The sequence below is a fragment of the Papaver somniferum genome, chromosome 10 (assembly GCF_003573695.1).
Source record: "Papaver somniferum cultivar HN1 chromosome 10, ASM357369v1, whole genome shotgun sequence".
Classification (NCBI taxonomy): domain Eukaryota; kingdom Viridiplantae; phylum Streptophyta; class Magnoliopsida; order Ranunculales; family Papaveraceae; genus Papaver; species Papaver somniferum.
In genome coordinates, this window is record NC_039367.1 from 27823265 (window position 1) to 27895353 (window position 72089).

General features: G+C 35.8%; 4 protein-coding genes and 1 long non-coding RNA gene across 5 annotated transcripts; 3 read left to right on the forward strand and 2 right to left on the reverse strand.

Moving 5' to 3' along the window:
* The first annotated feature begins 1844 nt into the window (after nt 1–1844).
* LOC113315443 (trichohyalin-like) lies at nt 1845–2924 on the forward strand. Its single transcript, XM_026563718.1, has one exon. The coding sequence runs from the start codon at nt 1845–1847 to the stop codon at nt 2922–2924; it is 1080 nt and encodes a 359-aa protein (XP_026419503.1).
* A 3727-nt stretch (nt 2925–6651) lies between these two features.
* LOC113315444 (cAMP-inducible prespore protein D7-like) lies at nt 6652–8290 on the reverse strand. Its single transcript, XM_026563719.1, has 4 exons — nt 8092–8290; nt 7712–8002; nt 7084–7635; nt 6652–7004 (listed from the first exon to the last, which is right to left on the reverse strand). The coding sequence occupies exons 1-4, from the start codon at nt 8288–8290 to the stop codon at nt 6652–6654; spliced, it is 1395 nt and encodes a 464-aa protein (XP_026419504.1).
* Nucleotides 8291–23091: 14801 nt separating this feature from the next.
* On the forward strand, nt 23092–26403 carry LOC113319233. The gene is made up of 2 exons (XM_026567505.1): nt 23092–25318; nt 25966–26403. The coding sequence occupies exon 1, from the start codon at nt 24080–24082 to the stop codon at nt 24833–24835; it is 756 nt and encodes a 251-aa protein (XP_026423290.1). The 5' UTR covers nt 23092–24079; the 3' UTR covers nt 24836–25318; nt 25966–26403.
* A 352-nt stretch (nt 26404–26755) lies between these two features.
* On the forward strand, nt 26756–28042 carry LOC113315445 (putative F-box protein At1g19160). The gene has a single exon (XM_026563720.1). It carries the CDS (start codon nt 26756–26758, stop codon nt 28040–28042), a length of 1287 nt encoding a protein of 428 aa, XP_026419505.1.
* Nucleotides 28043–46863: 18821 nt separating this feature from the next.
* LOC113317008 lies at nt 46864–50188 on the reverse strand. The gene is made up of 3 exons (XR_003343175.1): nt 50008–50188; nt 49708–49787; nt 46864–47532 (listed from the first exon to the last, which is right to left on the reverse strand). It is a non-coding gene; the product is annotated as an uncharacterized LOC113317008 (long non-coding RNA).
* Nucleotides 50189–72089: the final 21901 nt, after the last annotated feature.

A 72089-nucleotide genomic window follows, 5' to 3' on the forward strand; every position in this document is an offset into this window, starting at 1 on the left:
CTCCATTCCAAAAAGACCAACGCCGACGGCTCCATTTCACACCAAGTCTATGCCAGCGGCTCCCTTTCAAGCTGATGCCAAAAGTCTGCATCTCATCCAGCATCCACCTCTACCACTCCGCGGCCGAGCACCACGAGCCGAATTTGCGCAAATCCGCCAATGCAAGAGTCATTGATTTTCTTTATCTCCCAGAAAAAGGTTAGTCGGATCTTCCTGACCATCTTTTTCATGACTTTCCGTTTCGATTTTTCCCTTGTCTGTCACCATCTCATGCTTACCTCACAACAAGTCCCCTGTTCCGAGCTAAGAAGGGGAATCAATGTTGATGATGTTTTTTAGCTTAGGGTTAAAATCGTAAAATCTTAGTCAACAACGACATCACTCTAAAAAGAAACAAAACTTGAGTAATAATGTCTCCACTAGCTCATTTATTGAACCATTTAACATATATGCGTAAAATTACCGGGGTACCTTTTTTTTGTGCCATGCTCCATAACAGAGCCCTCGGTACTGACTGTCATCGTCTCTACACATGCAAACCACACATGCTAGATAATCGTGTCAATTGCATATCATGCCAGACACATCTCCGCGCCAAGGCATGCCAACCATGCCAGCCGCACCACCGATCCAATGGCATACCATGCAAGCCTCACCTCCGCGCCAAGACATGCCAACCATGCCAGCCGCACCCCTGAGCCAACGGCATACCATGCCAGCCTCACCTCCGCGCCAAGGCATGCCAACCATGCCAGCTGCACCACTAAGCAAATGGCATATCATGCCAGCCTCACCTCCGCGCCAAGGCATGCCAACCATGCCAGTCACACCACCGATCCAATGGCATACCACGCCAGCCTTACCTCCACGCCAAGGCATGCCAACCATGTCATCCGCACCACAGATCCAATGGCATACCATGCCAGCCTCACCTCCGCACCAAGGCATGCCAACCATGCCAGCCGCACCACCGAGCCAAAGGCATACCATGCCCGCCTCACCTCCGCGCCAAGGCATGCCAACCATGCCAGCCGCACCACCGAGCCAATGGCATACCATGCCCGCCTCACTTCCGCGCAAAGGCATGCCAACCATGCCGGACGCACCACTGAGCCAATGACATACCATGCCAGCCTCACCTCCGCGCCAAGGCATGCCAACTGTAGGATCAGAATATCGCAAGATAATTACATTTGTGACAGTTTCGTTAACAACATCTTGCGAGTGTCGCATAGAATGACGTAACAGATGACGGTGGTTGAAACATGAAGAAAGTGTGACGGTTCTACGGAGCTCAGAATGTTGGCGAGAAGTTACAGTATAACCTTCGCGAAAATACTCGCAAGCCAGATCCGAAAATGAAGCGTAGTCTAGCTGTCATCCACCATTTAATTAACCTATATAAAGAGATTGAATAAGTCCAAAGGAGGGATCGGTTCTTTGGAGTGGGAAGAAAGTTTTGAGGAGAGAGAAAGTCTAAAAAGAGAGTTTAAGTTTTTAATTTGTGTTCTCAATTTTTTGAGTATCTTGAAAAGCTTCAGTAATTCAATAAAAAGAAAAGTGTTGTTCTTCTTATAAAAGATCATAATCATTCAAATTTTTATATATGGTGTAGTGCGGGATTTCCTGTAACTACATAATGGCGCTAGAAACAGGGAGTGAAGATTAAGAATCGATATTGTGATCTTGAAGAAGCGGTAAAAGTTTTTACGTATAAATTTTAACTATTCATTAAGATTGAAAGAATAGAAAGAAGGAGAAATATCTCAGAACAACCAACAACCATTAGAAGAAGTGAGAGGCTTGCTAGTAGAGGAAGAGAAGAAATGGGAGAATCCTTTAGAATGGAAATAAGAAGAAATGGCAGATCAAGAAATAACGGGGAAAATCAAATTCAAACAACCGATCAACAAATTCCGATGCAAAATATATCAACTGAACATGATAGAGTAAGTGTACACACTTGGAAGAAAAACTCAACAGAAGAGCAGGACGAAGAAGAAGTTGGAGGCGTAATACGAGGAAATGAAGAAATTGAGGCACTAGAAGAATTGAGGCAAGTAATACATGAAGAAAGAAGGTTAGAAGCAGAAGAACGAGCAAATTTAACAAGGCAAAACCAGGAATTGAGAATGGAGAATATGAGACTGCAGCATAGAAGGTCCAGAAGTACTACTGGATCAAACTCATGGTCGGTTAGGAGAGAAATAAGACGAAAATCACCTGTAATGGAAATTGATGAAGATATTCGAGGGGAAATGCAAAATCTAAATCAAGAGCGTCGCGAAGGAGGAGAGATAATTGAAAATCGCTCTATTCCTCGAGGTGAAATTTTTTACAATGAGCAGGACAATAGAAATCAAGGGAATGAACAATTTCATGAACAAAATTACCAAAATGGCGAAGAAGATCCAGAAGAAGAAAGGAGAATGTTGCGAGGGAGAGAAGCTCGCAGAAATCAACAAACTGTTGAAGCTGAAATTGAGAGGCAATGCATTGAACAAACACGTTTAGCTCGTGAAAGACAGAGGTTAAGAGCGGAAGTAGAGGAACAAGAATATCAAGAAGCAATGTATCAAAATAATCAGGGTAACCGGGAAAGAAGCCGCGAACATCGCAACAATGTTAATATTCATGAAGAGCACGATAGAATACAAAGAAGAATAAATAGACAACAAAGAGAAAGAAGGAGGAATGAACAAAATCATAGAGAAGAAGATAAAAGACATAACCAAATTCGCAGAGAAAGACAAAAGGAGGGTGACGAAGATGAATTTCAAGATTTCGCAGCACAAAACATGCACGAGCAAAGAATGAGAAGAACTGAATTAAAAAATCCAATGGAACAAAATTTTGGTGTAAACGAACAAATCGTAAGAGAACTGGTAGAAGTAAGAGGATTGCTAAATAGTAGAAAAGAATGAGGGAGGAGACAATTAGACGAAGCAATAGAAGAAGCTGCGAAAACTCCATTCACTCAAGAAGTACAGTTGGGAGGAATACCCCCAAAATGCAATTTGCCTGCATTAACCAGCATTTTTGATGGGAGCACCTGCGCAGTACAACATATTAAAGCTTATCTGAGATGCATGTTACAGTGGAAAAATCATGATGCAGTATTATGTAAATATTTTGCGTCAAGTCTGACTAGAGAAGCGTTAAAATGGTTTGAGAGTTTTCCCAAAAATACTATATCATCTTTCTCCCATCTACAGACTACATTCTTGGGAGCTTACATAAGCAATAATTCTTCACGTCCTGGAATTGAAGATGTATTTAGATTAAAACAAAGAATTGGTGAAAGTTTGAAACATTTGATACAAAGGTGGAAGACAATGTGCAGTGAAATGGCGGGAAGAGTATATGAAAGATATCTCATTTTATCTTTTATCAATGCTATGTTCACAACCAACCTATTGTACGTCCAAATTTTCAGGATCAAAAACACAATTACAATAACTGAGCTGCGAGAACTACAAGAAGAATATGTTGCTCTGGAGGAGAAACAGAATGAAATGGAATCATACCCAGTCGCGAATACTAGTTCAATAACAGCGAATGCAAGTTTACTTCCTAAAATGATCAATATCATTGCGAACGCTTCGCAACCACAGCAAGAGAAAATGATAGATAATAATCAACAGAAGATAGTAGCTATGGGAAGCCGAGATCAAGAAAAATTTGAAAGAGAGAGGAATTTTTATAATCGTGCTGGGAGTAATAAAATTCAAAGACTTGATCAGCCACGAGAAAATTATGGTGGACAGAGACAAAGTTACTACAAAGAAGAAGGAAGCCATAAGATGGTATGGGAAGAAATCAGGATGGCACCTTTAAATGCTAGTATAGAAAAAATCTGGGAGTCTATAATTCTGATGGAGAACATACCAACACCATGGAATATGGGGAGAGAACCACACCCAAATAATCAAAGTCAAGAATTCTGCATTTACCATCATTTTCATGGTCACACAATAAATGAGTGTAGGAATGTAAAAATAATTATTTTAAGAATGATAGATCAGGGGAAATTAAATCATTTTCTGATAAGGCAACAACAACCTCAGATATTACCACCCCCGCCAGAAGCTCGTAGAGTAAATACAGCGAGAGGAGGAGAGACATTTGTGGTAGAAGTTGGAGCAAATTCCAAGAATCTGTTTTGTAATTCTATTGTACATTCATACAAGACAATCGAAGATTTCCATGACAATGTTCTAAGCAGAGTGTTCGCAAGGGATATGGATGGGAAAGAAGTAATGAATATTACGAAAGCTTCGCAATTAGAAGAATGGCGAAAACAGGTTATTTCTTTCACTGCACAAGAAGTACCTGAACCTGGCGAAATGCATGATAATCCACTAGTGGTGAGATTAGAGATAAACCCTAAACAAAAAGAGGAAGAAGATGAGGAAGAAGATACTGAAGATGAAGAAGATTCGTGGGCAATAAATATAATTTTGATTGATACTGGGAGTTCTGTGGATATCTTATTTTATCATACATATAAAACCATGGGAGGAAGGGATGAAGATCTAATACCGTCAACCTACAAGATTTATGGATTCAATGGTATAACCAATAAACCAAAAGGGGAGATTAACATGCGAATTCCACTAAGAGGAATATCTTCCAAAATATTATTTTGTGTTGTTGATATAGAATCACCATATAATGCTTTAATTGGCCGTCCTTGGTTTCATGGAATCTTGGGTGTAGCATCAACTTTCCATCAGTGCATAAAGTTCCCTCATCCCAGCGGCGTTGGAGTTATCAAGGGAGATTGGATTGACGGGAAAAAGTGCTATGAAATTGATGTAGAATTCTGCGAGGAAAGATCTGCGAAGGATAAAAATTGAAAATATAATATCAAACAAAAACAAAGGAGTGAGAGGCTAATGGTTGAAGAAATAGAGCAAAAAGAAGAAACAGGTGAATATTTCGCAGAAGGAGAGAATGAAGTTAAAGACTGCAAAACAAAAAAGTGAACGAAATAAATGGAGTGAGTTGAAGAAAGCTTGATCGGTTATTCTTTTTATTTTCTTTTTGTTATGAAAATCAAGAGATATTGAGAAGTCAAAAGGAGAAAATTTTATCGTCTCTCCAAAGAATTGACAGAAAATCAAAAGAATTGGCAGAAAGTTCAGATTTCACAAAGATTAAGCGAATAAAATTTCGCAGAGATTAAGCGAATAAAATTTCGCAGAAAGAAACGAATTAAATTTCGTAGAGACATAAGAATGGGACGAACCTTTATGGCGTACACCCTAGTTCGCGGATACAATTTCGCAAGAGGCAAATGTAAGATCTAAAGTACGTCATATAAGGGGGCATCTCTTTAAATGGCTCAGGGATAAGGTCATACCGCTGCTGGAACCTGAGTCATGAAGATTGGGGGTAAATAACACCCATCCGGGAGAGGTACCTTGGATTTTCAATCTAAACTATGATTTAGATTGGACGACTGAGGGTCTCTTTCAAGGAGTGCAAAGTATGATCAAGGATCCGAGGTACACGGTTGACCCAAGGGTTCCCGGGGCGTATGAAACTACCCTGGCCATTCTTGGCAAGTCCTGACTATAGGCAAAAGGGATAAGAGGCTGCGAAAACAATTGGTTGTTGTCAGGACTGGATGGGAGGAGCTAGCCTTGTATGGCAGAAGTACGCCTCCTTGAAGGGGCAACCAGGGGGATGATAAGGGCGGCACCCTCCATTAGGGAGCTGATAAGTGTCTTAAGACGCAAATGTCATGAGGCTTTATATTCGCAAGAATATTTAGGCTTGTCATATTTGTGCGTGACTTTTGAAGAGGCAAAAAGCCAAAAAAATAAGATAAGACGAGATCAATGGGTTTGTGCATGAAAGTGTACAAACGTCCTGCGATTTCGTCGTAAGAAACAAATGTCATGAGGCTTTATGTTCGCAAGAATATTTTGGCTTGTCATATTTGTGCGTGACTTTAAAAGAGGCAAAAATCCAAAACAAAAGATAAGACGAGGTCAAGGGGTTTTTACATGAAAGTGTACGAACGTCCTGTGATTTCGTCGCAAAGACGGCAATGTCATGGATCTATATTTTCGCAAGAAATTTAAATCTGTCATATTGTCGTAAAGATAAAATTATTGGCAGAATAAGACCTTTAACTAGGAAGGAAAAATAAGACCAACAAAATAATCTCACCAATTAATTGTCTTCTTTTAAGAATGCGGTGCAAAATTTGTGAATATATATACGTCAGTATATTACGTATTTCAAGAATGGTACTGAATTTTGACGGTTATTCAGAAGTTCAAAGAATTATTCAGAATGTTCGCAGAGAAAAATAAGACCATCATAATAATCTCACCCATTTATTATCTTCTCTTAAATGAAGGGAAAAACTGCAAGTATATACATGAGTATATAAAATATCTCAAGAATTATTCAGAGTTTCTTTAATTAGTCAGGATTTTGGATTTATCTGAAAATTCGCGGAGTATTGAGAAATTCGCAAGATTATTAAGGATTTCGCAGAAGATTGAATGACAAAGTAAGGGAAATGAAAAATAGGTATATTAATAAGTAATAGAAGCAAGAAAAATTCGAAGTAATATATTACAAAAGAACGAAGTAAAGATACAAATATTACAAGAAGACAAAGAAAAGAAACAACTATTTCTCGATGGATTCATCACTAGATTGCTCTAATTCTTCATCTTCATCATATTCTTCATCATCCTCAGAATCTTCGGATTCACTATCAGAGATGACTAAGTTAGGAGTATTCTTTGTAACTTCTTCTAAAAGGCAAGAATATGTAGAATGAGGAATTTTATGGTCATCAAAAACCATCTTAATGGTGTCATTGCGAAAACCAATAATGTCATTATTAAAGTTCGCAACAGTGATCTTCAGCTGAGTCTTCAGTCGGGAGCATTTCTCATTGCAAGAAGAAAGATTCTTTGCAAGTTCTTTTTTCTCGTTTTCCAGTTCTTCAATTCTCTGGCGAAGCTTTCCTTCAGACTCTGCGAGTAAAATAAAATTAGTCAGCAACGAAATATGAATTTAATTCAGGAAAACTAATAGAAATTTAAGAGTAATGACCTTCTCTTTCAAAAAGTATGTCTTTAATCAGGGTTGTTTGTTCGGTATGGAGGCTAACATCTACACTTAAATTATTCCTGGCATCATCAAGAACCTTCGCAGCCCAGGAAAATTCATCCTCATTACTAACAAGAAGATGGGAACGAACTTGGTTCTCCCTTTCAACAAGAACGTTATTTTCACGAACAAGTCGATCTCTCTCAATTTGAACATCAAGTAGAATCTTATGGAAATCCGCTAAAGATTGGGCACCTTGCTTGGTGATACGATATTTATCGTCTATAAGATTATTATTCCTGGCTTGCAAAAGTTTGATTTCTTTCTTAGAATTGTGATAAAATTGTTTAAATTTGTTGGCCATATGAAGACAAGACCTGTGGTCAATTTCTAAAAGCTGAAGTTTAGACCTGAGTTCGTCTATTGGAAGAGAATTTATCCTATCATTAGAGGTGTTATTCAAAGAATTATTGAGACGCTCAAGAAGAGTATCATCATCTATTGGATCAGGGAAAGAATGAAGAAGAGTAGCCTCATCAGAAAGACCATAAATTTCTGCGAAAATGATAAATCAAATAAGAAAGCATAATGAAAAATAGAAATATAATAGAAAGGAAGAAAATTTACATACCATAAAGTTGTTTATTAGCATTTTCAAGATTGGATATCTTTAGTTGCTGACTAGAAGAGTCAATTTCTAGTTGTGTATTCTTATTGCGAAGTACAGCAAATTCAGCTTCTAGATCTTCATACTTCTTGCGAAGAACATCAAATTCAGCTTCTACTTCTTCATTCTTCTTCCGAAGTTTAGCAGATTCAGAGACTAATTCTTCGTTCTTCTTGCGAAGAACATTATTCTTCTTTTCAAAGGCAGCACGCCTATTTCCAAATCTGAAGCAACAACAAAAGCGGCTCTTCCAGCCTGCGAAGAAGGGAAAAATTGTAAAATCAATCATAACAAGAGTTTAAAATATAAGGAAGAAGTAAAGAAATGAAAACCTACCAGAATACCAAGCGAATTCAGAAAGCTGGGGGTCACTGATCTAGAAACCCCTCGAAGAGACTCATTCTGTATAAGAATGGGAGCATCGCAGATGCCAGCGAGGGCTTGACATGTGTTGATGAGAGCGCCATCTCCCATAACTTGTGGAGTATCGGCGAAGATACTAGATAATTGATCCATAGAGGACTCAGATTGAGAAGCTTCCATAGAAGAAAAGGCATCATTGTAATTATCCAAGGAAGTATCATCAGAACTTTCTCAAGACGGAAGAATTGAAGAAGACGGGGCTTTTCGCTTCTTTGAAGGAGGACCAGTGGACTTCTCCTTGCGAATGATACCTTTTCCTTTAGCCTTGGAAACTCTTGCGAGCTCTTCTCTTTCAGCGATGACCTTCGAAAAATAAAACAGATAAGAAACAAAGGCAACAATGTATAATGACTAATCGCAAAGGAATATTACTTAGTTCTTCTGTGATTGAACGCAGAGCTGCCAAAGTACTAGCTTTGCCAAATTTATTATAGTTTGCTTTTAATCTTTCAATCTGGTGATATTGGAATGGTTAGCGAGAGAATCTACAAAAGTATGAGGAGAATAATAAACTAAAGATTGAAAATATACCTCAGCATTCCTCTCAGGCCAAGTGAATACCCATGGTTGGTATCCAGCGAGTCTCGCAGGTAGCACATGTGAACCAGAGATGTATGAAACCTCTAAGTTTAAGGGGAACATACACATTTATCATCGTTCGAGTGGCGGGGAGTCGTATTATTGCCAGGATTCCAATCAATATCTTGCATCAATACTTTATCTGAAGCAATGGTGTCCTTTTTCTTCAACCGAACACCCCAACAAGTGTTGTCCCTCTTCATTGGGATGACATCATAGTTTAAAAAGAAATTCTCCACGGTATAATTCGCGGGAATTATCGCAACATCTGCGAACTTTGGGTTCTTCACTTCAGAGGGATAAAGAGATCCCTTACCAGCACCGCGAGTGGCAAATTCAAGCATTAAACGAATGCAATCTCCACTCAGTTGATAGCCCGCGAAAAATTTCACATGGGAAAGAATTTGATAGAAAAGAGGAAGTTCAGGATCATATAATTGAATGGGAAGTCCAGCGAGCAATTGGCCCATCGAGACAATAGTCTTGGTTTCCGTGCAAGGATAATCAGAAAATAACTTAGCAGAAAGCTCTGATTTGGGAGTTTGGTTGGGAAGAGGAGATAAAATAAAAACCTTCTGCTGTAATCTTTTGCAAACTTCTTCGAAGGAAACTTCATTTTTACGACCAGCAGGAGGCATATTTAGAGATGGAGAAGAATAAGTTAGAAAGATAACAGTAGCAGAAGCGGAAGTTGCGGAAGAACACTGAAGAAAAATGCAGAGCGAAAAAATGAGAGAGAAGAAGGCAGAGAAAAGAAAGAGAGGAGAAGATAAGAATGAGGGGAGTATTTATAGGAATATATGTAAGTGGTTGAGAAGTAATGGACGAATGAAATGATAGCACATTTAATGCGAGGATTAAATATGAACGGTCAAAATGGGACGGTTGCGAATGACGTGTCGACAATCGCGTATTTAATGGAAAAAGTAGAGAATAATGAAAAGGCATAAGTCACATGACAAGATAGTTAGCTGCGATGTTTAAAAAAGAAAAGTTTTTTATCACATTGTATGTTTTCGCAGAAAAAATATGGTGCAGAGGTAAAATAAGAAAACCAATATAACATTCAACATTTTTTCAAGAATTCTACCTTCAAAATTAAAGAACAGAGGCAAATATGGAATACCATGGGAATGTTTTTGTTCTTTATTTCTTCAGCAAGAATTCTCACCAAAAACAGAGTAATAATTTCGCAAGGAGAAAAAGACAGAAATCTCATACTTCGCAGATCAATGACAATAACAAAGAAAGCAGAGACAAATATTTTTTCTTGAATATAGCTCTGCAAACAATATTCAAGAAAAAAGAGGCAAAATGTAGGATCAGAATATCGCAAGATAATTACATTTGTGACAGTTTCGTTAACAACATCTTGCGAGTGTCGCAGAGAATGACGTAACAGAAGACGGTGGTTGAAACATGAAGAAAGTGTGACATTTCAGCGAAGCTCAGAATGTTGGCGAGAAGTTACAATATAACCTTCACGAAAATACTCGCAAGCCAGATCCGAAAATGAAGCGTAGTCTAGCTGTCATCCACCATGTAATTAACCTATATTAAGAGATTGAATAAGTCCAAAGGAGGGATCGGTTCTTTGGAGTGGGAAGAAAGTTTTGAGGAGAGAGAAAGTCTTAAAAGAGAGTTTAAGTTTTTAATTTCTGTTCTCAATTTTTTGAGTATCTTGAAAAAGCTTCAGTAATTCAATAAAAAGAAAAGTGTTGTTCTTCTTATAAAAGATCATAATCATTCAAATTTTTATATATGGTGTAGTGCGGGATTTCATGTAACTACACCAACCATGCCATTCGCACCACTGAGCCAATGGCATACCATGCCAGCCTCACCTCTGCACCAAGGTATGCCAACCATGACATTCGCACCATCGTGCCAATGGCATACCATGCACACCCACATCTCCGCACCAAAGGCATGCCAAACCATACCTGTCGCACCATTGTGCCAATGGCATACCATTCCAGCCAAACCTCCGTGCCAAATCCATGCCGGTCATGCCGCTGGCTACCAACATCCCTCCTGAATTCTTGTTGAGTTTTACTTTCGGGATGTTTTCACCTCCTGAACGAGTTCAAAACCTAAATATTCTCGCATGAGATAGGAAATCCTTTTCCGTACAAAATGGAGGGGAGGACCATCAAAATCCGAGTCCGTACGAGAATTCTACAGCGATTTTAGTAAAGGGCGCTAATTAGGGTTTCAGCATACCAAACCCTAATTTAGACAAAGTCGCAAGCGCTTCCCTTCCAATCCGCACAATTCCAGTGGCTCCACTCCACGCCAAATCCATGCCTCCATGCCGCTGGCTGCCAAACGAAGGGTTGCAACAATCAATGACCACCCTTCCTTTTGAGATGCAAATCTCAGCCGTCCAAGTTCGTCATCAAACGCGTGGAAACTTTTGGCCCAATGCCAAGCCCTAATTTTGGCCGCGCCTAAAACTATGCAAAAATCCAGGCTTGGCCGCGCCTAAACCATGCCAAAGCAAGACAGGTCATGCCTCCATGCCTCTGTCTGAAAAACGAAGGGTTTCAACAATCAATGTCCACCCTTCCTTCTGAGATGCAAATCTCAGCCGTCCAAGTTCGCCACCAAACGCGTGGAAACTTCTGGACCAATGCCAAAACTACACGGTTTGTATCAAACCCTAATTTTTTTTGCCCCACCTAAAGCATGGACGAGCATGTCAGCCACGCCTCCATATCACTGGCTGCCAAACGGAAGGTTGCAACCGTCAACAACTACCTTTCCTCTCAAGAAGCAAAATCTCGACCGTCGAAGGTCACCACCGAGCCGGCAAGCCTCCCGAGCTTAACTTGCCAAACAAGAACAACATGCTTTACGTTTTCCAAAAAAACACTCGAGACATCAAAACATGTCACAAACAGGGGGATGCTCATCAGGGTATTGGTCTGGAGGTTTACAGCGAGCGGCGTACACTACGCCTGTTATAAGAAAGTGTCATAAGAGTGAGGCGATTAGTAAACACAAGAAGAAATGGTGAAAAATTTCCTTCATTATGGAAACATCAATTCCAGGCGTTACCCATTACCGCTTTCTTCCATTTACTCAACCATTTCCAATTCTTACGAGACCAGAGTACGTTTCGTTGCGACTTGTATAAATAGATCTCACCTATTTCCACCAAAGAATAAGTTTTGGTCAGGAACATACAACACTCAGAAGTCACTTGTTAGCTTTCCAATTTCTGATACAAGTCGTCAAACAACTACTCTTCTAGAATCAACTATTCTGGTCTCAACACTCTCTTCGCTTCCCTCCCTACGACCAACCCTTCTCCTTCACTCTGTGACCGGAGTAAGTATGGAACGGCCATTTCTTGGTTTAGGACGGATTTGTACAGATTGATCTCTCGAATCAAAGTACTCCCTTGCAGTACATTGTTTAGGGATTAGACTCGTTTCTCACCCACTCACGCGAAATTACCGAAATCAGCAGAAACCGTTTTCACCCTCAAACACCAGTAAAGTACACATACTTTGGGTCAAGAATTTTGGACTTACACAAGTATGAGTTCACATACAATGTTTACATCCATTCATGGTTATATATTCTAAACTCTCATTCTAATCATTGAAACTTTCTTAGAGAGTTGTTGTTCACAAACTATTTTTCATCAAAGCGATTTTCAAGTTATTGAAATGATCAACATGACTTTCTTCATGAGTAAAGATGAACTTGGAAAAAGCGAAAGCTTACCAACACATATTTTTAGAAATAGATAAGCGAGATAAACTCGGCTCGAAATAACAAATGTGTATAATCGAAGTCTATATAGCAATACGACTTTTGACTCAAGATAGGATATATAATAGATATACTTTTGAGTGATAGATAAATTCAAGTCTCCACATACCTTTTTGTCGATAAAGTTCCACCAGTTCCTTGAGTAGTTTTTCGTCTTTGCATGATGAACGTCGTGGAGTCTATAGATCAACTACATTTACTATCCTAGTCCGAGACTTATCTATAAGTAGATTAGAAATCAAGACTTATAGTATTGACAACTAAACTTGACAAACAAGCTTGAGATAAAAACGCTTTCGAGTTCGACCGAGCAGTGATCTAACACTTATTGATGACAAAACCAAGAGAATTTTCTCTCTAGATTCTTTATAGTTGTCACTATTCAATGTTGAGATACAAAAAGATGGAATATTAAAAAAAAATGCATAACTACAAATGATAATACACAAGCATGTTCACAGTCAATTATCGAAGCAATGCTACCAAAATCTACAAATTCAACCAATGTCTATTGTTCTGGTTAAAACTTAAAATTGTTGTAAACTTCCTGTGGGTAAAAGTCATAACAACACATAATATGATAAATACAAATGACATACTATATGTGTATATATGATGTCGTATGATATGACTAATAATTTAAAAATGTCAAATTAAAAATATCTTTTACCTATGGGCATTAAGAAATTTTTAATATAATATTTATTTAATATCATATCCCAAACAACACCTTAAGATTTCCATATGGGGCCGAATCTGCTCAATATATGAATGTTTGTGATGGTTTAAATTTAAAATTGTATAAGATGATGTGGCTAATATTATAAAAAGAAATTCACAAAATTCATAGTTATCTCAAAAAATCTCGTATGAAATATTAACGTTAGCAATAACCAGGAGACAATCAAAGAGCAATCAAAGAATAATTACATGATGTAATTAATGAGAATTTAAAACCACATTAATCCAATATAACTTGAGAAATAGGTGGTTCAGTCTTCACTTATCTTTTACTGATGAAGTTCTCCAAAAGCTTCGGCTGATCTTTGCCTTCAAACGGTAGAATGCAATGATGACTGTCGTGATCCACTATTTCTCAACTAATTTTTTTATCCTGGTCCGAGACTTAACTAATTTACAACAAGCTTTAGATAGCAACACTTGTAAGTTCGACTGACCAATTCTCTAACATGAATTAATTTGCCTTTGTTCATAAAATTATTTAAGTTTAAAAATAATAATTTGGATATTTACCTCTATGATGCCCCAGAAACCAGTGAAGTTAGCTATACCTATGGACGCTTGATCCAACCGAAAATACATTTCTGCTAAAATTACAGAGCCCCAATCATAATGTGGTGCTTTGTCAAGATTTTCTAAAGAATTAAGGCAACCAAAATGAGAAACGATAGTTGAGTTTGGAAAGAATGTCTGACCTAGTAACCATAAGATAAACACCCTTCCGAGTTCAGGATAGTCGTATACATTTGTTGAGTTTCTATATTGGTTAAAAAAACACTGAACATAATATTCCACCTCTTTTCTAATCTTCACGTACAATGCTTCCATAAACATGGAAGAAGCGCCTGCCAACGGCTATTTGACATCCATTCGTTTGGTTGCGTGGTACGTGATCTCCCACTCCACTTGGAATCCCACAAATGAAATACAAATCAAGGGGTGTAATTCTTATTACAAGAATGATATCAATTCTAATTATTTTCTTTTTGTTTATTTAATAATTATTTAAAAAATAAAATTGAAGTTAAGTTAAACAAACTTACCAATTTCAAATACATAAGATGGAACGTGTGTGTCATCGGCCACCAAATTTCTACCAATACTCTCGCAATTTTGTTATTGTGTTTTCTAGGCTTCACCATATAAAGCGTACATCTGGAATATCTGCCAACCCTTTCTCAGACTGCAGGGGGTAGGCCTTCATAAAAAACGTTTAAGCCTTGAAATCCACCTCTCATTCTATAGTTACTCTCAGACTGATCTTGGTTACCCTAAAGATGACCTTGGACTAACGATGGAGCAGCAACGACATTCGCCGAAGCAAACTTTGCTTCCCGATTTTGAGTATAATCTATATATGTGGAAGGTCGCTGTAGTGGTTCATGTCTTCGGTATCTTTTGTGCCTTAAAGTATTTACAGCTTTTCTTATCAGCTCGCTCATTTTGTACCAAGACTTCGTTTAGGAAGAATCAAGTAGCGTTTAAATTTTGTTTAGAAGAATTTTAGAAGAAGAGATAATAGTGTTGTGTCTAGTTAGTAATTCAACGAACCAATCCCGAGTGATACTTTCGAGTTACTCCAACCACGAACCCAGTTCGCTCATTACATGGGTCTCGAGGATTATTCGCGAATAATTCATGAATTTCAATCATTCGTCCCATTAATTTTCGAACCCTTGACCAATATTACACCAACCATACATCCAACCACCAAACCAAATGCTCATTTTTTTATTTCTTAATGTAAATATTTTATATATGTAACATTAAAATCCTAAAATTATAGGATAATCACCCAACACGTTAAATGATATTCTTTTATAACTCTATATATATGCCGAATTTTCGTGACGAACTCATATCTGTAAAACGGATGATACATGTATGTATGTCGTTCCGAACTACAATCGAATATTGATTCGTTGACCAGATTTTCCGAACTTCTTTCCGTACCCCGAATTGCTAACTAGGGTGGTGTGAGTGAAAAATAATTCAGATTAAGGAATATATAAGTTTAAAAGTTATAACTATTTTGGAAAAGAACCATTGGGTATTTAAACGTTGGCGTTTTTCTTTTCACTCCTGTGGTTGTGGATGAAACGCCGCGTGTAACCTTCACACACCGAGGTATATTCTTCGCCCTGACACTTGATGATTAACCGCACACTTCTTTTTCCAGAGTGGAAAAACGTGTTTGGCCCACCTAGCTTAATAAAAGATTTTATTTGGCCATTTCCATAAAAATTACCCTTAGGCCTATAGGTATGCCAAATAACATATTTTTCCATATGTGCACCGCTGTGGATATGCCAAACTACCAAACTCAGATGCCTATATGTCCTAAATAACATATAAGCGTTCACGATGAAGCTTCTAACGAGCGATAAAGTGTTATTCGTGCGATGATGTGTTTGGTCGCACGACCTAATTGTTATCGCCGACAATCAAATGTTTCTCGCCCAGTAATACTTTATTAATATAAGTCGACTCTTTAATGTTGCTCTAACAATATTCTTTTTCTTATTACCGTGTTTTATGACGGGGGGAAATGAAAAGAGTCAATATCCCTCCCAAATTCAAATTATTTGTCATATTCAACATTATATTAATATAATATCAGATGAAGTACTATTAAGCGATCTAAACTTTATCTAGACATCGGGAGTCGGTCCCTTATAGCATTTTTCCGTAATGGCATTTATCATTTGCCACACCACCTGACATGACAAAACATTTTTTTTTTTACATACACGATAGAAACCCCTTAACTGGAAGAATAATTTTTAAAAAAATGCAATCGAATAAACTACGTAAAACCCAACTCAAAACAAAATGGGACCCAGAACACATCCAAAACTGGCCCTAGTAATCCTAGAGGGCAGGTCCCATTTTTATGTGAGAGGGTCTGTTTTTACGCCGTTTTTTTTCGATGTTTCCTTAAAAACCAACCGGTTTATAAAATTTGGATAAGGTGATAAAGCCAAAGAAGAGTCCTTTTCAAGAAGCCTAGTTTTCAAGAGTTGAAAAATCTTATGGAAGAAGAAGAAATCTAGAAATGGTGGACTCATACTCATCGATGCCATTCTGTTCTGTTGCCAAGTAAAAATTCTTAACTTCTCTTTAACCCAGTAGTTACTATCTTGTTCAATCAGTTCCCTAATTTTGATCAAAAAGTTAAAAAAATTTGATTGTTGGGTACCTTTATTTTGTTGAGATTCTTGCAAAAGCTGAGTTTTTGAATCCTGGGGGAAGCGTGAAAGATAAGAGTAGCAGTCAAAATCATTTAAGATGTTGAGTAACCCGAAGCATCATTTCATTTGAGATTTAGTTCAAGCAATCAATAGATTCATGAAATTAAGCTCACTCAGGACATGATTGTTCTAGTTGCAGATACAATGGTAGCTCTTTAAAGCTAAAATCGGACTACTTGTGGATTAAAACCTAATTTTTTGTGGACCTCTCTAATTTAATCTTCATTACTGAATATGAGAATGTTATTCGCCGCTGGATAGAAACTGTCTCTCAAGGCTTTGTTTTATTTTGTTTGAAGACGCTTGTCCGACACCCTGTACATTTCGCTTCACGAGTTCGAATTTCTGTTACAGGCTTTTGATTCTGGAGAGCTTGTGCAAGGAGTTGTTACTGACGGCCTTGGTAATATCACTTGTGTAAGTCTTGCTTATGGGTGCAAATGCCATGTGGTAATTCCAGATGATGATGCTACTCAGAAGGTATTTATGCCTCTAGGCCTAATTTGAGATATCTTTAGTATTTGAATGGCATATTTTGTGATCCGAAACTGCTTGGCAGAAACTCAAATCTTGGCAGTGGTAGAAGTAGCGTCACATTTTTGTTACAGATTAGGATGTTGAGCTAGCAAAACGGGATCAGATTAGTGGTAACCTAGCGATTAATGACATAACCAATTGCACATTTCTGAGCTCAATATGACCGGGTGGCTGATGACATCTGAGCTCACCTAAGTATGCTAAATTTTGCCTAGTAGGCACATTTTTAATTGTTATGATCCAAGGTCTTAGGCCAAGTAGCGAAACCATATATGTGTCCATTATTTTTCTTCTGTATTTAAACTACACTTTGTTGAATTTGAATACTGGTACCAGTTATTACTCAATTCTGAAATCCAGTTCTGGTATGTATTTTGTTCACATCCCTTCACCAATCATTAACTATATGATAGTTCATGTGAATGACAGACACTTCTCAGACTAGTCACTGATAATTAAACTTGCAGCCACAATGCAAAGATCTAAAACTGCTCATATGCTGCGATCAAGCTAAATACTGAAGAGGGATATTGGAACACTAAATCGAACAAGAACATGAACTTGTAATTTTATAATGCCTTTCGGGAACTTTTCCAGTTGTTAAGCTTGTTCTCTGTAAACATCAGTCGGTTTGATGGTTGACAAATGAAGTTTCTCCACATGGTGTTTGCATTTGTTTACTTGATTACCTACTTGTTTTGGGTGACTGCCTTGGACTTCCTTCGAGATTCATGTTTCCACTAGTAAGTAGTGTATGATTTTCATTGATACCCATGCACGAATGAGGATAAGCAGAAATGCTATTCCATCTTTGTGATGCACATGAACATCCTCTGATTTATCCAGAACAGTAAACTTTTGCTCATTCTCCAGAAATAGGGCAATGGTCTTAGAGTATAAATAAACATGTGGCTACGAATTATAGTTTTCTTCTTTCAATTTCATAGCTCAGTAACAGATTTAACGTTAAACTTACTATAGGCTCAAATACTGGAAGCTCTTGTGCTGCTACTGTTGAAAGAGTGAGGTGTGTATCAATTATTTATAAAGACTACTATGATTAATAGTGCAAGGAGAAGAGCTGAGTAAGCAAAAAGATTGGCATCAAAGTGGGAAAAAGTTATCAACTTGATGCTGAAGACTCAGAGAAAACCGATGGTCACATATTACAAGATGATCGTTGATCAGAATCCAATTTCTGTTTTCTCTAATGATTGTAAAGGGGGTTTCTTTGCTGATCAATTTGAGAACCTTGCCAACTTTCGAGCTCACTATGAAGGAACTGGGCCAGAGATCTGGGAACAAACAAGTGGCGAATTGGATGCCTTTGTAGCAGCTGCAGGTATAGTACTCTGTGTATTTGAAAAGGCATTAACATATTGTTATTGGACATGCGGGTTATGTCTGTCTTATTCTTTCATTTTAACAGGAAAAGAATCTTAAGAGCTTTCTTGTTGATCCTCCTGGTTCTGGACTGTTTAATAAAGTGACAAGGGGAGTAATGTATACCCATGAGGAGGCTGAGGGCTGAAGATTAAAGAACCCAATTGACACCATAACCAACCGTCTGACGAAGAATCTTATGATGGTAAAACTTGATGGAGCATTCCGGTGTACAGATATGGAAGCAATTGAAATGTCTAGGTAATTTTAGTTGTTCCACTCTCTCCTTCAGTACGCTGTAGTACCCCCCCCCCCCCCCCCCCCCCCCCCCCCCCCCTCCCTGGTAAATAGGAGCTGATTTGGAATGCCTTCATAAGCGAACATATAACTCTAATAAGAATTAACTTAAGTGCTGGTCCGAAATTTAGCCTTTTGGTCTCACTTAGGGGGTTAGGTGTGTCGTTATTTGTGTCACTGAAGAGATTCATGTGTTGTTCTAGTTGCAGCTATATTTGTAACTCTGTGCAGCTAAAATTCAACTACTTCTGTGATTAAAAGCTAAAGTTTTTGGGGATCTCTCTAGCAACTCTTCGAAGCTTGTCCGATACCCTGTACATTTAGCTTTACGAGTTTGAATTTCTGTTACAGGCTTTTGATTCTGGAGAACTTGTGTGAGGAGTTGTTACTGAGGGCTCTGCTGATATCACTGCTATAAGTCTTGCAACTGTAGCTCCTGCTTATGGGTGCAAATGCCATGTGGTAATTCCAGATGATGATGCTACTGAGAAGGTATTTATGCCTTTAGTCCTAATTAGAGATATCTTTACTATCGGAATGGCATATTTTGTGATCCAAAACTGTTCGTCAAAAACTCAAAGCTTGGCGATGGTAGATGTAGCTTCACATTTTTGTTACATAAACACGTTCTGATTGAGTCCTTTTAGGATGTTGAGCTAGCAGAGCGGGATCAGATTAGTGGTAACCTAGGGCTTGATGACATAACCAATTTCACATTTCTGAGCTCAAAATGACCGGTTACGGTGCCTGATAACATCTGAGCTCACCCAAGTATGCCAAATTTTGCCTAGTAGGCACATTTTCAATTGTTATGATCCAAGGGTTTAGGCCAAGTAACGATACCATATATGTGTCCATTATTTTTCTTCTGTATTTAAACCATACTTTGTTGAATTTGAAAACTGGTACCAGTTGTTACTCAATTCTGAAATCCAGTTCTGGTATATATTTTGTTCACATCCCTCACCAATCATTAACTACATGATAGTTCATGTAAATGACAGACACTTCTTAGACTAGTCACGCATACTTGAACTTGCAGCCGCAAAGATCTAAACTGCTCATATGCTGTGATCAAGCTAAAGATTAAAGAGGGAGATAACATATTGGAACACTAAATCCAATCAAAACATGAAGTTGTAATTTTATAATGCCTTTCAGGAATTTTTTCAGTTTATAACCTTGTTCTCTGTAGACATGATTTGATTTGATGATTGACAAAGTTTCTTCACACGGTGTTTGCATTTGCTTACTTGATTACCTACTTGTTTAGGGGGGGCTGCCTTGGACTTCCTTTGAGATTCATGTTTCCACTGGTAAGTAGCGTATGATTTTAATTGAAACCCGAACATGAGTATAAGCAGAAATACTACTCTATCTAATATGAGATTTATGCTTCTAATCCTAATTTGAGATACCTGTGTGGCATATTTTTTGTATTCCTAAGCGAACATGTAACTCTAATAAGAATTAACTTAAGTGCTGGTCCGAAATTTAGCCTTGTAGTCTCACTTAGGTGGTTAGGTGTTTCGTTATTTGTGTCACTGAAGAGATTCATGTGTTGTTCTAGTTGCAGCTATATTTGTAACTCTTTGCAGTTAAAATTCAACTACTTTTTTGATTAAAAGCTAAAGTTTTTGGGGATCTATCTAGTTAAAATTCAATTACTGCATGAGAATGTTATTGGCGGTAGATAGAAACTGTCTCTCAAGGATTTGTTTGAATTTCTGTTACAGGCTTTTGATACTGGAGAGTTGTTACAGAGGGCTCTGCTAATATCACTGCTATAAGTCTTGCAACTGTGGCTCCAACTGTGGCTCCTGCTTATGGTGCAAATGCACATGTGGTAATTCCAGATGATGATGCTACTGAGAAGGTATTTATGCCTCTAGTCCTAATTTGAGATATCTTTACTATCGGAATGGCATATTTTGTGATCCAAAACTGTTCGCCAAAAAATCAAAGCTTGGCAATGGTAGATGTAGCTTCAGATTTTTGTTACAGAAACACGTTCTGATAGAGTCCTTTTAGGATGATAGTTCATGTGAGTGACAGAGACTTCTCAGACTAGTCACTGATATTTAAACTTGCAGCCGCAATGCAAAGATCTAAAACTGCTCTTATGCTGCAATCAAGCTAAATACTAAAGAAGGGATATTGGAACACTAAATTGAACAAGAACATGAAGTTGTAATTTTATAATGCCTTCCAGGAACTTTTCCAGTTGTTAAGCATGATTTGATGATTGACAAATGAAGTTTCTCCACATGGTGTTTGCATTTGTTTACTAAATTACCTACTTGTTTAGGGGGGAGTCAGGGGACTGCCTTGGACTCCCTTCGAGATTCATGTTTCCACTAGTAAGTAGTGTATGATTTTCTTAGATACCCTTGCATGAATGTGGATAAATAGAAATACTAACATTCTCCGTTTATCCAGAACAGTAAACTTTTGCTCAAATGTTATTGTACAGAAATATGCAACATGTGCCTAAGAATTATAGTTTTCTTTCAATTTTCAAAGCTTCAGTAACAGGTTTATCTCTTACGGTATAATGGAAGCTCAAATATTGAAAGCTCTTGGTGGTAGTGTTGAAAGAGTGAGGCCCGTCCTTACACATAAAGACTACAGATCTCTGCGTCAATATTGCAAGGAGAAGAGCTGAGTAAGCAAAAGAATCGGCATCAAAGCAGGAAAAAGTTGATCAACTTGATGCTGAAGACTCAGAGAAAACAAATGGTCACATATTACAAGACCATCAGAACCCACTTTCTGTTTTCCCTAATGATTGTAAAGTGGGTACTTTGCTGCTCAGTGTGATCAATTTAAGAACCTATTAAATGACAGTTAAAGCATTTCGTTTTATCATTTTTTAGTTCTCACTGGATCTCTGCCTTGAAAGGGTTCTTTTTTCTACAGGAATATGGCCAGGCCAAGCAAGGATTACTTAAAAGATTGTGATATTGCCCAACCCCAACTCTTGTTCCAAAAGCTAGCTTAAGGCCGACAGCTGACTGTGGTGCCAACAGCTTTGCTTGTTTTGCTCTAAAAGAAAGCTGTATTGGGAAATGAGTTTTGGCATTGCTGCTTCCACCAATCCAATGGGAACATAAAGAAAAACTACATGTACTATGTCTGATAGGTATGTCCAACACACCCAAAGTGGCAATCTCTGCTACAAACCCAGAGTTACCTCATTAACCTGTTGCACATGTTGCACACAAATAGCAGTTATTGACAGATTCAACAGCATAGGATTATTTGTCTGGAAAAGGAATATAAGAAAATGGAATGTTTTCAAAAGGACAGATGTATTCAGCTCAATTGAGAAATTGAGGATATGAAGTTGGGGAAGAAAAGACAAGCTGTTGAAATAAAAGATTTGAAAAGGAAAATTGGAGAGACGAGTAACCGTCTCTTCGAATCACGAAACTAAATTGGCAAAAGAATTGGAAGCTTACAAAACCAAGTGTCAAGGATTGTCTGTAGAGATCGAACGGAAGGGACTGGAATTGGAGAACCTGCAGGAAGTAAACGGTGCTCTTGATCTTGAGCGCGAACATTACAGGACCAAATGCAGTGGAATGGAAGAGCAAATCAAGGGGTTAATAGAAATAGGAGCTGTTACGGCTGAGAGGGAGATGAGTGCAGGGGAAAGAATTCGTCACTTGGAGGCAGTAGTTAAGAAGATGGAAACTGACCAAAGTGAGAGGTGTAAGGAGTTGGAGACACGGCTTTCAAAACTGGAAGAAGAAAATTCAGCACTGAGGGGCTTGCAAAACAGAGTTTCTTGTGAAAAAACCTGCCTGGCAGAGTCGATGTAGCGCACTTGACTAGAACTGAAACAAGTCCCAGTTCCAGTTTTGCATTCGGTTGCAAACCTCCTACACTGCAAGTAAATTTTGACGGTGTGCCAGCCTCAGGTATCATTCATATTCCTTTCCATTTATTGGTGTTTTATTTGTTTGTCCATTGTTATTTGTTAGTGTAGCTTTCGCGCGCTATGCCCACTGTTTCTCCATGTGTTCATGTGCGTACCATGGTCAGAGCCGCTTTAACTAGCTAGTAATCATACAGGGCATATCTAGGATAGAGGAATGGGTCATTTGGTAGTGATATTATATACAGAACTATCTTGTGCAAATGGGTCATAAATTGTAGGAGACTGCAAAAGGATGGCTGATTGTACTTAGCAGGTGTATGTGCTGATTATCAAAGAGAATTAAGCAAAATAATATCTGAAAACTAAACTAAAATAACTTTCACTACACCACTAATTGAAAAAGAATGGAACAATTTGTCATTACAAGTTGGATGAGAATGAGTTTCAGCAACAATCATTGCTTAAGCATGCTTCTTGAGTAGTTTGAAAACAAAGAAGTTTGATTAGAACTTGATGCATAATGGTATTTTAAACATACCATTTATGCCCTTTTATTTCACAATTACTCTTTTATCCTCTTCTTTTCCTTATTTCTCTTCTTTGTCCTTTTTGTTTACTACTTATTGATTAAACCCTAGCTTTAAGTTTGGTTTTGTTTATTATTGATTAAACCTTAGCTTTAAGTTTGGTTTTGTTTAGAAAAGTGATGTAAGAACCCTAAATCCTTCCTAAGAGAAGAGCCTCCAACACTTTGTTATTTCCAATTGGTAATTGGGTAGAAATTTCAATTTGCAAGAGATGCATCTATTATCTTCTAGTTTCCAATATTAGAATTGGGTAGAAATTTGAAGATTGTTAGAGAAGAACCTTCAATCTTTGTATCTTCCTTGTTCCAAGGGTAGAAGAAGCATCATTTGAAGGTTGGTTATCTTTATTTCATGGTGTTTTTTTATAATTTAATATCCAATTTCAATTATAAATGTTACTTTACATTAGTTGGTATCAAGAGCTTTGGTTAGATTTTTTTGGGGAAGGTTTGGTAAAGATATTAATTGTGAAACTTATTATAGGTTTCTTAATTGTTAGTAGAGACTACTTACATCATCGTCAAGTATGTTGGGTTGTGTTTCTTTTTCTTGGTAGTTTTCTTAAATTGGGTATTTCAATCTTATGGTGTTTTATTATCATATCAAAAAGAAGAATGAAAATGGATGGGGAAATAAATGTAAGAAAAGTTTAAGTGGTGGGATTGTTGAATAAAATGAGATGTGAGATGTTTGATGAAATGCATCAATTAGTAGAAGAGAAATTTAAGAAGTTGGAATGTCTTTACGTGGATTCATTTGAACTTCCTAATGACTATGGAGATGAAGTGGGGCTAAAAAGGTCAACTTCCATTAGTGGGTATGAGCATCAAGATGTTGCCCACAAGATGTTTGATAAATTTCTCAACCAATGTTTGATAGTTTTTCAAGTTATGGGGAAGGTGATATTGGTAATGGTGTTGCCCACATGGTATTTGATAAAATGTCTCCACCAAAATTTGATAGTTTTTCAAGTTTTGAGGAAGGTGAGATTGGTAATGATGTTTACTTTGATTCTACGTCGCCACCCATATTTGATGAAGAACCTAGTGAAGAAAGAGAAGAAGAATTTATCACCGGTTATCAAATACAAAGATTGGGTGTCGTAAACAAATACTCCATGCTTGAACTTAACAATAGTGATCGAGGGACAAGGCATGACGCATTCCAAACCACTTATAGCATGGGAAGAAAGGTAAGCAAGCTTGTTAATGATTCTGATAGTTATGTTTATGTCGTATCCGAAAATATCATTAAAGAGATGAAATTTGAAACAAAAGTTCACCCACCAACAAGCTCTTTATCAAGTATTAGCAAAGAAAATGAGAAATTAACTTATGTTGATCCAACTTGGGCTTCCTTTGAGGACAAGTATAATAACGCTAGTCACCGTTCAAAGTTGGAAAAACTACTTGGTGGTTCTTTGCTTCTTGGGTATGCAATTGACTATTACCACAAGAGACTAGACTTGGTGAATAACTATAAAGGAAAAAATCGAGGTCGAGTGGTTTCCAATAAGGGAAGAAGTTCAACCACTAGTGAGTTCATTTTATTTTTGGAGAATTTGAAGACATGTGATCAAGTTTTATGCAAGGAGGAATTTGCTTACAACCATGCACTAGAGTAGTGGTTATTCATCATTCATGGTGGTGTACGGGTTCAATCCAAGAGTACCACTTGACTTGTCTTTAGTACCGGATTTGAAAATGGCAAGTGCTAAGGCGGAAGACTTTGTTTCTCAACTCCACCTTATACATGAAAGCACCCAAAAGCATATAGAAGCTTTATCAAGGAAATACAAGAACATGGTTGATCAACGACGACGCGTGGTTGAGTTTGAAGTAGGAGATCTTGTTTATGCAGTTCTTACTAAAGAACGGTTTCTCGTGGGTGAGTACAACAAGCTTAAGGCAAGGAAGATTGGACCATTTCCAATTGGATAAAAGATAAATGATAATGCTTATCAACTCAACTTACCAAGCTCAATTCATATGCCCGACGTCTTTAATGTTAAGCATTTAGTTCCATATTGGGGCGACAATGCTATGGATGAAGAGATGGACAATTCAAGGGCGAATTTCACTTAAGGAGGGAAGGATGATGCATAATGGTATTTCAAACATACCATTTATGACCTTTTATTTCACAGTTACTCTTTTATCCTCTTATTTCCCTTATTTCTCTTCTTTGTCCTTTTTGTTTACTACTTATTGATTAAACTCTAGCTCTGCTAGCTTCAAGTTTGGTTTTGTTTAGAAAAGTGGTGTAAGAACCCTAAATCCTTCCTAAGAGAAGATCCTCCAACACTTTGTTATTTCCAATTTGTAAGAGATGCATCTATTATCTTTTAGTTTCCAATCTTAGAATTGAGTAGAAATTTGAAGATTATTAGAGAAGAACCTCAAATCTTTGTATCTTCCTTGTTCCAAGGGTAGAAGAAACATCATTTGAAGGTTGATTATCTTTATTTCATGGTGTTTTGTTAATTTAACATCCGATTTCAATTATAAGTATTACTTTACATTAGAACTCCAAAAAATTCCGACGTCGCCAGGTTTTAAACTCATGGCCTTGACAAATTCAGATGAATGTAGTAATGAGTATGGCAAGGGTTGAGTCCCATTTATTTGTAGCTTTCCTTTACACTGGTTATAGCCCTCTGGAAACATTCCAAATTTTCATTTTTCATTTCAGTTTCTATTTGTGCTTTTGTTTTTGTATGGCATCATATATTTTACTTTGTCGATTTTCTTGCAGACTTGGCTCATGTCAACAGTCGATGCAAGTCTGCAGAAGGTGGCACGGATTATTTTGCAAGTGCAGCTGGACACGAAGCAGGTTTTGAGATAGAAGGGAGACTAACTAGGTTTTGCAAGTGCAGTGGGACACCATCTACTGAAAGTCTAGCTTTGGTCAGACAAGAAGATGGTGCAACGCCATCAACTGCATCACCTGTTGTTGCGGTTGACAACGAAAATGAAATCGTCCATGTCAGCAACAGTGACGGATAAAATCAAGGAGACTGCTCGGAACATACTTATAGTTTGTAACTAGATGCAAATTAGAGATTTTATTTATTTTCAAAGATCACTTGGCTTGAATTTTCAAGTAGTTGCTGCAAAGTGTATTTTGCTTAGCAACTTATTTTGATCCCCAGAACTATTTTGGTAGTATATAAAAGTGCATGACCCTAAGTTTCAGATCGGATCTATAATGACTTGCCCAATTCTAGTTATGGTAACATTGCCCTTAGCAAGTTTTTGTGCTGATTATCAAAGAGAATTAAGCAAAATAATATCCGAAAACTAAACTGACATAAATTGCACTACAGAAAAACTTCTTTTGGGCCACTTCAAATGAGATCATTCCGTCAGCCCAGAATACAATTAATTAAGCCCCTTTTGGGTTCTCTCTCCATATATATAGGTTAGCGTGTACAGATTAGCATGCAGCTCCATGCGTGCGGATTCTGATTTCTGAAAGTTGGGTAAAATTCTCTCTCCATATATAGGTTAATATGTACAGATTAGCATGCAGCTCCATGACAATGGAGAATCTTCATGAGGAGCTAGTTACGGAAATACTGTATCGATTACCCGTTGATTCAATTTTACAGTGCATCCAGGTATGCAAGACTTGGCGAACTCTGGTACGTAATACTTTCTTTGTCAATAAGCACTATCTTCACCAATTACGAATACTCCTTCATGAACAACAACTTGATGTCGATAACTTATTGGATCATCATAATACTAGAAGCAACATTACTCTAGGTCAGATTTTCTTGATTGAGAAAAGAGGCTTCAGAATTCAGTATGTCGATGAAAACTATGATTACGAGAAGAATAATATTTTTGGTCATGATCATCTTCTTCAGCCGTTTGACCACTTTTACAAGAAACTGCTTGCAACTATCAGGGATTCTAGGGTTCAACGTAAATATAGTGACTATTTTCTCTATCCGATTGGATCGTGCAACGGTGTGTTATGTTTTTTGCTAATGTACAAGTCCTTTGAAGAGGTTCCCTTCTCGTTGTTGACATATCCTTTGTTTGTCTGTAATCCTATTACCGGGGAATACGTCAATCTCCCAAGATGTGGTGTAAAGGAGAAAGACTTCCCCATTGGGATTAGGTGTGGAATTGGTTATGATTATTCTAACAATGTGTACAAGGTAGTTGTTGCATTACACAACATGCATGAACTTGAATCACAGCCTAATCGTGTACAGGTGTACACTCTTGGTGATGTCAATGGTTGGAGGAATATAAAAATTCCATTTGATTTATCAGGAAGGTGTATTCATATAGACGGGACATTTTTTTGGCTCGACGATGAGCGGTGCAATATCGTTGCTTTTGATTTGACAGATGAAGTTTTTGAACTGCTCCCGAAACCACCTTTCTGCACCCCTAACAACACTTATTACAGCAAGCTGCACATATTAAGGAAGGGTTTGTGTGTTGTTCTTGAACATAACCCAAACTTGGAGATTTGGTTGGTAAAGAAGAAGAAGAATTTGCAGCTGCATAACAGTGGTACCGGAGAGAGAACAGATTGTTGGAGTTGGATGAAGGAGTTATCTATGTCGTGGAAAGAGCTAGGGCTATTCAGCATGACCTGGGATTTACTACCGGTCACTGTTTTAAAAAATGGTCAAGTCCTAATTTGGGATTATAAAAAGAAGGCATTATTTCTTTTCGACAAGAGAACTTCAACTGTGAAAGAGGTCATAGATGATGATGTTCTTCAAGTGGGGTATTTCCGTTCACTGCCTCACATTAACAGCTTTGTTTCACTAAAATCCTTGGGAATGAAGTCAAAGTGGATTTGAAAGACATAATTAGCGGGGAATTCAAAGCTAAACCAAGCTAAAAGCTAAATTCCGTATGATTAATTTTGCTCAAACACTTATCTTGGTAGCTCGGTGGATGATATATATATATGTCTGGATTATGTCAAATACCGTATTTGTCATTAGTGTTGGAAAACGGTTACTAAAAAATGATTTTTAAGGTTTTATAATAATTTATATTTTTCTTTATGAATGAAAATTTTATTAGTCCCACATCGTGGAGTTTCCATGTTTTAGTTGTTTTAAGAGACTATATAAGCATTTTAGTCTCATATCTGGGAGTTTTTATTTTTAAGTTGTATTTGTCAATTATATAAACAAATTCGCAACTTTTGTAAGATCTATGGGAAATGGGTTGCTCTATATTTAGAGGGACCCCCAAAGGAAGATATTTTATATGTTTTCTCATACGTTCGCGATTTTCCTTAAGGATTTTTTCGGAGTTGCCAATCTCAAGTTGAGCATCTACTACATATGTTAATAGTAGATGTATTAGGGTGTTTTATGTTGGTAGGATGGTCAAGGACTGGATTAGGAAATCTAGTTGGTTAAGGAAACCAAGTACTTGTGTCCTAAGTATAGAAGCTTAAGAGGTTTGTTCTTAGAGCTAAGTTAGGAAACCCTATACTTGTAGGAAAAGTATTCCTTGTTAAGGAATGAGTCTATTCCTATTGATGTGTATAAATAGCCATAGAGAGAACTAGAGAAAACACACCAGAACTAAGTAAGAGTTATCTTCTTCTCGTATATAGGCTTTGTATATTCCAACCTATACGGTGATATATAAAATTGCTGAATCCTTCCTGAGGATTAAACCTCGTTAAATACTTGTTCTTCTTGTGTGTGTGATTGTGTTCTTGGCGATATTGAGATACCTCGTAGTAGTGCAAACCTAACGCTTCCGCAAGCTTTTGGCACAACAATTGGTATCAGAGCAAGGAGACGTATACGGGTACTCAAATTGAAGTTGAAGTGAAGGTATTTTTCTGAAGATTGCTTGAGGTAATACTAATCTCAAGGGTTCTGTTTTTTATCTATATTTGGTTGTTTAAAAACAATGGTTGACGGAGATAAACCAGTTAATCCGAAAGATCCTTTAGGAGAACATTCAGATGCCACAAGTAAAAATAAAGAAACAAAAGAAGAAATACTTCATTCACATAGATCACAACTCAAGGTAGAAAATTTTACAGGAACCAATAACTTTGGTTTATGGAGAACGGACGTAATTGATGCTCTTGTTCATCTTGACCTAGAAGAAGCTCTAGAAGATCATCCAGTTGAGATGTCTGATAAGAAGTGGAACAAGATGAATAAATTATGTCTTGCTACGATACAGGGGTGTTTAGCAACTGCAGTAACAGTTAATTATCAGCACGAGACTTCAGCTAAGGATCTCTGGAAAAAGCTAGAGAAGGAATACCTTGTGAAGAACGTGTCCAATAGGATACATCTTAAAAGAAATTTGTATCGCTATAACATGAAGAGAGGTGCAACCCTAACCGAGCACCTAGATTCATATAATAAACTTCTTGCTAAGTTGGTTAACTACGATGAGAAGATCAACGACGAGGAACCTTTGTGTCTGATAAACTCTCTTCCTGAAAAGTATGAACCCGTGATTAAAGCATTAATGCACGACAAGGATAAGATGACATACGCTGAGGTCACTACAGCATTGCGTAGTGAGGATTTCAGGAAGATGGATCGTGAAGACCTTGCAAGTGAAGCTAATAATGATTTGCTTCTTGTAAGAGGTCGTTCATCAGACAGGAGAAAGAAGAATGGTGGTTATGGCAAAGGTAGAGGACGTTCTAAGAGTAGAACACGACTGCAGAAAGATGAGTGTGCTTGGTGTCATGACTTTGGTCATTGGGCTAAGGATTGTACCAAGCGTAAGGCAAGAGAAGGAGATAATAGTAATACCGAGGTGAACATTGCTAAAGGTAATGAAGAATCATATGATGCTTCTGATTTCTTGCTAACTGTGACACCATCAGCTTGTACTATTACAGATGGTACATGGTTATTAGATGCTGGAGAAACGTATCATATGTGTCCATATCGGGACTGGTTCTCAAGTTTTGAAGAGCTTGATGGAGAAGTACGTATGGGAAACAATCATACCTGCAGGGTGATTGGAATTGGTAGTGTTCGTATCAACATGCATGATGGTATGGTTAGAGAGCTGAAGGAAGTAAGATTTGTACCTGACATAAAGAAGAATCTGATTTCCCTTGGAACTTTAGAAGCTAAGGGCTATAACATAGTCGCTGAAAATGGTGTTCTAAAGGTAATCTATGGATCTATGGTAATCATGAAGGGCACACGTCATCATAACTTGTACTACTTGATTGGGAGTACAACAACATGGGTATGTCTATTTCTGAACAAATCGAGAGTGCAACTACCGAGAAGACAAAGATATGGCACATGAGACTTGCACATCCAGGTGAGAAGTCGTTTCATAGGTTGATTCAACAAGACTTGTTGAAAGGTTTTATTGCCTGCAAGTTAGCATTTTTTGAACATTATGTTAATTGCAAGAAAACAAGAACAAGCTTTGGCACAGCTATCCACAATACTAGTGGAGTTCTTTACTATGTTCACTCAGATGTTTGGGGTCCTTCCAAGAATGCATCATTGGGAGGGAAACATTGGTTTGTGTCGTTTATTGATGATTATTCTAGGCGCGTATGGGTGTACACCATGAGGCATAAGGATGAAGTCATAGAAATCTTTGTGAGGTGGGAAAAGGCGACTGAGACTCAAACTGGCAGAAAGATCAAAGTACTATGTTCGGACAATGGTGGAGAGTACAAGAGTGATCCATTTTTGCAAGTATGTCAGGATGAGGGGATAAAGAGGCACTTCACAGTTAAGAAGACACCGCAACAGAATGGGGTAACTGAATGCATGAATCGTACTTTGCTGGAGAAGGTACGATGTATGTTATCTAATGCTGGATTAGGTAAGGCGTTTTGGTCTGAGGCAGTTACGTATATGTGCTTTCTCATTAATAGGTTGTCAATCAGCTGCATTAGAAGGTAAAACTCCTATGGAGAAATGGTTTGGTAAACCAGCTTATGATTATGACTCAATTCATATCTTTGGTTGTCCTGTGTGGTATCATGTTAGTGAAAACAAGCTTGATAGCCGTGTCGTGAAAGGAATCTTTGTGGGTATGAAGAATGGAGTAAAAGGGTTCAAGATTTGGAATCCAGTTGAGAAGAAGATAGTCATGAGTAGAGATGTCACATTTGATGAGATGTTTATGGTAAAATCTTGGGGTTCTCGGCAGGTGGAGAACAGAAGCACCAATACTAGTGAGCCTTTGCAGAAGGTGGAGATTGATGCAACTCCACCAATTCCAGTTAAGTCTGTATCTGTTGAGAATACTTCTAAAGACATTGGGTCCTCAAGAGAAGTAGCTACTGAAGTTCCAAATGATAGTGACGCTGTTGAGGAAGAGGAACAAGAGTTAGTAGAAGATACAGAAGCTACGTTCATGGAGACCATAGCAACCAGCAAACTGAGAAGATCAACCAGGAAGCCTGGTTGGATGAATGATTACATTACTTATGCATTACCAGTTGTTGAAGATTGCACTCCTACTTCCTATTTAGAAGTTGTACATAGTGCAGAGTGTAAAGAATGGGAAGGTGCAATGCAGGACGAGATAGAGTCTATTTACAAGAATGGCACATGGATTCTTATGAAGCTTCCGAACGGTAAGAAGGTCATAGGATGCAAGTGGGTATATGCTAAGAAAGAAGGATCTTCGGTGAATCAAGTTCGCTACAAGGCAAGGTTAGTTGCAAAAGGTTATGCCCAAAGAGAAGGGATTCACTAAAATGAGGTGTTCTCTCCGGTGGTAAAACATTCATCAATCCGTATTTTGTTGGCCTTGGTAGCACAATATGATTTAGACCTAGTTCAGCTAGATGTTAAGACGACGTTCTTACATGGGGATCTAAAAGAGGAGGTCTATATGACTCAGCCGAGTGAGTTCAAGGTTGCTAGAAAAGAAGATTGTGTATGTACACTGAAGAGATCGTTGTACGGGCTGAAACAGTCTCCAAGACAATGGTACAAGCGATTTGACCAGTTTATGATAGGCCAAACATACACAAGAAGTCACTATGACCATCGTGTATACTTTAAGAAGATACGTGATGGGTCTTGCATATATTTTCTCTTGTATGTCGATGATATGCTGATTGCATCGAATAACAATAAAGAGATTGATAACTTGAAGAAAAAGTTGTCATCTGAGTTTGATATGAAAGATCTGGGAGAAACTAACAAGATTCTTGGCATGGATATTCAACATGACAAAGAGAAGGGTAAAGTTTGTTTGTCTCAAAAGGCATATTTGAAGAAAGTGTTATATAAGTTTGGTGTCTATGAAGGAACTAAATCTGTAAGTACTCTCCTTGCTGCTCATTTTAAGTTGAATGCTCGTATGTCTCCCACTACTGAAGAAGAGCGAAAGTATATGGCCCAAGTCCCATATGCTGAGTCTGTTGGTAGCTTGATGTATACGATGGTATGTACAAAGACAGATATTTCACATGCATTTAGTATGGTCAGTCGTTATATGCATTGTCCTGGTAAGGGACGTTGGCATGCTGTGAAATGGATTTTGAGGTATCTTTATGGTACGGTTAATGTTGGCTTGGAGTTTGTGAAGGATAGAAGTAACAATCAGTTGTGTGTTGGATATGTGGATTCTGACTATGCTGGTGATTTGGAAAAAAGACGTTCAACTACAGGGTATGTATTTACCGTAGCAGGGGCACCAGTAAGTTGGAGATCAATCTTGCAGCCTACTGTGGCACTTTCAACTACGGAGGCGGAGTATATGGCAGTGACTGAGGCATTTAAGGAGGATATATGGTTACAAGGTTTGCTAGATGACTTAGGAGTTGTGCAAGACCAACTGCCGGTGCATTGTGATAGTCTAAGTGCAATTTATTTGGCTAAGAATCAAGTGCATCATGCTAGAACCAGACATATAGACGTACAATTTTACTTTGTGAGAGAAATTCTTGAAGAAGAAGACATTCTACTTGTGAAGATCAATACCAAAGAAAATCCAGCTGATATGTTGACTAAAGTAGTATCTGGGATCAAGTTTCGAAATTGTTTGAAATTGATCCACATCCTTCCAGTTTGGTGAAAGGACCTTTTTGCGGTAAAGGTTCTTTTGAACCTGGCGGAGGTCTTCTAGCAAGGCCATTTAAGAGAACTACGATTTGGTTTTATTCCTATTGAGGATACGTAGGTAGCCAATGATGGTTCAATTGACGTTGGAAGATGGAGGTGATTTTGTCTATTGATCGTCTCATGCATGAATGCATGATCCGTGGTGGAGAATTGTTGGTAGGATGGTCAAGGACTAGATTAGGAAATCAAGTTGGTTAAGGAAACCAAGTACTTGTGTCCTAAGTATAGAAGCTTAAGAGGTTTGTTCTTAGAGATAAGTTAGGAAACCCTATACTTTTAGGAAAAGTATTCCTTGTTAAGGAATGAGTCTACTCCTATTGATGTGTATAAATATCCATAGATAAAACTAGAGAAAACACACCAGAACTAAGTAAGAGTTCTCTTCTTCTCGTCAATAGGCTTTGTATATTCCAACATATACGGTGATATATAAAATTGCTTACTCCTTCCCGAGGATTAAACCTCGTTAAATACTTGTTCTTCTTGTGTGTGTGATTATGTTCTTGTCGAAATTGAGATACCTCGTAGTAATGCAAACCTAACGCTTCCGCAGGCTTTTGCGCAACATTCTATCCTGGAGATATCCGTCCTATGAGGGCTATAGCATCACTATTGAGTGTATACGGACGCTAATATTTAAGGGCAACGTGTTGAACACGTGACTCACTCTGTTTTTCCAAAGTTTTGTCTTATTGTTGTTGCGGAGATATGGGGAGCTCGTCCGTTTCATCAAATCGATCACTTCCATTATAAATGAGCTAAGTATCAATAACTTTTTATTTTTTCCTTGTTTTTGATTATTTCACCCAACAATATTAAGACATTAGAATTTTTAATAATCGAAAATGGTTGGTTTGTGAATCATGGATGTTAATTGTGGAGTGAAAAACAAAAACGAATGTTTGGTCATCTGTAGAGTTTCGATTTTATCTCTTAACCTATAAGGAATTTCAATGCACCCTTTTGACACAACGTAGTAGACATCCTGATAGTTACCCACGTAAAATTTCAGAATTTTTGGAGTTATAAAAGTAGTTTTTTGATATTTTACAAAACAGAGAAACGTTCCTGAAAAATTCTGACGGACAGAAACTTGTTGTTAACTAAAGTAGTTTTTATGGGTAACCATGAGTTTTTTGAAATGGTGATTCAAAAGAAGTTTGTAGATCTAGATGTTATCTTCAAAAATCATATTTTATTTTCCGATTCGGAACTAAGGTTTGTGAGATGTGGTATTTTAGGTGATTGGGAAATCACCGTTCCTCTAGTCAGAGTATAAACGAAGATTGTGACATGAAACTGGAAAGGGACATGGTTAACAAGCGCATGTTGATGAACACAATTTTTCCAAAGCTGAAAAAGGTATGGGAACATCAAACACAACTCTAAGCGTAGTTTTCTTAAGAAATGTATGTTTCGTAAACGTGAATCTAGCATTACTTTAATTAAGGGTGATTTTTATGTGTGTAAAATCCTAGATGTACGGCAGTAAATCGTAGACAACATAAAATCTTAATAAGTAGAAAGTTAATGCTAATTAATTGAAACAAAGTAGAACGATTTTTGGCATGATGTCGGAAGTTATTTTAATAACCAATGTGAGAGACCAGTAGGTGGACTCTGGAGCCACCAAGCATGTTTGTTGAAACAGAGACATGTTCACCTCCTATCAGAGGATAGGAGATGTCGGGAAACTCTTTCTGAGCAACTCATTTGCGACAGAGGTTCCATAAAAGGGAAAGGTCGAGCAGAAGCTCATATCTGTAATATTCTCACATTGAATGAAGATTTCATGTTCCGAGCATATGTAAGAATCTTGTATCTTGTTCTGTTATAGATGGTAAATGATTTAAAATTATTAATTAAATCCGAAAACTTGTTGTAACTAGGCAGTGATATTTTAGGCAAGATTTATAGGACTTTGGGTCTATATAAACTTAATGGAAAAACTGATAAAGTGAACATAGTTGATTCTTGTGATTTCTTTGTGTGATTGAATGTTTTGCGTGGTAGACTTGGAACCTTAAACTTTTTAGTCCATGCATAAACTGGCCAGCATAGTCTGCGTACCCAAATTTAGTTTGGATTTTGAACACAAAAGTGGAATCTATATAGAATCAAAATATGTTATAAAACATTTTAGCACAAATTTTCAGAGTAATTCTAAGCCCTTAAAATTAATTCAGTTAGGCCTAGTTGACATGAATTCAACCCAAAACCATTGTGGCAAAAGATGGTTTATAACTTTCGTAGATGATTGTACGAGGTACTATCTTGAATACTTGCTTAGGGATAAGGATGATGCCTTAGAATTCTTAATATGTATAAACTTGAAGTTCAAAACCAATTAAAAGCCTTGAACATAAAAACCGTTTCCTTAAGGAGATGAAATTTCCATGTTGGTTAGTTCAGGATTACCTGCGGCCTTGTGGGGGGAGGCAGTCCTCTTAACTAGTATGTCCTGAATAGAGTACCCTTTTAAGGATCAGATGAAACTCCATATAATTTATGGAAAGGTAGATGACCTTCTTATGAATGCGTCAAAGTGTGGGGGTGTTTGACTAAGATTGTAATTCCTCTTCCTAAAAAAACTAGATCGAAACCAAAAATATTGATTATGTCTTCATATAGGATATGCTGAGTATACTTATACATATAGATTTTTGGTTGTATGTTCTGATTTTTTCTGACTTTGCTGTGAATACTATTACATAATCTAGGGATGCCGAGTTCTTTGAAAATGTTTATTCTTAAACCTGTACCTCATTAGAGATGTGTTGTTGATCTCCTAGTTTTATTTTCAAATAGTCATAACTTATCTTAAAGTAAGATGAAGTTAAGGTTGAGCCTAAGAGAAGTAAAACAATTAGAATTGAGACTTCTTATGAAGCCGACTTCATAACATGCCTAGATTAGTCTAAGCCTTGGACTTGTAAAGAATCCTTGATATATACTAAAACCCTACTCTGGTAAGAAGCTTCATTTAGTGAAATGGACTCAGTCCATCGGAACCAGATTTTGGTGCTCGCTAGTTTACCTCTAGGGAGTAAGACCATGGGATGTAATGAGTCTTTAAGAGGAAACATTAGATATATGAAACTGTGAAAAAAAAAATATTAGGCTAAGTTGGTAGCTAAAGGCTATAAACTAAAAGAAGGTGTAAATTTACTTGATTTTTATTCACTTGTGACGATAATTACTTATGTTGATATGCTAATTGATATTGCTTCCATAAACAACTTGGAGATACATCAGATGGATGTTAAGACAGCTTTCCTAAAAACGTGAATTAAATAAAGAAATTTACATAGACCAACCTGAGGACTTTTTAAATAAACACGTAAATAGTGACATGGAAAATTTGATAATGTGATAATGTGTAGTGGATTTAAATTAATGAATCTGACAAATATATTTACAAGTAACTTGTTAAGGATGCTTGTGTGATTGTGTGCTATTATGTTGATGATATGCTTATACTTGATACAAACATAGATGTGATTAATTTCACTAAAAACATGCATTGAATGAGAACGTTGACTTGAAAGACTTAGGCCCTTTTGATGTAATCTTACGGATGAGGATTAGAAGATAATCAAACATTTATAGTCTTAGTCGTTCTCATTATGTTGAATTTGTGCTTATGAGATACAATCAGTCTGATTGTAAGCCTGCGTGCACTCCATACGATTCTTTTTGTAGACTCAGAGAAAAATAAGGGTAATGGAGTATCTTAACTTGAATACCCAAAAGTTATAGGATGTCTGATGAATTTAATGAACTGTAAGAGTCCAGACATTGCCTATATTGTGAGTAAGTTAAGTAAATATAATTATAGTCCAGAGCAAGAGCATTCAGATGCACTGAGTAGAGTATTATGGTACCTAAAATACTCTATTACCTTTTATTTAATTTATGAAAGGTATCTTGCTATCCATGAGGGAATTTGTGATGCAAACTGGATAGTTGACTCAGAGGATTCTAAGTCTACGAGTGGATATGTTTTCACTCTAGCATGAGGGTTTGTTTTTTGGAAGATTTCCAAGCAAACATATATTGGTCAATTCATTATGGAATCTGAGAGTATTGCGTTAGATAAAGCACGAGAGGGGGCCGAGTGCCTAAGATGCTTTTTAGAAGACATTCCTCTCTGGCATAGGCCTGTGCCAGCTATATATATATATATATACATTGTGTTACCCAATCTATAACAGCTAAAGATAAAAATAATAATCTCAACCGGCGTTATTTACATTGATTGGATAACGTCCAAGAAGAATATCGCGCAACCTTTGACGAAAGGTTTATCCAAAGAGATAGTTAGAAATGCATCGAGGGGGAAGGGGCTTAAGCTCATAAATTAAACTTGCTATGAAGGATACTCAACCTTGTTGACTGGAGATCCCAAGGTCAAGGTTTCGAATGAGACAAATAATTTGTGCTTGGTAAAGGTACACACCATCAGATAATTTTATTCTCTATCCCTTCCCTATGGTGTAGACGTGATAGTGTGACTGCATGTGAAGGATGACTTTTAAGAAGTCTTAATGAGTTCTATAGTTTCAATTTAAGATTGAAGTGGGGTGTAGCAGTAACACTCTTTATCGAAACTCACCTATATTAATGAGGAAGTGGGGCCGCTTCTTATGAGAATTTGAGCTTTGATTCTCTAGAGCATTCTGAGAAACAGGATATGTCCTGGGCAAAATTGGACAAAACGACACGAGCTTGGCAGCAACCTTGGAGATATCATCCGTGATTGTTATCGAGAATTACATCAAGCGCTAACAGTTCAAGAAATAGTTCACTGTCTCTAGCAAGTAATCCGGTAATATCTCACTATGCAAAGGTTCAAGACCTCATGGACACTTCTGCCTAAAATGATATTTCCTGCGTTTTTTATATGATTTTCGTTTTTGATGGTTTTGGTATTATTGGAAATTAGGACCTAAGGGTCACTAAGGGTTCACTAGTTCATACTTTTTCACTTTGGTGAAATATACCTTTAGTCTCACCATGTGAGTACTAAATATGAAAGCTCTCTATACTATTATGATTTGTGCAATCTTTATAGTATGACCCTGGGGTCAACACACTTTTGTGTGAGGGAGGACAAAGAAATGACTAGCATGATTTCAACACTTGCACGATCTTTCTGTATGTTCAGCCAATTCGGTCGTGGGATTGGGGTGTTGATTTACCAAGAGCTATATGTGTTATTCATGTTTTATTGAGTTTTCATTCATGTGGGGGATTGTTGGAAAACGGTTACTAAAAAATGATTTTTAAGGTTTTAATAAAATTATAATTTAGTTTTTTCTTTTATGAATGAAAAACTTATTAGTCCCACATTGTGGAGTTTCCACGTTTTAGTTATTTTAAGAGACTATATAAGCATTTTAGTCCCACATCGGGGAGTTTTTCTTCTTAAGTTGTATTTGTCAATTATATAAATAAATTCACCACTTTTGTAAAATGTATGGGAAAGGGGTTGCTCTATATTTAGAGGAACCCCCAAGGGAAGATATTTTATATATTTTCTCATACGTTCACGATTTTCTTAAAGGTTTTTTCGGAGTTGCCAAGCTCAAGTTGAGCATCTACTACATATGCTAGTAGTAGATGTATTAGGGTGTTTTATCCTGCAGATATCCGTCCTGTGAGGGATATATCATCACTCTTGAGCGTACCCGAGCGCTAATGTCTTAAGGGAAACGTGTTGAACACGTGACTCACTCTGTTTTTTCAAAGTTTTGTCTTATTGTTGTTGCGGAGATATGGGGAGCTCGTCCGTTTCATCAATTCGATCACTTCCATTATAAAGGAGCTAAGTATCAATAACTTTTGATTTTTTCCTTGTTTTTGATTATTTCACCCAACAATTAGTACAAAACAAAGTTAGGCTAAGTTCGCCAAACTATAACAGGGAGGTTCGAACTCATGACCTATTGTGGCATAAGAGTGACCTCTAACCAGTGTTCCACCTTGGTTGGAATTAATATAAAAGATAAATCAACGATGGTGGTTTGTTCAACTTAAATATCATAATTGTTTTATTAATTACTATTTCACTAATTGCATATAATAAATAGTTTATTCATTATAAAGTGTTTTATTAATTAGTGTTTCACTAATTGCTCATAATAAATGACTAATCATTTTTAATTATAAATGTTTTCTTAAATTAATTATAATATTTGTTTCTATTAATAAGTAATTTGATAAATAATATCAATAGACATTTTTGGCGACAATGAGTAGTGAAAGAGGTGGAGGCCGAAAGATTAGCGGTGGTTAAGGGCGGATCCAAGCACAATTATATTTATTTTTGTTCTTTTATCGTAAAATGGGATATAAAATCCATTTTTCACATGTATCCAACTTGCCAAGAATTTTTTCTCCCTCTTTCCTCAAAATCCTGGCTCCGCCCCTGGTTTTTGGTGGAAAAAGTAATGACGGCGAGTGCTGGTGAGTAGTGATGGACAACATTAATTTTATGTTTCCGTTACAACATCGATAACATCGTAGTGTGGAAGATGTGGTTGGTTGTTTTTAACACTTTTGATAAATGAAGGTACCATATATTTCAGGGATGATATCATACAAGAAAATATTTTCATGATCGTAGTTGGATCACCCAATGGTACCCCTGTTATCTTTGGTACTATATAAAATTGATTGCAATACAAAAAAGAATATATACACGGAAAAAAAAATAATGAAACTAATCAATTGACCACATTTTGTTCAATCTAAACCTCATACATGCCATTTGTGATGAAAATTAGAATTGCGTCCAACAACCTACATAGGGTAGGTGGCAGTGATGGTGGTAGTGCTGGAGTCAAAATTAACATTGCGGAGGCCTACTTTAAAAAAAATGTAAACTTTGGTGGACTAAACCATAAATATATATGGATAAAATATTATTTATAAAATAAACTAAAAAAATTATGTAGTTATTCAAAATTTAAGGGGTTAGAACCAGGTTAGTCAACCCTTGGCTCTGCCACTAGAGGTGGTGGTAAAAAAATGGATTCATACGGTTTTATGGTGGTGGCGGGTATTGGTGAACAAAAACATATTATGCTAATTTCGTAACGCTAATATGTAACGTTATATTAGTATAAAGTATAACACGTGGTTGATCATTCTGATGTTAAAATAAACTCGATAAAACACATGTCAATTTTCAAAAATTGCTGCAATCAATTGACATGTTATGTAATAACTAAACGAATGACACGAATCAAGATCAGAACATATGAAATTATTTATTATTTATTTGTCTGTGTAAAGAGTGGTCAGGATTTTTCCTTGGCAAAGATAAATTTACCACTGGGGTTTGTTCAACTTAACCATTTTTAAATATTTTATTAATTAGTGTTTCATTGATTGTTAATAATGATTAATTAAATTTCTATTATAAATGTCCCTTTAATAATCTAACATAAATACATAATTTTACTAAAAAATATATTAGTTCTAACGATGGAGGGTGTTTGTGAATGGTGGAGGCGGTAACATTACTATTGGTGGAAGAAATAGTGGCGGCGGATGGTTTTTATGGTGGTGGGTGTTGGTAATAGTAGTGGATAACAATAGTGATAGTTTTTGCTTTTTTGTGAGTTTTATTGACCGAGTAAAAAATAAATCTTCACAAAACATGTAACATTGTATTGTGAAAGATATAATTGGTTGTTTTTAGCACGATTGATAAGGACAAAAATCAAATATTTTGAGGATGATACCGGAACGTATAAGACAATATGATCATGACTGTTGGATCACCGAAACAGTATCCTTATTATATAAATAAAATTGGTGTACCCGCGTAAGAGAACATTATCGCTCTCTCAAGTACTATTACATTCTTTTTCCTGAAAAACCATAATGTCGAGTTGTTTCGCGACAACTACCTATAAAGACAACAACGTACTTTCACTCAATTCCCGATATAAAACCTTATTGACCGGGAAAATGTATTTACATTCTAAAAGATTTGTTTGAAAATTATGTTTGTTCATCAAAATCATCATAAAAAACTCTAAATCATAAATCTAATTTTTGCCTCCGATGTTTATAGAATATTTTTTATATTTTACATTCTCAAATCATGCGACCTCTTAATTACAAATCAACAATATCAAATTACGGATCAATATGTATAGGTTTCATTCACTGGGTTAGAAGGTATAGTAGATACATATGGGTAGATCATACAAAGCAGAACATGAATGAGAATAGTTCAATAATTTGGTCAAAAAATAAGGTCATAAATTTAATATTAACTTTCTATAGGAATAATTAGATCCGCTTCGATAGGAGCCGATTAAAATATGGATTAATAATAATTTCCACGTATGACTATTGCAAAACATGGTTTGGCTAACTCTGCATATGTAAAGAGTGGCCAAGATTTGTCCTTCCTCAATTGCTATGTTATGTGAGAAGAAGGTGATATCTAAGATTGAGGTACAATTCAAATGTATTAGATTCATACCATTTACAACTGGACGCCTTGAAAAAAAACTGACATGTTGTTATTATTATTACATTTAAGGGATACATTGACCACACTTGTGCAAATAGCTCACTTCGCAAATGATTGGTGTTGCATGTACTGTCAAATTAATTAAGAAAATAAATATAGTTTCCTTAGTAACAACACATTTCCCATATTCTTTTACAATTTTAAAAACCTTATCATCTAAAACACCACAATAAACAATATTTTTGCAGATGTCCGGAACATGAAGAACTTCATTCAAAGTGAGAGTCTTGTCAGAAGTGAGTTTGAGCCCAACTTTGCTTTTTCCTACCCGAAGCTGCAAATGAGTTACCCATATATAGTTTCTCGCCTTCCCCTACCTTATTATGAGAGGTGAACATATCTTTGTTTCCACAGACATGTTTGGTATCACCAGAGTCTACCCACTAGTCTCTCACATTTGTTACCAAACTTACTTCAGACACCATGCCAGAAAATTCATCTTTGTTGTTTTCAACCAAATCAACATTATTTTACTTTTTAAAGTCCTTACGGTTGTTACAGTGAACCGCCATATGTCCAGGATTTCCGCAAGCATATAAATCACCCTTAAGGCCATAAGCAGTGTCCGGAATATTTTGGATATAGTAACTTAGACCCGATGTAAGACTTATGTTCTTTTCTTTTTAGTTTTCCCACAATCTATTTATTTAAGAAAAATAAACATTGCAAATACAAAACATCAACAAAAATTGGACAAATTGTGGTTGACAATAATGGCTATTGATGCTCCGGAAACTGCAAAAGAAAGGAATTGTTGTAGAAGAATTGTTGGGATATACAACGGATTACTTGATACGAATGAAAGAGGTATAACTATTTCGATTATGAAATCACATAAAGTTCATAGTAGAAGATGGCATCGAGTTTAAAGTTAGTAACAAACATAATATGGCTAACTAAAATGTTAAAAAACAAATAGGATATATAAACTTAGAAAGCCATGGGACTTAAAGAGGCCAATTTTGAAAAATACAATCTTAGAAAGCAACGATCCACAATACCATAAAAATTTTTTTTATAAATATTCAACGTATAAGATGTCAACTTTTGGTAAAGGATCTATTGACAACTTATTAATTTGAAATAGGATCAGGGAGTACAATATGTGTTCAAGGTTCTTTATGAGGTAATGTGTAGCCAGATTTTATTCCAAGTGAAGGTAGGAACATATAGAAGTGACAAAATGTCCAAGACTTTTGAAGTTACCAAAGCCTTCGTTAAGACGAACTGATGGGAACAATACTTTGTTGTAGATTTAATGGAAGAGGTTCGCATATATACAATCCCTTCGAAAAGGTAATGGGTACACATTTTAAACATTGTCATCTAATGGATGTTGAAAAATTACAGGAAAATCATGTCACATTGAAGAGTTTGTATCATCCATTCGATGCAAAAAAATACTATTCTATTTGGAGGATCGACAACATGACCATGATAGATGAGTCATCTAGAGCGAAATGGGAGCATGGGGAGACTTTTATGAAAGATATTAATTAATTGATTTCACCGAGATGAGCGTTGCTGACGACATATTTCCAAAAAATATTTAAACTTCCATGTTCATGTAGAGCATTATCTCATTATAAGCAATGAACCTAAATAAAAAAGTGTCTGGAAGTAAGATTATATTTCTTTCGTTTAAGAAAATTTCCGGAGGTAAAATATTAAAGAAAGCGAACAAGAAAAAAAGAGAGGAAAATCCCAACTATTTTTGTGACAAACCCATATTAAATCAAGGAGTTGATAAGTATTCGGGACACAAATTATACAATATATTAAAAATGAACCAACAACGGCACGGGTTAAGGGATAGTTTACATATAAAACACAACAATTATCACAATTGCATTTGTTTCATTTGTCGATCTCCAGAAGTTTTAGGCGTTCTTTTTTTTATATGTAAAAAAATCCATTTAAGCAATACAATTGAAGATGCATCATAGGTTTTAACGCGGAAATTTTTGAGGAACCCAAGTTTGGTTCCTCTCTCTTTCAGAAACCCATCATTAATATGAGTTAAGATATATATATAGCCCAAAATATAAGATGTACGGTTAAGATTAGTAGTTTTGAGTTGATATTACATTTTCATATTTATAGGATGGCTAAGATAGAGTCCAACTTTGTGCACCCCTCTAAAACCGGGGTGCACATTCCGGCTTTCCTAGTTGGTTAACGAGAAAACCACCTCTTTATTCTCTTTGATTTTACAGAACTAGTCATAAAAATCCAAGGTGACCAACTTTTTGGTACAAAAACCCCGTTCAAATGTTGGGATCCATTAAAACTCCATTTTAAACAAAATTGATACTAAAACCCCTAAATTTTTAAATTTGATACAAAAGCCCCATATTTCAAAATTTGGGGTTATAACCGTTGATTTTATAATTTTTTTAACTTCCCTTTTTATTCATTTTCTGTTTCCTAAAATTACGTCAAAAACAAAAAAATAATAAAGACTACTTAGATCTTCTTTACAACGCCTCTTCTTCCTCAAGTTCTTTGAAAAATGTAGGGATGGTCATGGGGCGGGTATGGGGCGGGGATCTTGTATCCCAGTCACTGTCCCGTTCAAAAAAAAAAAGAAATTTGCTATTTAGTCCACAAAACCCGATTCGGGTTAATATATAGTCCAGCGGGATAAAATATTTGCTGGCTGGTCCAACAAAGTTTCAAAAAGCATAAAATTACCAAGGTAACCCTAATAACACGCGTGTCACAAGAAGAGAAGAAAACACGCTACAAAAAAAAATCATCTTTCTTCTTGTTTTCATCGACATTTCATTCTTCTTCTTCATCAGTTTTTCAGTCTTCTCCAGAGAAAAGAAAATCAAAACCCTAGATTCAAAAAAACAACAATAAAAAATCAAACAAGTTACGGAAAATTTGAAAAATCGTGTGGATCTTAGATACTCTTGAAGAAACTAATGTTAATGAAGAAGATTTTATTGATGCTGATTATGATATGGGTTTACATATAATTAAGGTATGATTTAAGTTTTTCAATTTCAATTTTACATCAAAACTAGGGTTTTTTCAGTTTCAAGTTTTTCTTGAAGAAATTGATGCTAATCGAAAAATTAATGTTTTCAATCTCTTATTAACATCAATTCGTTGGTGCAATGCATATCAATATATACTGTAATTAGCATAACAGATTTTGAAGCTATTTAACAGGTATTTGTTGTAATTTTTTTGATCTTCTTCAAGTTTTATTTCTTAGGGTTCGTATTTTTTTTGTAAATTTTTGTTACAAAATTACTAATTTTATTGTTACTGCTATGAATTTGGGGTTTTTGTCTGTGTAGTGGAATATTGGAAGTTTCACAAAAAAAATTTCAAGTTTGGCATATATAAATTTAGGAGTTTTCAGATTTTTTCTAAACCCTTAGTTCATGCTTGAATACATATAAATATGTAGTAAGGGAAAGAGTGATTAGTTGATGATATGTACTGTATAAAATCCTAGCATAGTTTATGCTTGGACATATCGAAATGTGCTTAGGAAAAAGTGATTCGTTTATGTAGTACATGTCAATATGTATCCTTGAATACCAAAGAAATAATATGAAGTATGTGTTAATACAATACATAGCAATATGTATTGTATTGTTGAATACAAGTAGAATTCATCAGCGCTACATATCAATATGTATTATCGAATACTTGGATTGCATATGCATCAGGTACATACCAATATGTATTGTCGAATACTGATGGATATGTAGTGTTGTTGAACAGATACTTTTGAAGTACACATACATCAGTACATATCACCATGTACTTGATGTATTCTTCTTACTTTGTTTTCAACCAACTCTCATTACCTTAAAATGTCAATATGTATTGTTTGGATATATATGGATAGTTAATTAGTGTTTCGTGTATAATTTAATAGTACATATTGGCATGTGCAACCCTCTTTTATGCTTGGATATGCATTGGTACACATCATTCTGTAGATTAATGTTGTTTGTATGATTTAATATTACATATTGGCATGTATTATGTAGAACATATTGACATGTACTGTGTAAAAAACCTCTTTATGCTTGAATAGATATCAATACATATTGACATTCACTGTGTAAAAAACCTCTTTTATGCATGAACAAACATCAGTACATATTGATAGGTACTACTGAATACTTAGATCACATATCAGTATGCGAGAACTTTACAAGCTAGTGACTCTTGTCAATCCAGCAAAAGAAGAAAGATCCATCAGTACATATTTATAGGTACTACTGGATACTCAGATTACATATGTATTACCTTGCTAAAGAAAAAAAAACTCTTTGTTATTTTGCTCAGGAAAAAAATTGTTGCATTAGAATTGTGTTTTCGTACATTTCTGTTAAAGTAATGTGCTTGTTGTTATGGATAATATGATATACATGTGAATGAACTATAATTTTATTATTTATACATGATCATGATATTAAACTCTGACCACCTTTATGAACTACAACACCTGCAAGAAGATGGCACGAAAGGAGATTTAGGAAACTTATGCAAAATGCCATGGGAACGAAAGATGTGAGAGTAGATGTCTGTCGCACAAACAAATCTGGGAAAAGGGTATCCCAAGAGGATTTAGTGCAAAAAGAAGATCTATAATCACTTGTCACTATAGCAGGTTTGAAAGTTTGGGCACTTAGGTTTGAAAGAACTGATGATTGGACTTATTGTTAAAGAACTGTGTTTATTTTTTCTAGCTACTAGGAGGACTGAAAGAAAGTTTTGAGAACATTAAGATTTTAGTACTTTTAGATTGTTTTTTTTTTTGATTGGGTTCCTAGTTTTGTTTGCAGGAAGATGACAACATCTTTTTGGATAAAATGTACGCACTTTTTTGTCCATTATGTCTACAATGAAGTTTGCAGTTATAATGTCAAGTATTTTTCAAGTAATATCAAGTCTGTTTTATTGTATAACATGCACTTCATCACTATATACCAGGGATATAAAAAAAAAAATAAACGTAAATAGAACTCTCAAGAATGCTAGAAAATCAACACAATGAAAATCTTGTATAGTTTAGCTATTAATTGGGATTGTTTACAGATATTGTACTCTCTCATGAATGAAAAAGTAAGATACAGAGATATCATCCCTTTTGAGATGCGAAAATCAACTCCATCCAACGATTTATGTTGATGTTTCTGGTTTTCTTCTTCTTTGCAATTCTAATATTTTGTATAATTCTTTAGTACATATCGATATGTACTGAGTAAAACCATACTACATATCAATATGTACCGAGTATCAAAACTACTGAAAGACCGACATTAGAAACTATGGATCTCCATTTTCCAAGGACGTCATTGTGCAACTTCTGCAGGAATGATGAGAGTGCAATAAATTCCCCCATATTGTTAAGTGCACTATCAAAATGAGTCGCTTTTGGAAAGAAATGAGGGAGAATGTTGATGCAGTCCGGAGACTACTAGATAGAACAAATTCTGCAGTAGATATTTATGTCCACAAATTTTGCGAGTCTTTCATTCCTATAAATAAACTGTGCATTTATCTGAGACATAACATGAGTTCTGTGGGCATCTGACGACGGAACGACATCCACAATGCTTCCATCTATTATGACCACAGGTCGCAGATTCCTTGTTCTTACTACCACCACCATTCCTGCCACCCCCTACTTGGATATATTCAGAAAATTCAGCTGCAAAAACAAAACAATATCTAAATAAATTAACCAGGTAACTTTAAAAAATAGATGTATTTCTAATGGTCACTCTTATATAGGTTCATATCTATTGTAAGATATAACCCCTATAATAGGCAGAAATTCATATAATTGAAATCAATTTTTGAACAAAATCCCAAAAAAAAAATTAAATCAAAACAGAAAATTGCAGCACGTATACACATGTATTGAAGATATTGAAATATACTGAGTAAAACAAACTAGATAACAACTGCATATTAGTAAAAAAATAATCAGTTTAGTGTTACTTATAGATACATAGAAACTATATGAAAAATCTAATTCAAGACAAACATGATGCATAGAACCAAAGACAGTTTCCAAAGTGTGACCAAAAATAAAGGGTAAAATGAAACTATATTTAGTTCTGGAATCAAAATTGTCAAGCAGTGTGCAAGGGTTTAAGCTAGAATACCCTTAGAGTTTGAGAGGTTAATGGTCTAAATACTCACAGTAGCACTTGGAAGGATGTACATGGTATCACATCATTCTATTGAGAGAGCATGCATTATTTTAGCAAAAATGGATACTTATAACATATCAGACAACACAAATTTATAGGACACAAAGAGTCAAAGCTTAGCATTGACACCGGTACATATCGATATGTACTGGGTAAAATATGGTACATATTGATATATATATCTGTTAGAGTCTACAACAACACCCTTTAGCTTCTTTTTCTTCTATTGGTTCTTTTTTTTTCTGCAATTAAAAACTGCGTTAGACCCAAATTTGTACCACATTATAAGCAAAAATTTGCAAACTTCTTTAAGCTGATGAATCTCATATGATATAGCAGAATAATTTTACAACGCTGAAAACTCAGGAAGGCTACTAAAAAATATGGTATATCAGTTAAATCTCTTTAACAAGTGGTTTCAGTTCAATAACCTACAACCTTATTATTTTTGAGAATAATCACTCTACCACTGATTCAAATGAATATCAAAGTACATATATACATGTACTAAAGACAACAAGCTTTTGTGCACCAGTTGTTTCTAAGTTCGGCTCTACTACCACCTACCCAATCATCAAAAAATTCTTCCATTGAACATGTATATTGCTTCTACCCACTCACCAGTTAAACCCCCACATTCCTACTAACGCAAATCCTATGAAACTCAATTTCACGTAAACATAACCTCAATGATACGACTGCCTATTATACATCAAGGTAAATATAACCCCCCATCTTCCTAATAACAATAATACAAAATCATTAGTTTCATTTCCTTAAAGGTTCATAGCTGCTGTAAGATATAAGCATAAATTCATGTTTGTAAACAATTTTTCAACAAAAACCCAAAATTTTCAAAGTTAAAACAAAAAACTGCAGTACGTATGAATATGTACCGAAGAAAATAAGAAACGAAAGCCTAGTAGATATTGATATGTTCTGAGTAAACACCTAGTAGATATCGGTATGTACTTAGTAAAATCTAGTAAATATTACATTACATATATACATGTACTGGGGACAACAAAAATATCTACTGAATTGACAAAACACAATAGTAAAAACCTAGTAGATATCTAGTTTGGAGGTTGAAATAACTGACAAACTTTCCAAGTGAGAATATTATATTCAGTACATACACATATGTATCATTTGATCATACATACGAATGCACATGTCTGGATCTGAAGGAGAAAATCTCAATTAGTTTTTTTTTTTACTTATTCATATAAGAACTGCTAAAAGCAACTCTTTCGGAATCAAAATCCACTACAAGCAAAATATAAAAATATACACATGAAAATGCACAGAGATCCTCAAATTAACAAATCCAAGCATAACAAAATCATTTAAAAAAATTCTTCACATCCACTAACTTCACAAAAACCAAAATGGACAAACTCGGACAATTGCACTGAGAAAAAAACAACAACCATTATACATATCATTGTGTTATTCTCAAAGTCGTAAATGTATCAAACTAGCAAATAATGATCATAAATAGGATTCATATGTTTGCATGTCATTAATTACGAAGTAAAAAAACCCATCGGAATTCAATTGAGCATAAGAGTCTGAAATTTAACTGTAAATGAAAATTTTGAACAAAAGATTTTGAAAATTGAAGAAGAAGGTGATAAAAACAGAGGAAATGAAAAGATTATTACCTGAGATAATAAGGGAATTCATCGAAAGTAACATTACTATGTTTTCCATCAATAATATGTCTTCGCGGATCTTGTTGGATCTGTTCAAATGATATAGTATTACTGGAAGAAGACAAATTTGATGAACTAACTAAAAAATTAAAAAATTTACACAAAATCTATGAGAACGTTTATAACAAATCTCCGCTCTAATTTCAAATCAGATAAATGAACCAAAAAAAAAAAAAAAAATCAATTTTGATTTTTTATAAATCCTAAAATGAAATTTCTAGAACAATTCATTTTGAAACAACAATATACCTGAAATCAGAATTTGAGAGATTAGTGGAGGGCTTAGCTTTTTCACTGTTGTTGATGAGATTTTCTGATTTTTCCAGTGAGAAATTTTCCTCATTTCATACCCGGAGGTTTCTTCAAGAGCTACAGAGAAAGTAAAATAGAATTTGGTTATGCATCTTATTCTACGGAAGGGTAGTTTTGGCTTTTGAAAAATGCAATTTATATCACTCACACGTGAATAGGACTAGAAGATAAGTTTTCTGGTCCAAAAATATGTTCTTGGACCAGCGGATAGTTTTGTTCTCGTGGTGGACTACACAATAATCGGTCTTGAGTTTTTTGGATTAACTAGTAATTGCTAGAAAAAAAAACCACACCCTCCCCATTACCCGCTTGATCTGGGACGGGGCGGGTATGGGAAATACCCGTACGGGATGGGTTTTTTTACGAGTTACCCATAACATTAAGCTGAAATATGAATAATTAATGATATCTTATACTTTTACCTTTCCTTTTATAATATAATATAATATAATTTCTTAGTTTAAATATAATATAAATAGTTAATGATATCTTATACTTTTACCTTTTTTTTTTATAATATAATATAATATTTTAGTTTAAATATAATATAAATATATAAAATCCTAAAATGGGAACGTACGGGACGGGTATGGGGCGGGGACCTAGAATCCCATCCCCGCTTCACTAATTTCGGTTATTACCCATACCCAACCCCAACCCCAACCCCGTTTATACGGGTAAAACCCTACCCAATAGGGACGGATATTCACGAGGATAGATTTGGGTGGGGCAAATGGCCATCCTTAGAAAAATGGCTTCACCTTGCAGAATTGAATATTCACTTTCATTGATCAAGCAAATCAACCTTATTTGATAACCCATCCTATATTATTCAACCATCAAATTAAAAGGAGCTTAAATAACGTTTTCAAAAGTAGGTCCAAATTTAAACTTCCGAAGTCTATCGAAAATGAACTCTGTTCCTGTAATGGAGTATGAGTATCTTCTCTAATAGTTCATAGCTTCTTAGATGTTAACCATAATCCAATCTTACATCCCCTCAGTACTGGATAATCCAAAAAGATAAATGAACAAAAATATATTACTTCGTACCCTAATCATACAAACAAGTGATGTTTTTAATTTGATTTCGACTTGTAACTACTGAGTTTTTCATCAGAGATAAGATTGAATCAAAACCCAAATCCGAAAACTTAAAAATAGATGAAACCCTAAGATTTACAATTGAACAATCAGATTTAATAAATCGGTTTTGTTAACAATCAGACTTGATGTCTTTTTTAATTCCAACAAAAAAAAGTAATTACCAAAAAAGTTTTAAAATAAAGCAAGGATTATTTTAACCAATCAGAAGAACCGGAATGTGCATCCGGTTTTACAATTGGACTCGCTAAGATAACCTTTATCATTTATTTATTTTTCTGAAAATTAATTAGGAAAAATAAATGCCATTAAATTCGGTCAACTATCCTACCATTATTTTCGGTCAACTAATTTGTTACCATTATTTTTCGAATTTAAGCCCAATTAATATGTTTACATCCTGGCTATTTTTACATTTTTTTTTCAATTTAAACAGTATCTAAATCTTACTGTCTTTTTCAGCCAGGAATTTTGGTCTATTTAACCAATTTTGTGTTGTATTTATGTCATAACTCAATTTTCGTCTTCTTATTACACAAATATTAAAACTTCCCATCGTATTTTCATACTGAAGACCTCTTTTGTTTTTTGTTTATACATAAAACTTGCAAGTGAAAAATGGATCATCAGTGAAGGGTGAAAATTGAAATTTTCAATATATGGGTGGTAATGACGATGTTTCACGAGACGCGATTGATTCCGAGAAGTAAAATTTGTGATTTCATTGGATTTTGAAAACTAGAATTTTTCTGTGAGTTGGTGATAATTGAGATTTCCAGAAAATGCAACCGATCTCAACTTGTGATAAATACGATGTCGATTTTCACTAAACGGTAAAAATTGGGATTTTCAGATTTTTACAAACTCAATCCATGAAAATTACGATTATCACAAAAATATGAAAACTGAAATTTTCACAGTAAACGTTTTACAAAACCTGGCTAAATTGGTCCTATTACTACGTGACAAAATAGAGAAACATTTTGAAGTGAAATAAAAAGCCCTTAACCAAAAAATTTTAATGAAAAATTTACCCCCTAATTAATTAGTGTTAATTCGGTGATTAGTGGTAAAATATAGTGTTAGATGTGAAATTAAAGTGTGTTAATAAATCATCTAACCATGAAAAAAATTGAAAATTTGAATTCTTTTGAAGAACACGGACTCAGAATCGGCATATGTTTTCATTGGTATCAACCGATTATCCAGAATTGGTTTATATGGGCATGAACATAAACCGATTGTGGGTAAATTTTTCTTTTTTATCTGTGAATTATGTGTTGTTAAACATCAAATAAAATCAAAATGCATTTTATACCCGAGTTAAGAATGAGTACGACTTCATACTCAATTTCAGATCGTTTAAGATGTTTTACTCGCTTTCAATCCGCGTATGAAGTTATACTCTCTTTCGATTCGATTCGAGTATAAAATTATACTCGTTTTCAAATTGGGTAAAATCATACGGAAATATTTTATTTTTCATTTGTAACCGAAATGAAATCGAGTATGATTTCATACTCATTTTATGATCGAGAATTAACTGGAAAAAAATGGGTTAATCAGAATCGGTTTACACGATACATATGTAAAAACCGATTCCTGACATTGCACAACAGGAATCTGTTTATAAGAATGCTCATGTAATCCGATTCTAACAAAAAAATGATACAGAAAAATTGAGAACAATAATCGGTTTACTCGACACACATATAAAATCCGATTCTAACATTATATATCAACAATTGGTTTTTATAAGTGCTAATGTAGTCCGATTCTGGTTCAAATTTCTCGAACCAGAAAACATATCAAGGACAATCGGTCTTTGTGGGCATGAACATAAACCGTTTATATTTGCAATCGGATCACATATACATTAACGTTAACCGATTCTGATAAACCAGGAAAAATTTATTTCAAAATTTTCAATTTTTGAGAAATTTTATGTTACTAAAACCTAGTGTATATGATTGGGTTGAGAAGAAAAGAAGAAGAATCAGTTGAAGTGGAGATGGAAATGAATTTAATTTTGATTTTAGTTTTTAATTTTTAATTTTATGACTTTAATTTTAATTTTTAAATTTGATTTTGGTTTTATAATTTTGATTTTAGTTTTTAATTTTATGATTAGGATTTGATGGGGACAAATTAGTAGTATTAATATTTGATAGAGGGTAAAATGATAATTTCATCAAACTTAGACACCCCTTATCATTCTTTATGGGGTGGATGAAAAAATATGTAGGCCTCAATTTAGCCAGGTTTACAAAACCTAATCCATAAAACTGAAATTTTCAAAGTAAACGTGAGAAGTTAAACTGATTTATATAAGGTGATCAAGTAAATGAGAGCTATTTTGGAGCGTTTTTTAGGGATTATTATTCATTAATGAAAGTAATTATTTTTCGAAGCTTTTTTTAGGAATTATCGTTATAAGTTGTTAACAACAAATTCTCAAAAAATCTAAGGAAATAAAAAACCAATTCCTTATTTATGTGCAAGTAAAAAAATAATTTGGGCCAGAAACGAAATTCCCCATTTCAATTTTCACAGTGCAATTCCTTATTAATTGTGTTTTCTAGGGGTGTGCAACGGACGGACGGTTGCGGATTAGGGGTCACCCGCAACCAAACCGTCAAAGCTGCGGATTTGAAAAATCAAACCGTGACCGGCCCAATCATCCGCGGATCCGTGGATTGTGCGGTCCGGTTGCGGATTAACCGCGGATTAGGGATAAAAAAAAAAAAAAAAAAGAGATCTGGGCATGTCTTTGGCATCGTGTTTTTAGTTAGTAGTCGTTACTACCGTTGCGTAAAGCCTAGTGGAAGCTCATTTAAGGTTTTACTTTACTATTGAATTGAATTGGAAGCCTAGTGGAAGCTCATTTAAGCCTAGTGGAAGCCAATGCTATTGAATTGGGGTCTGGGCCTGTCTTATGTTATAAGGTTTTACTTTACTAACCTACGGTGCGGGTAATCCGCGGTTTTCAATATTCAACCGCACCCAAACCGCTAAAACGTGCGGATTTGAGAATCCCACCCGTGTCCGGCCCATACGTTTTGCGGTTTGGGTGAAATCCGCAATTTTGTGAACGTATACGGGTCAAATCCACGGTTCCGGTTTTTATGCTCACCCCTAGTGTTTTCACACAAAATTTCTGGAAAGTTTTACTTTTCACTTTAAAGATTCGATTTTGGAAAATTCAATTTATCACCGTTCGATTAAAATATATACTAGTTATTTTTGGAATACGTTTGTTAGTTTCCGCCATAATTTTTAGGAGTTAATCAAGTGAGTTATTATAAGAAAACGTAAAGGATAAGGCGTAATAAAAGATGGAGTTATTTTAGGTATTGTATTTAAGATAAAAAAAGAAGAGTTATTTTAGGGATTATTTAGTTTGACGTTTTTTTTAGTTATTGTTTTTAAAAACCAAATTATTAACATTTTAGTTGAAAGGTTATTTTTGTAAATAAATTTTTCATAATATTTAATTATGGGTTACTCATATATAGAATCTTATTGATGGGTTTTTCATATTAAAAACATAAAAAATTGGGCTAGAAAAAAACTTCCCCATTTTATAACATATGAATATTCATTAATATCAAGTTTACCAAAGAAAAATCCGATAGATATTTTTATTCTTCACTCCATAAATTCTTTCTAGCATTTTCCGCCTAGACATTCTCTTATACTATCCCTCTCCTTTTTCAAGTTGTATCCTCAAGCCAGCCATGAAATAATATCGTAATCCCCCCCGCAGAAAAAAAATAGAAATAAAACAAAAATAAAATTATTTGATATATTTTTTAGTTTACGAAGATATCTTATCGATCCTTTGAAATTGTATTATTGTTCTACATCTTCCTTATTTCAGTGAGGGATGTTAGGATCTTCATGGACCATATGAACCTGTTACGGGCCCGACCACAAAGCACCGATGATGTCCCTACTTGACCACCTGTGGATAAGAGATTTGTGATTTCAATTTAAAAGGCCAAGGTGCTACGTAAAGAGATGCCCAAGCTTATTAAGATCCACATGTACTCCTATTTCTTCCATGTGGGGCTATCCCTAGATATACATATGTGGTTCATCGCACCACATACGCCAACAATATCCACTTTGGCGAGATTAAACCAGTTCACCAGTCCAATCAGACTCCACACTATACGGTTACTATCTGTATATGTTACCCATCGATCATGATTATTGAATCCTACTCCACGTTGAGTTAATGAGAATGTAAGCACTAACTCGCCACCTTGAGGATTTCCTTGGCCACCTAGAACCTTGATTGACTTGAGAGTTGAGCATCTCGAATAGGACGTTGTTAACATCCTATTTCTTAGGCACATAGGATTTCAGACTTTTTGGTTAAAAAATTCTTTCCAACGGGAAGTTGTAAACTAATGTAGAGATGACATGGATAGCGGTTAGGAATACATCCTCCAGGAGATCCTATGTTTTAGAAGATCTTGTTAAGGATGTGAGAAAGCCATGTCATCAATTATTAACCAATCAACTATTTGGTTTTATCACAGCCAAAAAGTACGAAAATACTGATTCACCAAAGCCAATAATAGTATTTCAAGTTCAATTTAAGGTGGATCAATTGGAGATTAACCAATCAACGATTCGGTTTTATCAAAGCTAAAAAGTACGAAAATACTGCTTCACCAAAGCCAATAATAGTATTACAAGTTCAATTTAAGGTGAATCAATTGGAGATGGATAATTTTAACTTCCTAAAATTATGGGATTTTAGTTCTAAGGATGTCATAAGTGATTAGCCACATAGGAAGCACATCACGTTCCCATTGGAGATTCTCTTAGTGGAGAAATTTTTTGATGGGGATAATTTTGGATGAGGCCATGAAGGAAAAATGGTAAGATGCCACTTGGATTTTCTAAAAACTGTTTTATCTAAACAAATACTCCCACCGTTCCAATTTAGATGATGTTGTAGAGTTTTTCACGGAGATTAAGAAACATCAAAGAGAGTGCTTTTTTTCCAAAACTTCCCATATGAATACCTTCCTAAAAATTTAAACATCCAAGTTTTTTGTTTCTAGATTCTACTATAAATTATGAATCCCCATATAATTTTACTTGGGATGACCAAGTATTCTAAGATAATAGATTATAAATTTAAAATCTAAAAATAGATTATTTATCTCTCACTAATAACAAGGGAAATGAATGTTATGTTTTGGTTCCAACACAAGGGTAAATCAGTGAGAATTTAGAGAAAATAGCTAAACTCTCATCTATTTTAGAACATACAAAAAACCCTAAAACATCATCTAAAGTGGAACGAAGGGAGTATTTTGTTGTTTTTTTTTTCCAAATTTGCCATCGTTAGTTATCTAAAATGGTAACCATCCTATTATAACCACCCTAAATTAGCGTTGATATAAACATGGAACTAAAATAATACACGATCTATGAAAACATAGAAAGAAAGAAGATAAACCCGATAAGAAACTATGATAATTAGAATTCTTCTGTTTTTATTACTATTATGTCTTTTAACCAATTTAATAACTGGTTTTTATTTTCAAGAACATGTATTAGATCATTTTATAAATTTCACTTATTATCTTTGAGATTACTTCAAGAGCTTTACTGGTTGTCAAATAGGTGAAGAAACTAATGGATCAGCTAAACTAAAACAGTATTTTCATCGATTTGGTTATATTCAAGAATTACACAGTTTGAATTTCACTGATAATTTTGATGAAGGATGATCTCAAAACTTATCAAAATATTTTCAATTTGAATCAAAAAGGATTCTTGATGATCAAACTTTACAGCAGATTTAACATCCACGGTGTGGTGTTCCTGATATAATCAACAGTTCAAGTTCAATGGATTATGAAAAAACAACTTCCTCCAATTCTCATCATCATGATGATGGTAATACTAACGGTGGTCATGGTGATGGAGAACCGTTTGATGTGACTTAGGAAATTTCGCTCACACAATTATTAAAATTGACTTAATAAATATTTGAAATCATGTTTTATTTTGGTTCCGTGTTTATCAACACTAATTTAGGATGGTTATTGGATAGTTACCATACGAGATTTTGTTTGATTTGGAAAGGGTAAATTTGGAAAAACAAAAACAAAGTAATATTTTGGATAAAACTGTTTTTAGAAAAGCCAAATGTCATCTTACCATTTGTCCCTCATTGACTCATTTAAAATTATCCCCTATCAAAAAATTTCTCGAGTTAATGTGTGAGACGCTAACTCCACCTTGAACGTCAGTTGACCTTGAGCATTGCCTTTCCGTTCTAGAACCCTGCTCCACCTGAGTTAATGCGTAAGACACTAACTCTACCTTGAACGCCAGTTCAACTTTGGGCCTTGGCTGCTCAACTTGGGTCTAACTCCACTTGCGTCCTAAATCGGGTGACATCCATAACCACTTCTACGTTCGGACAGTTGCCCCAACTATGGGATCTGATACCAATTGTTAGGATCTCAACAGACCATCATACACTACTCAGGCCCAACCACATATCCTCCAACCCTACTTGACCACATGGGATAAGAGGTGTGGGGTTTTTAACTGAAAGTCCTCGGTGCTATGTATGGAGATTCCTAAGATTATAATTAACCTCCACATGTATTCCTATTTATTCTACGAGGGACTATCCCTAGCTATACACATGTGGTTTATCGCGTCACATACTCCAACAACTGAGCGAAACCAAAAAAATTGAACTATGTGAGTTGTAACAAAATTACAACACCTGAACTCATTCATCTCAAGAATAATTGTCTAGATATTAACAGTGTTCGGATCGTTGTTGCTTTTTTCGCTTTAAGAATAGTCTAAAAAGGGTAAAACCCAGAATTGACTCAACAATACATATTGTATTATATGTTCGTACTATTTCAATGACATAATGAAAAGCTAATTCATTCACTTAAGATATTATATTTTCAAATGTTAAGTCATTTCCGATGACAATCATTTACTCACATACGATGTAGTTCTAGTTTTTCAAAAGTCCAAAATATATTATGTACATAATTCAGCAGGAAGAGTTCACCGAATGAAATATAGGTAATGACTTGTCCTTTCGTAATATTGTGGCCTTTTCAACATAGTTGGATCCTGAGTTGGTAAAAATCATTGTATTTATGCATTCTCGGGCGGGAGTAATCTAGGGATGGGATACCTCCCGGAAAACTGTTGATTAATTACCGCATAAGTGTCAGTTGAAAATCCCACATTGTCGGAAAACCGCAGTGACTAAGTGGGGACAGTATTGGCGTAGGATCGGTTACCAGTCGAGGGAGAAAGACTATGCTTGACGGATTGTGTAGGGAAAGAGTCTCATGAGTAAGAAAACATGCCAGAGTCTAGGATTGAACATATTCCGGAGACGAAGACGGCTCTAAATTAAGTTTGTGGTATTATATAACTCCGACTCCGCAAGTAGGATTCGTCAAATGGAATATAGGTAATGGTTTGTACTTTCCTAACACCGAGACCTTTTCAAATGGAATATAGGTAATGGTGGTCATTCAAGCGCCAACGATAGTCATAATGTCTCTCGCTGGAAAAATCATCGTTCAAAAATTGCTCATCCAACGACTATAATTTCCTTCGTTGGTCGGTTGTCAGCCGACGCAAAAATAATTTAAGTTCTTTCACTTCACGATTATAAATAATAATATAGTTATAAGAACAGATTCGTTCCAGAAGGAGATATGGGTTGTTATTTGTAGTTGGAAACTTAAGTAAATTTTAATTTAGGTCTAAAATAACTAAACGAATAATACTAGCAAAGAGTGAATAAAGAGAACCAATAAGTTGAGAATACTGGTTAAGGGTTGATCATCAATCATAATAAATGCACTTCGACTAATAACTGGTGTTGTCACTCAGTCATTCATTATCAAGAGTCCTAAAGTACCCCACCGAGCATACTCCATTAAATTCCTTATATCATCACATACCATAACGACGAATATGTGAATACTACTCAGCGAACAACCTAAGCCAACGTGATATTAGGTTTAATCCTCCAAGAGCCTTATGTTCTATGAATTAGACTAATCCATGAAATATAAATACTACGAGTAAAATATTTCTCATAGGTCAAGCTTCTACTTATAATCACACAAAGGTTTTGAATACAATTGGTAATCACAATATGCTCCTTATGACAAGGTTCATCAACAATTACGTATCTCAAAACCCTAGCCTAGCTTTAGAAATGCATTCATGCTCATTTAGTACGTAGCGCTCCTAAACAAACAATCATACTTTCATATGCTATAATAAATCGTAGAACAAGACAATAATAATTTGATTGAGATACCAAAAGCAATATATTAATTTAGTAGCGTGTTTATGATATCCGATTACATCCTTAACCAATATGGAGTGTTTAGATACTCATGGATTTCTAAAAACCCATGAAAAATATAAAAGAGAATAGGTAAAGTAAACCCTAGAATCGTGATTGTCAACCGCAACTCCAAGCCTTAACTCCCGTTCTTCTTTCCTTTTGTGTGTAAAAACGAATAATAAAAAGATGATAATAGATCCTTATAAGAATCTCTCTTTAATAGGGTTCCAAGTATAGAAGTGCCCGTGCATCCAATCCTGGTCGAAGGTAGGTTGCAAACTCTCCAATATTCCAAAATAAGTCACGCCCAAAACCGCTTCACGATCAAAACATAAACATGGACCGCGTATAAGGTTAGAAGTCCAGCCCAAATAGTATTTGGCTTGTCAGCGCTGTAAATCTGACAGCCTATTTTTCATTGGCTCTATTATCAGTTGCAAGCAACCAAGCTCTATAATTTTTCCTCGACCAGTTTTATTTTTACCTGATTTTAGATAGGTTGGGACAACACACCGTAAGTTTCCCTGGGATTCTCTACGGTTTAGTTTTACCACCGTATGTTAACCTGAGATCTTCTACGGTGAGACATTACCGTAGCTTCTTTTCCTCCTCCCTAATATTTCACCCGAGAGATATTCTTTCTGTTCTTTTCACTGGAAAACTCGAATATACCTTCCAAACGCCATTATCTCCATCGTCAACCTCGTTCCCTTCCTTCTCATCAACAACGTACAGCAATGACGTGAACGACAACAACCAACATTTTCTCGATCAACAACTTCCATGCATACCAAAGCCATTATCAACCATTCTCGTCGTCTGCCATGAATCACCAGCTAACTCCTCCTTCGAGTTCGTCTCGAAGCCAACTGATATCTCTCTTCTCTATTTCCATTAATGGCAGCAACACTGAAGCAAGACAATATTCATCAACTTCCATCGCCATCAAACCCGAACTGCCTTCTTCATTCACTGCATGTCACTGACTTTTCTCTACTCAAACTTTGTCCATCGAACCCCTCTTCTTTATCACAGTTCAGCTCCATCTGCCTGCAACTACAGACCACAACACCAACTCAATGGCAGCAGCGAACTACTCCGTCGATCGCCACTGCATACCCCTGTTAACCTCAGAATCTGTTCAGCTTCAGAATGCAGTTTGAGTTCCATCCTCCCTGACTAGCTGCAACGAACCACTGAAGAACAACCACCGTACATGGCTGAATATCGAGACTCGAGAGTATATGCTTTTAGCTATCAGTCTTGGAAAACTGACAGTTCATTTCTAATAAGTTTTGACCGCCATGAATGAAAATGTGGGCGCCTATAACAATTCTGTGCTTGCACACACTTGGCCAACTTCTACTCGCTTCAAGTGCTCGTACCTTCCTCATGCGACGTCGGAATCGCTCCATTCTTTTGTCGTTCTTTTCATCTTTTCGTCCTCTTCAAGGTGATGAGAAGAAACTCCGGATTTGAGCGAGTTCCACTTCCTTTTGGTTAAGATTACCCAAAATACCTAAGAAACTCAAAAGCAAACGAAATCAAAGCATAATGATACAAAAGAAAGCAAAGCATTTGAGTACCTAAATAGTGCAAATAATGCACCTATAAAATTCCCCCACACTTGCCTTTTGTTAGTCCTCGAGCAAACTATAAAACCTAAACTAAGGTACAACAAATGTCGTCGAAGTCTCGGTTGCACTTAGCATGTGCAACATGCCTTTAAACCCAGAGGTGTCCCTAGTGGACGATTTATAGTCTCGTAAGGGCTTACAAGAGGTATACCCACAAAACCTACTCCAACTTCAAAGCGTTCCAACTTCCCCAGCATCCAAAGATCTTCGAGAACATAGAGTTTCTGCACGCTAGTAATAAGAAGTTAGAAATACCAAAGAACATATTCTCATTCTAAAATTTTGAGGGAGAAATAACCACACCATAATGAGAGAACGCATGTTTGAGAGCGATAAATAAGCATTTCGCCTCGACCTCTGCCTCACTTAAAAGGATTTTATGATAATTGCACTCAATAAGACGACTTTTTTGTGGGTCTCACATGTGTGCAGGTAGGAATGAAGAGATAAATCCTACAAACATTGAATGGTGGGAAGGAAACCTTCCGAAATATTTCTAGAGACCCCACAAGATCGTGGGAAATAAAGATATCAGCAAGGATGGGAGTACTAACCACCTTCACATCCGATAGGCAGTGACGAAAGCACCACTCTCACAGCATCCGATAGAAACATAGTCTTCATTTCGTCTTCTTGGTCTTCAACTGTTGATGATAAACTCTTGAACTTCGTAGAACTTAGACAATTTGTAATTCATTCTCTTCAATTCCTTGTTTCTTGAAACTTCTTCATAGATTTTTCTTCTTCCAATGGCTTTATTAAATGAATACAAAAATAAATACAAACAAAAAAAAAATAAAGAATTTCTCTTGTCTTGTCTTTTTTTTTTTAATTTCATTTTTTTTTTGTTTTTTTAATGATGACAAGAGAAATAACTACAAATCGAATATAAAATAAATAACGAAATTGTTATGGCCATGGGATAAGTACTTTACCGCTTGATTCTTCACAACTTGTATCGTCTTCTTATCATAAACTTCAATATAATTCTCATCTTTTGATTTTCTTCGCTCTTGTAAATAAGTCTTCAACTTGAATATAAAATTATGCTCATTCGATGTTGCTTTACTTGGATATTAATTTTTCTCTTCCTTGTATTGTTGCTTGTAAACCTCAAAATTCTTCAACTTTCTTTGTAGATTTTGTTGTCGCTCCACTTGTTGATGATGATGTGTTTTTATGGACCTGTTGTTGGCGACAGAGAGAAAATGGTGCTAACTGCAAATCAAACTACAAGAAGGTGATTTTTATTTATAGACGTCATCCTCATGATTGAAAAAATTAGCATTCAAGAGATCAAATATTAGTGCTTCTATTGGTGGGAGGTTGGGTAGCTCACCATTTTACCCGGAATTAATGTACGGTGACACACACTCAAAAGAAAGCTCTTTAGTCATCTATAAAGAAATTTTGGCCTGGTGCCTCTGTTGATTTGAAAATAGGTACCCTCCACTAGTGATTGATCAACAACTCTAATAATGCATTTCTCCCTGCTCCTCATTTGCATCACCGGCATGATTAAATCCATTATTTAACACTCTAACAAGCAAGAAATCCGAATGTTGTTCCCTAACACTTCCAAGTTCAGTTATGTCGGTTAGAATTCTCTATGTAAACATACCTAAAATATGCTAGTGACTCTAAAATCTCTACAAGTTGTAGTTTTTTTGCGAATATATGCAAAATTTCATAAAAATCTAGGCAAAAAGCTAAAAACTCTAAATGCAAAATACTCCCCCACACTTAAACTTCACATTGTCCTCCTGTCCTCAATGTGCAAAACTGAAAATATGAATTCTAACGTAGCAGCAGATAAAACATGAAAACTGAAAAAGAGGGGGTCTAACAACACCACCCAAAAATTTTCTTAGCAATATGTATGGACTAACTCGAATATACTTTTAAGAGAATCAACAAGACTCAATCAATTAAAATTATATCGACGAGTTTATATCTCTCTCTTGATTTGATTTACTCAAGCATGAACTGCGAGTTCTAATCAAATACAAGGATAACTTGGATGGTATCAAAGACCAATATCCAAGGATCAACCAATATCAATCAACAACCAAAGATCGGATTTTCAACTGATTGATTCAAACGCACAACCTGTATTATTTTAACTATATAAACAAATATAATGCGGAAATAGAAATAACACAGACACCCACTACGGGAAAAATATACATCTACAACTGGAGATTTATAACACTTCGCTATACATCGTAGAAAGTCCTATGTTTTACAACTGGTTTCAAAGGAAAAGTTGTCGTATATCATCACTACAAACTCTTAGGAATAAGGGGTTGCGTTAAGAAAACAAACTACAACTCCTTTAGCAAAACTGTTGTGACGACATTTAGGTATAACAACTTTGTTTCATAAGTGTAGTGACTTAGCCTATCACAATTCTCACAAGTGTTGTTGAAGAACACAAAAATATGATAATGAAAAATACGTTAGAGGGGAGATTCGAACATGAACCTAATGCATGGATGTCTAGCTTATCAACCATCCTTACAGTTCACAAGTTTAGTTTTTTTTTTTTAATAGAAACGTATAACAACACTTATAAGTGTTTTTGAAGTTAAAATATAGAATGTGGGAAAAAATGAGGTTTGGGGGATTCGACGGCCAGGTTTCGATCTTGGATCCGGGTACGCATACAATATGCAGAAATATGATTTTTTTAATGTTTCGTAGAATATCTCGAAGGAATCTTACCTGTAAATGGAATATTCTGATGGAATCTTATCTGTAGATTGGTGAATTCATCGTTCCTATAAAGTTTTCGACTTATAATAGTCCACTCGCGACCAACTATCGAGCTCAGAGCCTGGTTCAGTGTCTAATTTGTGGTGTGTTTAAGGTTTCTGAGAATATTCCGATGAAATCTTACTTGTAGATGGGTGGATTCATCGTTCTTACGCAGTTTCCGACTTATTGTAGTCTACTCGCGGCCAGATTTTGAGATCGTAGCCAGGTTCAATGTCGAAGTTAACAAATTTGTGGTGTGTTTAAGGTTTCGGAGAATATTCCGATGGAATGTTAGCTGTAGATGAATGAATTCATCGTTCTTAGGAAGTTCAAACCGACATTGAGCTTCAAATTTATCGATTCGATGATGTATCATGCTAAGTTTGAAGTCAGAACTCTCCCAGAGCTTCATGATTCATAGTTTCTATGTCGTTATACCATATTTGAAGTTCGAATCGACTCTGAGATTCATATTTATCGATTTCGATGATGTATCATGCCAAGTTTGAAGTTAGAACCCTCCTGAAGCTTCATGATTCATAGTTTGTTTGTCGTTATACCGAATTTGAAGTTCGAATCGACATTGAGATTCATATTTATCGATTTCGATGATGTATCATGCTAATTTTGAAGTCAGAACCCTCCCAGAGCTTCTTGGTTCATATTTTCTATGTCGTTATACCATATTTGAAGTTCAAATCGACTCTGAGATTCATATTTATCGATTTCGATGATGTATCATGCCAAGTTTGAAGTTAGAACCCTCCTGAAGCTTCATGATTCATAGTTTGTTTGTCGTTATACCGAATTTGAAGTTCGAATCGACATTGAGATTCATATTTATCGATTTCGATGATGTATCATGCTAAGTTTGAAGTCAGAACCCTCCTAGAGCTTCTTGGTTCATATTTTCTATGTCGTTATACCATATTTGAAGTTCGAATCGACTTTGAGCTTCATATTTATCGATTTCGATGATATATCATGCTACGTTTGAAGTCAGAACTCTCCCGGAGCTTCATGATTCATAGTTTCTATGTCGTTATACCATATTTTAAGTTTAAATCGACTCTGAGATTTATATTTATTATCGATTTCGATGATGTATCATGCCAAGTTTGAAGTCAGAACCCTCTTGGAGCTTCATGATTCATACTTTATTTGTCGTTATACCTAATTTCGAATCGACATTGAGATTCATATTTATCAATTTCGATGATGTATTATGCTAAGCTTGAAGTCAGAACCCTCCTGGAGCTTCCCGATTCATAGTTTGTATGCCATTATGCCACATTTGAAGTTCGAGTCGACACTGAGCTTTATATTTATCAATTTCGATGATGTATCTTGCTAACCCTAGTTAAAATAAACCGAAAGAAAAAAAATAAAGCACAAAAGCACAAATCGAAATCACAAAAAAAGAACAAAAAAATACACAAAGAGCTTCATATTTATCGATTTCAATGGTGTATCCTGAGAACCCGAGTCTTCCAGTGTGAACTAAAGCTACTTCATGACATGTATGGATAGTCGAAATTACTTCACGACTTATGTGACTAGTCGAAATTCAATCTGGAAGCACATAGAGAAAGCACAAAGAAACACACAAAGAAAACACACTTTCCTTGATCCGTATGACAGTCTCAAATCAAATCTCCACCGTCCAAAGATATCCCTAATCCGTATGACCATATTTAAATCAAATCTTGGCCGTTTAAAGATAGGTATATAGAAGATCAAAAGAAAATTTCTCACAGTTTCTTCATTTTCCTCTCTTATCTTCGTCTCTAACCTTATCTTCCGCGTCCCTTGCAAAAGAAAACCCTAACTCACCACAGAATCTATTTCTCGATCACTCTCTTATGTAAAAAAACTTACGGAAGTTGTAGATCGGTTCTTTCAAATTGCAATGGCTTCTTTGAAACTCATTTTCTCTTCTTATTCTCTCTTCTTCTTTCTTCTTTTTCGTTCTTCTTCTCTGCTCTTCTTCAGTTGAAAATCGAGAGGTGAAATTGAGGTATGGCTTGAGGAAATTTAAATCGTGAGGATGTATAAAAGAAAAAGGAGTTGGTGTTTCTTCTAATTATGAAGAAGAAGATTGAGTCCTGTTATGAATTGAGAACTAGGGTTTTCTCAGTGAATCGTTAATTGAGTTAGAAATGGAGAAATTAAAGATGGGTTTTGTGAACACAGTATGATGAGGAAGAATTAGTGATTGATGTGTGAGTTTTAATGAAGATTAGAGAAGCTAGGGTTTCTGTTCTTTCCCAAAATAGATATTAGGGTTCTTGGATGTAATTGAATCAAGTGACTGAAATTGAAATTGAGGTTTTAGGGAAGGATTGAGATGGGAATGTTTGATTTGAAAAATTAGAGGCCGTTGTGGTGGTAGAGGCAGAGGAGGCAGCAAAGGAGGAGGTCGTGGTAGTGGTGGAATGAAAGGTGGTAGTAAAGTGATTGGGTACAAAGTCTGGAATCCTTTTAGATCAAAGATTGCTGCTGCTGTACTTGGTGGTGTTGAAAATATTTGGATTGTAAGTATTATTTGTGTATAATGTTTAGGATTTTTCACTTTGTGTTTTTGTTTTTTTTTCTTTGTCACTGTTTTAACATAATGGTGTTTGATTTGCAATTTCAAGTACCGCCTGAGTTAGACCTAGAGGTGGTGCTAGTGGAGGAGGAAGAGAAAGAGGAAGATATGGAGAAGAATGGGAGAGGAGGTTGGAATTTTTATTCGGTATTGATTCTTGTTGGTCCTGTATTTGGATTCGTATTGATTTTGGTATGTGGGTATAGTGGATTGGTATTGATTTTGAATTGTGGATTGAATTTTTTGTATTTGGCTAATGCAGCGTCGGAGATTGTTGGCACTATGATTGCAAACAAAGGTTTTTGGAATTGAAGGAAAAAAGGACTTTCCGTTTTGTTGTGTACAAAATTGAAGAGAAGGATAAGCAAAAGCAAATTATTCTGGAGAAGCTTGGCGAGTCAGCTGAAAGCTATGAGAATTGCCAAAAGAGAAAGGTTTTCTTCATCTATTGATAACTTTTGCAACTGTGTTTTTTTTTGTCTGATAGGAATTCTGGTCAGGGTTAGAACTGTGAGTAACCTTTGTCTCATTATTGTGTTTTGAAGGTCTCATGATACCACAAGTGTGAGGACCAAGATGATTTAGCGAGTTCATAGGAGAGGTTCAAGAGAGAGCTTGACGGAATTCAGGTAGAGTTGCAAGCAACTGATCCTACAGTTACAGCTTATCTTTCTTGTATTTTTTCTTAGTTGAAATGAATATGGCTGAAACTGAGTCTTGAGATAAAAATGGGATTGCAGTTGGTGATGGAGATGCCGCAATACAATGAATGGCCTGCGAACCTAGTTGTATGTTAGGACATTTGGAAGCAAGATGAATGGAGTGATGTGAAATGGTAATGGGGAATGTTGGTATGATGGCTGTGAAGAAGGGAATGTATGTCTCATGAAACTGGTGGTGTTGAGCTGTTGCAGTAGCACATGAATGGACTGCAGTTAAAGCTCAGATGGATTCAGCTGATAGATTTGAGGAGAATGGCTTAGGATATTGGTGCTGTGACTGTGATGCTGCTGCCATGGATAGGTTGTCAAGCTGTAGATGTTGATGCAATTAATGCTTTGAGGAGGATGTCTGGAATGGTGGTTGTGTAGTGCAGTGGACAGCAGGGGATGACTTGATGGGCAAAAATTTTTCTTGTGTAGGATCAATTATGCTCTGCACGAAGAGCTTGATTCGGAAAACATGGATCGAACTAGAGAAGTTTACATATATATATCTTCATTATCTGCTAAAACCTCGTATATGCAGTTATATGCGAATCCTTTAGCTATTAATTAGTTATCCATCTCTTTATATACAGTAAAAATTGCATGATGATCAGGTCTGCCAAGATTGCATAATCTATGACTACGTTCTGCAGAATTTATATCCTGAACAGCCTATTCTCAATGGTTATCCATATATCGGATTAAGCTGAATTTTTAACATGTTGTTTCTGTATATGCAAGCAACTTACTGGGCTCCCATATTACTTCACAGAAGCACAGATTATAGAGTTGCTTGAATCTTTTGGTCCCCTTCGTGGTTTCGATCTGGTGAAGGACAGGGAAACAAGGAACTCTAAAGGATACGCCTTCTGCGTTTACTAGGATCTCTCAGTTACATATATTGCTTGTGCTGCTTTAAATGGGTGATAAAACTCTTACTGTTAGACGAGCGAACCTGGGCACCGCTCAGCTAAAACCTGAGCAGGAAACGTCTTAATACAGGCACAACTACAGGTCGCGTGGCAGGTTAGTGGAACACACTTTATATTTTTCTTAGTTTCCAGTATATACAATAAATATATAAATATTTGCTACTGATATCTTTTCTTGTTTCTTTACTAATGAGTTTTCTTGTTTTCTTTGGCAGAGGCAATTGTTCCAAACCGGAGGTGGTCTAGGTGGTGGTAATGGAGGTGGCATTGCTACCAAGGTCGTATGCCTGACAGAGGTGGTTACTGAAGATGAGCTTAAAGATGATGAATAGTATGAAGATATTTTGGAAGATATGAGGGTAGAAGATGGAAATTTTGGTAAGTTAATGTCTTTGTTTCTTATATTCGAGCTTTTGTTTTTTTTTGTGTTTCGCAGCCTTTGGAAATATTTGATTTCACGCCCCAATAAAACCACTACTTTACACTTTTGGACCTTCAGATTAATTTGTTTCTAACTCGTACATTTTGGATTGTAGGTACATTGATGAATATTGTCATCCCCCGTCCACAACCTAACGGTGAACCCTCTTTAGGACTTGGAAAGGTTAGTTTCAGTGTAAGGTATTGTTAAATGACACTCTTAGGTTGACTGTTACTTTGTATTATAAAATTTTGACTGTTACTTTGTATTGCTAAATGACACTCTTCTCCTGTAGGCTTTCGTTGAGAACTACGATACTTCATGTCTAAGCCAGTGCCTGTACGGTATCATCTACCACTATGTTTCTCATAATCGGTGTTAGGTTTACCAAGAAGAGAGTGTGCAGCAAAAACAGATCATTTCCATTTAGAAATGTAACCCAGACTACCATACTGGAACGTGTATGCTAATGTCATATTTGTAGGGAAGGCCAATATCTGTGTTTTACGATTTATATGATATTTTTAGTCATGTTCAAAGAATTTGTCATTTTATTTTCTTTCGTTGCGCAACACACTTTCATACAAGGTGATTTGAAGTTAGCTAGGTAATGCAATTGGAGTGGTAGGTTAACTTGAATGAATGTAAAGGTGCTACATAATGTATTTTCAAATGTTGTTGTAGATAGTGGTAAAAACTGGGTTCTTTTCGAACTTGTGAAGGTAACTCTTTTTTTTTTTAGATTTAAACAAATAAATAAATGAAGGAAATTAATAGAAATGTCAAGATTTAGAAGGATTAAGGCTCAGGATTCACTACCACTCCAAGTTGATTGGTTATAAATAATATTTCATAAATTATTATTAAGCTCTTTTTCTTATTAAATCACTTTTTAATTTAAAAGGTGTCCAAATATTAAGTTGTAATCCTTAAGCATGATTTATCAAAGAATTATTCTAAGCATAAAACATCAAACTGATTCACAACTAATTAAGAAAACCATTTTATCCTCTTTTTTATATTTATCCAAGTGAATTAAATAAAGTAAATAATTAAAGAAATTATAAATAAAAATATTACCAATCAAACATGAGTGAATAGATCCTCCATTGCCTCAATCACCAAGAATTTAGCCGCTCATCATGTTGGAAAAACTCTCAAAATATTTCATTGATGCTCAAAAGTGTTTTACAATGAGAGAAAGACAAGAAAATGATGTAAAACAGGATTCTGCGACCCACACAAAGCGTCAATAATCAACGACAAAGCTAAAGTGCTGTTGTCGCTGAAGAACTACGACCAACTAAAGACAGTCGATGTTACTGTTAATAAACGACTGTCCTTTAGTGTCTGTTCTTCACGTTCTTCCTCCTCGCAGCAGCAGCAGCAGCAGCAGCAGAACCAGACTCTCTGTAACTTGGATTTTCTTGCTCTGTAGTGCTCTAAACCTCTCCCAATTCTTCCTCAACTTGACTATCCCCTTATGATCGACACTAGGGACCTATTTATACACAACAGGTCACTCCAATCCTTGTAATAACTCCAAGAATATCCGGCCATAAAAGAATATTTTCCGATATTTTTTTTTCTTTATTTCTCTGATTCGTTACGGATTGTTTCCTGGTTTATCTCTTTCACGCATCATCTCTGAGTTGTAGGAGAAGTTTCCAGCCAATAGAGTTAACCCATGCACGTCTCTTCCATCCAACAATTCCAAAAATAGAATATCTTCCCTATTTGAGAATATCTTCCCTGTTTTGATTCCCACCGATTATCTAACCAAACTTGACCGAATACAACACACATAACAGCTCTGTCTAGGCCCTAGGAACAAACCCATTTAATTTGGGCCATTGAATCTCACTGGAACACCTTCGAATCATCAACCCTAGTCACGGCAGTTCAAGACAATTTTTCCCGCCAAAACTGTTCTTGATGTTTTCATCACCTGGTGATTATCCAGCAAAATACGATCGAATTAGATGCCCAAAATGTGTTTCTTAAGCTATATCACATCTTCCTACCAAGTTTGAGCCATTGAATCGACCTACCACTACTTCATTTCTTCGATCGAAAATTCTCCTGTGTGTGAACATTTTTCCCGCCAATTTTGAGAATTTGAATTGTTGAAGAAGGTGCCCCTTATCCTGGACTGGGGTGCGAATAGCAGATGCCTTGGGGTGACCTGGGGGTGCCCCTTAGTAATTAGGTTACCCCTTATCCAAACTTCGGAGTCCGAATAACACTGTCCTCCGGGTACCAAAATCAACTTTTCGAGCCAAATTTTCCAAAAATGTTTATTTCCTAAATATACATAAAAACACAATATTAGTACAAAAATAGAGTTCCAACAATACTGACATTGAGGACAAATTAGACACAAAAATGTGTCTATCAAATACCCCCAAACTTATTATTTGCTAGTCCTCGAGCAAATTTATTCTTGAAAAGTGACCGAGTAAATCTCGGGTGGGTTTATCAGAGGTGTACCCACAAAAACCAATACTCCAGACCCTAGCTATCTACGCAGAACCTTGGAAAGCACTAAAGAACCTCCTTGGTTGGCATACAATTATTGACTTTAAGAGGAAGAACCCTGATGCGAAATTCCAATTGCTGTACACGAGTTTGCACTCAAGCATACTAAAATTCATATAAGTGACAGAGCTCTACTAAGATAGTTTCACGATGGACATCATACTCGGAGTCAGACTAATCACATGAAAAGATTAAGAAGATGGAAAAAGAAAAATGTAGATGGTTGAAAAGTGAACGGTGTTTCCCATATCTGTCTGAAGGCCTCTGCCAAGATGAACCTAACTTAAATGACTGAGATACCGGTCTGACTAATATTAACACACTAGCATATACAAGGGAACCAGTGGTCAATAACTTAAATCTAGATCAACAAACTGGCAAATACAAGGGAACCAGCAGTTGACTACACATAACAATAACCATTTTTTTTTTAACTTAACGGCATGAATAGATCTTTTTGATCCAAGCGCATGCTTCTTGTCAGCAGATTACACGATAGTTCCCACGGGTCCTGCATTCCACGCTTTCTTAGGCGACGGAAACAGGGAGAACACACGCATATTGCTATCCAAGTGTTAATACTTATTCCGATTGGTCTAACTGGTCCGGTCTAATTTTTTTTTTTTTTGAAAAGGTAACTCAGTCACTCTATTTCACCCTAGCAAAGGTAACAACTTGAATCGTGTGCCCCACCAAATCACTTGAAATAAAAGAAAACTAAAAATAGAAAGTGAAAAGGACTCGACGAGATATGGCGAAACTATCATGTTAATTCTAACACCTAAGCTCTGTGCTTTTATGAATAGACTCTATAGATGTTTCCATCTAGTCAGATTGGTTCCTCAACTCCTAAAACAAAAATGTTTCCATCCACTTAGATTGGTTAGTGCTATCCTTAATAGGCGTAAATTTCTAGGCTCTGGAGTTTATTTATTATGCAACTAAAAAGTTTCTCC

Excerpts from the sequence above, each read along its gene's own strand:
- LOC113315445 (XM_026563720.1), top strand. The coding sequence starts at position 26,756 with ATGGAGAATCTTCATGAGGAGCTAGTTACGGAAATACTGTATCGATTA.
- LOC113319233 (XM_026567505.1), top strand. The coding sequence starts at position 24,080 with ATGTTTGATAGTTTTTCAAGTTATGGGGAAGGTGATATTGGTAATGGT.
- LOC113315443 (XM_026563718.1), top strand. The coding sequence starts at position 1,845 with ATGGAAATAAGAAGAAATGGCAGATCAAGAAATAACGGGGAAAATCAA.
- LOC113315444 (XM_026563719.1), bottom strand. The coding sequence starts at position 8,290 with ATGGAAGCTTCTCAATCTGAGTCCTCTATGGATCAATTATCTAGTATC. Across the intron at positions 7,636-7,711 it reads TGCTAATAAACAACTTTATG|AAATTTATGGTCTTTCTGAT; the intron begins GTATGTAAATTT and ends TCATTTTCGCAG. Across the intron at positions 7,005-7,083 it reads CATACTTTTTGAAAGAGAAG|AGTCTGAAGGAAAGCTTCGC; the intron begins GTCATTACTCTT and ends TTTTACTCGCAG.